Source organism: Gordionus sp. m RMFG-2023, chromosome 3, assembly GCF_954871325.1.
Source record: "Gordionus sp. m RMFG-2023 chromosome 3, tfGorSpeb1-WG-v2, whole genome shotgun sequence".
Lineage (NCBI taxonomy): Eukaryota > Metazoa > Nematomorpha > Gordioida > Chordodea > Parachordodidae > Gordionus > Gordionus sp. m RMFG-2023.
The window spans coordinates 21,134,178-21,206,266 of NC_088777.1; the positions used below are offsets into that span (position 1 = coordinate 21,134,178).

General features: G+C 26.8%; 2 protein-coding genes and 1 long non-coding RNA gene across 5 annotated transcripts; 2 read left to right on the forward strand and 1 right to left on the reverse strand.

Annotated features, from left to right (window-relative positions):
* The first annotated feature begins 15,513 nt into the window (after positions 1-15,513).
* LOC135925803 (histone-lysine N-methyltransferase NSD2-like) lies at positions 15,514-54,370 on the forward strand. Of its 3 annotated transcripts, XM_065461296.1 has the most exons (22): positions 15,514-15,619; positions 15,662-16,247; positions 18,588-19,781; positions 23,745-23,914; positions 27,524-27,702; positions 30,071-30,177; positions 30,449-30,577; positions 30,672-31,022; positions 31,543-31,743; positions 34,089-34,250; positions 35,637-35,805; positions 43,265-43,500; positions 47,097-47,212; positions 47,616-47,779; positions 48,062-48,215; positions 48,621-48,742; positions 50,132-50,268; positions 50,652-50,761; positions 50,905-51,076; positions 51,119-51,226; positions 51,355-51,631; positions 54,163-54,369. In XM_065461296.1, the coding sequence occupies exons 1-22, from the start codon at positions 15,617-15,619 to the stop codon at positions 54,209-54,211; spliced, it is 4,896 nt and encodes a 1,631-aa protein (XP_065317368.1). In that variant the 5' UTR covers positions 15,514-15,616; the 3' UTR covers positions 54,212-54,369. The 3 variants fall into 3 exon arrangements, with proteins under 3 accessions (XP_065317368.1, XP_065317367.1, XP_065317366.1); XM_065461295.1 differs by having other exon boundaries at positions 30,452-30,577; positions 50,905-51,226; positions 54,163-54,370; XM_065461294.1 differs by having other exon boundaries at positions 50,905-51,226.
* A 4,050-nt stretch (positions 54,371-58,420) lies between these two features.
* Positions 58,421-58,855, reverse strand: LOC135926801 (uncharacterized). Its single transcript, XM_065462732.1, has one exon. It carries the CDS (start codon positions 58,853-58,855, stop codon positions 58,421-58,423), a length of 435 nt encoding a protein of 144 aa, XP_065318804.1.
* Positions 58,856-70,702: 11,847 nt separating this feature from the next.
* On the forward strand, positions 70,703-71,167 carry LOC135925676 (uncharacterized). The gene is made up of 3 exons (XR_010571707.1): positions 70,703-70,774; positions 70,835-70,932; positions 71,043-71,167. It is a non-coding gene; the product is annotated as an uncharacterized LOC135925676 (long non-coding RNA).
* Positions 71,168-72,089: the final 922 nt, after the last annotated feature.

The window sequence follows — 72,089 nt, forward strand, 5'->3', positions numbered from 1 at the left end:
GAAATTAGCCTTAATTTAATTAAATGTTTATTAATCTAATAACAGCTTGTTAAGAAATAAATAATTTTACAAAAAGTATAGGGTAGGGTAATTAATGATGTATATCGTTAAACATTGTTGATATACTTAATTTTATTAATGCTCTTCTAATTCCCCTAGAATAGCCAATGACATTAATACTATAGACTGCCGATTAATGTATTTGAAGTGGCAAAAATTGAATTGAGTAGCGGCCATTTTGTGTTTGGATCTTTTATGAAAGAAACATATGATAATTTCATAAATTTCATTTTTATTTTTATTATATTTAAAATCTTATTTTTTTACGAGATGAATAAAAAACATTTTATAAACATTTACAGTTTATTACTTAATGAATATCTTTAATATTTTATTTAGACTAATCAATATAAAATAAAATCTGTATAGTAATAAGAATATAGTTTAAAATTTTGTCATTTTTAGAAAAGTAAGGATTTATTGTTTTCTTTAATACCTCATGAATATCTTTAAGATTTTTCAAATATATATCTTATCAAATTAGAATAAATATTTTTTATAAAAATTAATTTAAGATTATTCAATAACAAAAATCAAAGTGAGGAAAGATATATTATGATTTGAAATTTATTATAAAATTTAATATATTTTTTATATTTTAAGAAAATGAACATATATTGTAGTGCATATGGCTGCAACCAGAAATATTGTTCAGGAAGCAAAATTTCCTTTCATAAGTATGATATCTCAAATTAAATATTTAGAATTAAGTCTAAAGATGCAGCTTATATTAATAACCTATTTTTTCTTGTAAAAATTATTATGTCAGATTTGCTATGAAAATATTTAATATGTGATTTGGAATTTTAGAAATTACTCCAAAAACAAAATTGAATATATATGATTTTATTGATAAATATTTTGAATTATATAAAATAAAATTTCGATATAATTTCTTTTGTATTTATTTTTTTAGCAAATAAAAAGAGGTTATATTTTATAATTCATAAGACTTTTTATATTTAATTTTTGCTTTGCATTATGTTTTTCCTTAATAATTATAACTATCCATTTCTAAATATATTTATTTAAATTTAATTCACTAAAGTACAAAAATCAATAATGAATATGTATATTGTGAAAAATAAAATAATCTTATAAATTTTTACAATATTAAATACAAATAATATATATGTTATATTTATTTCTAATAAAATAAATGAATTATTATAACTAAAAGTATATGGTATAAAGTGTAATTTTTTCTTACAAATAATCACCATAATTTTTCCTGGACCTATTAATATTTAAGTTAAATAGCATATTTTTATAATACTTGATTTATGCCCTTGAAAAAGTACAGTTCTGTTAAATTTTTGCCTAAAATCTAATTTTAATTTTTGATTACATTAGGCAATAATCAAAACAATATAATCATAAATGCTCTAAAAATGTTTTTTATTCATATAGTAAAAAAATAAGATTATAAATATAATATATAATAAAAATAAACGTGAAATTTATGAAATCCCATATGTTTCTTACGTATTAGCTCCAAACACAAAATGGCTGCTACTCAATTCAATTTTTGTCACTTCAAATTTGATTTTAGCATTAAGATCGGCAATCTATAGTATTAATGTCATTGAGAATATTGTTGAGGAGAACCTAATAAAAAATTAAATAGAATAAATTCTTTTCTTGTGAATGTTATTTTTTATCTCTAAAACTTGTTAAAAGCTATAGATGGTAGCTTGTTGACATTAATAAGTCAAGAAATAGAAACAAGAATTTCAAATAGTTTTATACTCATTATACTCGCCTTAACTTTATCAATTTCAAACTATACTGAAGCTTCGTTAGCCAGCCTCTTTCCACAGCATAGTAAGGGGGGGGGGGATTTTGTGTATTTAGCTATCAGCATAGCCAGGAAGGAGAACAAAATAAAATCCTCTGTTTATAAATTTGCCTGACGTATATATCATCTTCATCTAATAAAAAAATTTATCCTACACCTTTCCCCCCACATCCTCTTCCGCAAAAATATATCACTATAAACAAGAATGAAAAATAACTAAAATTAATATATTTTTAAATAATGGCTTTAATTAAAATTTTAACAAAATAATTTATATATTTAAAATAAGTGAAAATCCAAAATTATATTTAAAAATATATAAATTATATAGTTAATGCCAACAATAAATATACCTACCTCCAAAAAAAATTATGGGGAACACCCCTACTTGTGCTTAACCTTATATAAAATCCTGGCTACGCATAAGTATATACTCTACTAGATTGGGTATTCATGCATTAAATGAATTTAAAAATCCATACATAGGAGTTCAGGTGTAGCTTTTGTGGGTTGCACGTCGATTAAATGGCATTGATATGAATTAATATAAAGACCATTAGTTGACGTGTAAAACACAAAATGACGTTACATCTGCCTCCGATGTATGTTTAATTAATAAATCGTTAATTTAGTAGCATATACATATCAATGGGTGGAACCTGGAATCAAAAATATAATGAATCCAAAACAAACGCGAATCAAGAACTGGTAAATAATAAATGGCCATGGATCACAAATCTGATGAATTATAGTTTTAAAAAGATAAAGCATAATATAGATTACAGCTAAGGAGGCAAAATAAAAAATATTAATATTATTTATCGCCAGGTATTGATATATTTTCGCTAACTAATTTTTTTAACAAAATATAAAAGGAAAAATATGGGAAATAAAAAATTATATATACTTTTTTAGTTACATTTTCTAAAATAATAAGTATGTCAAGAAAATATGCTTGTTTGCTCCGAGACCTATTTGACAAAGTTTATATAAGTTAGTTCCCGCACATTCCTTATATATAGTATTAAAATAATTATTTTATGTGCAAATAATATGGATACTAACGATATAGCGCGAGGTTCGAGTCAGTAAAAATATATTTTATTAACTAATTTCTTTTTCTTTTCAAAAGGTATATATACATTTTCTAAAATATAAATTAGAATATAAAACGAAATACAAAAAAGTAAAATAATATTAAAAAAGTAAGGTTACGCCGTTTATAAAATAAAATTAGATTATAACAAAAAATAAAATTTATATTGTAATTAGAATAATGCAACATTCACCCTCTTCTGATAATTTCATCGGAGAAGTCATAGAGAGTTTGTTGTCCAAGTGGTTTATTGTTTTGGTAATCAAGTTGTATCACAAATCATCATAACGTTGGCTTGTCCCAATCGTTGGTTTGATCAATTCGATTTTGCACGTTGGTTTGTTTAATCACAAGCTTGATATCCATATCGTAAATTATCTCCATTAATCATAGCTTGTTTGATAGTGCTCAATTGTTATTATCATTTTTTATAATTAATCCAGTCGAATATTGGAATTTGGAATAAATCGGAATATATAATTTGGAATAGTTGATCAAATCAAATGTATGAATAATATGCACGAATAAAATTTTGAATTTTGGAAGAATAAAATATGTAATAAGGTATGATAATTTATGGAATAAGGAATAAAATTTTAATCCAGAATAAGGAATGATAAATTATTATATTATTTTTTAGGTGTTAAGTTAATCATAGCGTTTTATACTTTTAGCGTTTTATGCGTTTTATATTTTTTGCGTTTTACATTCTTTTTTATTAGTAGAGTTTTAATATTTAATTAGTAGCGTTTTAATATTTAATTTATTTTTATTTATTTTCAATCTCCGAGGTTAAAATATGCAAATATTATGCACATTTCCCTCTCATAAAAAAAAATTTAAAATTTCACACAATATTTTTCTAAAATATTGATGTTTAATTTTTACATAACCTTTTGTCTTCAAAAGCTTTATTTCAAAAACATTTTTATCATATTAAGTATTACTAAATCAATCCCTTTTAATTCATATGTTTTAATTACATTTTAATAATCTTCTTGTTTAGGATTTTTAATGGTTTATTTTTAATTATATCTAAGAATTCATCTTTAGGTTTAGTTAATTTACAACAATTGGTCATCATTCAAGAAATCAAAAAAATATCAATATTTCATTATAATTTAAGTAAATAATTTTTTTAAAGGCTTTTTGTGTGGTCTATATCCATTATGATTTTACATTTTAGTATCAATATTTCACTAAGAAATTATAAATAATTTTTTAAAGGCTTTTTGTGTGTTCAAATATATCCATTATGATTTTACATTTTAGTGATTTTAAAAATATAACATGCCTTTATCCTGGCATAAAATTTTAATTTTTAATAACTTTTCTTCTTACGTGGATTAGAATAATAAATAATCATCATTGGTCTCACAAAATAAAATTCATAACCTATCGTTCAACTTCCATATCAGTTCTTCCTAGGTTGTCACATTAGGTTAGGTGCTGGTTATCATATTCCAGTCCAACATCCAGAGCCGGGACACCATGAAGAAAGAAGCTTTTTGCATGAAAGAACGTGCTAAGGTTTGATTCTTGGTCATCTCCATAGATTAGACATTGGTCATATCAATATATTAGGCAGTCACAATAAATAAGGTAATAATAGATAGTCATCTCCATAGGTTAAGCAGTCTCCATAGGTTAGATAGTCATCTCAGTAGATTAGGTAGTCACAATAGATAAGGTAGTCATAATAGGTAGTCATCTCCATAGGTTAAGCACAAGGTAGAGTCATAATAGGTAGTCATCTTTTTCTAGTCCACCACCCAGAGGGCACCATGAAAAGAATAAGGATGGTGACGATATTGCGCGAGTCAGTAAAAAATATATTTTATTAACTAATTTCTTTTTCTTTTCTAAAGGTATATATACATTTTCTAAAATATAAATTAGAATATAAAACGAAATACAAAAAAGTAAAATAATATTAAAAAAGTAAGGTTACGCCGTTTATAAAATAAAATTAGATTATAACAAAAAATAAAATTTATATTGTAATTAGAATAATGCAACATTATGCATGAAAGATAAGTGGAAAATAAAAAATATTTGAATGCATCAGCTAGGGTCGTGCCAAGTCTTTAGACGGCCAGAACTAAAAATATATTTGATAGCCTTTATTAATAAAACTAGTTTAAAAAATTAAATAAAAATTCGCAGAAAAAAATGAATATCCCTAAATAAAACAAATGGGGACACCAGACCTATTGCAATAGGATCTCTCTTCTGTTGAATAATTTTAAATAGTTTTACATATTAAATCTAATCTATCCCATTTACTACAACCTAACCAGCTTAGTTTAAATGTTCCTGGAGGATATGAGGCTGCATCCCACTCGACATGTCATCCTCCATAATACACATGATCAATTCATTCTCAAAATAGATCTACAAAATGCTTTGAATTCACTTAGAAGGGAACATTTTATACCTTCTTTCTGTGAAATATTCCCAGATTATTCAACATACATTGTAGCATGTTACAACCATTCCACTTTTTTAAAATTTAATGATTATAACTTTCTCTAAACAAGGCATCTAACAAGGAGGTCTTTTTGGTCCAGCATTATTCTGTCAGGGCAATCAATTAATCATAAAAGAAATCTCTTCAAATTGTGACCTAAATTAAATGTTTGGCACCTGGAATCATAAAAATTCCTACAATTATAAATCGCTTAGCCCATATAATAGAACTGTTACTAAACCCTAATTAGTGTGAATTTTATTCCCCCCTTGAGTCGGACTGTCCACCCAAAAATTTTATTGTAGTGGACAAAACTAGATTATCCCACTTAGGTTCCATTGGAAGAGAAAATGCTATATTTCATTTTAGAGTTGCCAAATTCAATAAAATAAAAAATATCTTAAAAAATTTACCTGTTCATCAGGCTTTTTATTTACCAAAAAATGTTCTATTCATTCCAAAGATTTTACATGCCTTTCATTCTTCAGCAATTTTTACGTCCCCTGAAATATTATTAGACCTTGAAGTTAATTTAAAAAATACACTCGAATCTTTTTTATATAATTCTCATCATTCTCCTGGATCTGCCCTTCTACCAAAGCTAGGTGGTATAGGTATCCAATCTCCCATATCCCTGAGCATTTCAGCCTTTTGCTAAATTCCGATACATACTTGGAGACTAGGATACTATCGACCCACATCATATGACAGTACTAGACCTCTGGAGCAAAAATGCCCCAAACCGTTCATATCCTATTTCCATAAGACAAAGAGACTGGAATTTACCATTGAAACAGCATCGCGTCGAATACTTACACTTAAAAGCTGTTTAAAGAAAATCTCCACCTCTCTTCCTCCATCTAAACTCAACCCCAAATATACATAATGACAAAAATACGTCTCTTTTGCCAGAATTCCAGTCCACCATGCCACTTTGGATATGAATAGTTAGAAACTATATCTAGTTCTAATCTAGGCTTGTTACTTACCAACGAAATACTCAGAATAGCCATAGGTCTTCGATTAGGCTGCAAAATCGTAACGCCTACGTCATGTGTCTTATTTGAAACTCACATCGATAGTCTTGGGTACCACCTCAAAAGGCACATTACCAAGGCATGTCATCAATTCATTCCACAATAGAACCTTGAAACCTCTATTTACTAAATCTTGAGGCTTAGATAATATTATTTTCGCTAAGATCCTAATTGGCCGTTTTTAAAAATTGACCTAAATCGCGTCGCTTAACAACACTGCTTAGAACGACCCTAACTGATGCATCCAAATATTTATTTATTTCCTGTTTTTATTACATGAGTATTAGCTATTATTTTCACACTATATATTTAAATTCAAGAAATATGTTGGAATCTGGTTTAATTATAATCCCTTTTTAATAAAATGTCCTAAATTTACATTATGTTTACTTTTATTTAATATCACAAGACAGTCAAATAATATAGGTATGTCTTAGATTTATATACAGTGTCATTTAACAATCAAATAATTTTATAGTTGAGTTATAAATGATATTATGGAACAATGAATGCATGTGTTGTTTTGTATTTTATTTATTTTAAAATAGAGAATATGATTAATTATATTTGTATTTAATTTTGAAAAAATAAAGTTGACCAGTTTGGAAATAAGAAAATGAACTATTATAAAAATGAGAAAATGGAATGTTACAAAATTGAAAAAATACATCTTTTAAAATGTATAAAATAAGAAATCAAAAAAAAACTTTTCAGCTAAAATTTGACATTTTTATTTGTTTAATAAAATTAAAGATGCCTTCAGAAGTTCAGATCCTATATTTATATTTTATCACATTTTTAATTGCATTTCCTATTCTCTTTAAAAATTAATTTTTTTATATATTTGTATGAGTTTTTTAAAAATCTTCAATGCACAGTTATAAAATAAAAAATAACAATGATGAAAAAAATAATATGTAAAAGATTATTAAAATTATAATAAACGTACTATATCTATAATCTATATAAAAATATATAATGAAGGGAAATTAAAAAAAAAAAATTTTTTTTTAATATAATTAGGTAAGGTCGGCAGTGCTTAATGACCCATGTAAGTATATGCAGTTGGATCAACAGATTTTGATTGATATTCTTTGTCGAAGGTAAAGGCCTTCTGGATCACCTGTGATTAAACGTAACCTCTGCCCTATTGTTTTGAATAATTTTAGGGCTTGGGGTCCAAATGATCCACAGGTGTATGAGACTACCGGAACAAACAAAACATTATTAGGGTGGCTATATTTGTTTGTTTTTGTGTTTTCCTCTTGTGATGGAGTTGGCAGAAAAAGATCTAGCAAACGATCTACACGTATAGTGAGAGGTAAACCTTGGTTTCTAGTGACTGGCTATCCGGTCTGGTTTGATTGTCAGGTCTGAGGCCAAAGTGTTTAAGCAGGAAGGAATATTTGTAACTTTCTGTTAAGCTATAATTGGCCCTTTTAAAAAATCGACCCAAATGCAATTTAACAACACCAGTTCCAAGACATTTTTTAATATATTTGAGCTAACTATTTTAATAATTCGCAACAAAGATGTGAAATCAAAGTTAATTTATATTAAAGGAAATCAAAATAAATAAAAAGGGCAATTAAAATTTATGTAATGTAAATATTTGTCAATAAAATAAATTGAAATTTAGAAAAAATTTAACAATTAGGTGCAAACATATCGAAAAAAAAATAAACAATAAGGTAAAAATAAATATGAGTTATATCGGTTTGTTGTATTTCGGTAGCTCCACTGATTATGGCCCATTCAACTATACTTGCATAACAATGGTTTACACATTGAGCTGTTCGTTTATTTTGAATTCTATGTAAAAAGTAAGTTGCCACTATCACACAAAAAATTGTGTGATTTTTAGACCAAGGCACTTAAGTTATAATACAGGCTACTCGCATATTTTTTCCAAGCATGGGGATTTATCGTTATTACGAAAAAATTCTACCCATTTCTCCTCTGCTTTTAGACCATCTAACTTTAAGTATTTTGGCGAATCATAAAAAATAAAATCTCCTCAAACAAGGCATCAATGTCTTTCGGTATTTTTAATATATTTATTAAATTATAAAAACCATCAATTGATGGTTTCTGTTCCAAGGTCATAATATTTATACATTTGTAATTAGAGTTATTGAAATCAAATTTTGATTGTAAATATTCTAAAATTGTCTTAATAAAAATATCTGCTTCATTTAAAAATGTATTAATTAGAGTATTATTTGAACATTTTAATATAATATTTTTAGCAATAGTGCCATAAAATTTATTATCAATTTTTAACTGTAGAGATGAACAGAACTGTAGCATGATTTGTGAATCTTTTTTAATAAAGAATATTCTGATTGCACTGATTATTAACTGCATGAAGTAGATTTCCTACATGTGAAACGAATCCCAAATATGCTTCTGCCATTTCATACTCGAAAAAATTTTTCAAAATTTTAGGACAGCTTTTAAAATCTTTATTTAAAAAGTATTTTTTTAAGGGTTTGTAAAATTTTAAAATTCTATCGATGGCAGGTATTAATTACAACCACCTGATAGGTATATATCGCAACAACTCACACCATTCCTAGTCAGACCACTTCACGAACTCTTTTAATTCATTAACTCTTTTAGTTGATTAACTAAATTCGTTAAAACATTTCATCACATTTCGACATCCACAGATAGTACATTCATTGCCTTCTTTCAAGTAGTATATGGCATATACAACCAATTGGTATTAATTCATTCTGTGCTGTCTCAATTCAGTATCTTTGGTTTTAGCCAAAATTTACAGAGGCACTATCAGCGCAAAAATCTTACATGCAAATCATTGATAACCCTGAATCAGCTATATTTACCATTATGTGGCTAGCTATATCGTTGGATTTTTCACTATCCAAGGAAGAAATTTTAACAGTTTTATTGAAATGTTCTTATTCTTGTTGAAATAGCGAAGGATCGAGGGAAATGTTTTAATATTTCCCTTATTAGATGCATTAGTTAGAATTGCATATGGATGCCTATCTTTCAAATCATCTAGAATTGACCTCTAGGATTCAGGTACTAAAACACTTGTGATAACCTTTCTCATTTTTGTTCTGCCACAAGTAAGGTTTGCACTTATATTGGAGTCGTTAAATATAATGAGAAGATTCGACCCACATTGTGATGATATAGCTCTGTGAATGTTGAACTACATAATAGATGTATACGATTTCCGCAAATGTAGTTGCATCTGTATTATTATTTTTTTGAGAATATTTTTGTATTGCAATCGATGTTGATATACTCCCCTGTACTGACTTATATGAATGAAATGATGTTGATTTATTATTGGATAAAAACAGGATAGAAAGAAATTTACAAATTAAACATGTTTTTCAAATAAATATTTAAAATTTAATTAAAAATATAAAAATAATCAATTAATGTCTCTCAAAATTATTATTTATACATATTAAAAACGTTAAAATACTTTTAAAAAAAATTGCGGGAGAAATTAAAAAATTGCGGTAATTTTGCGGGAGAAAGATGTCTTCGTGTAAACTAAAAAATTTCGGGAGTCTCCCGCTGATGGGGGGAGACATGAAAACACTTATCTAATCCCCAACACCGAATAAATTATTAAAAAGTGCAATCGCTAAGAAGATTAAATTTTCATTTATGGATGATATTTTGATTAACTCTTTATATCATAATAAAATGTTGAATTTATATTTTATTGTGATTTACATACCGGTTTATATAGCTATAATATTTTTTTCGTATTATATTCGCTCTTAATATTTTGAATTTAATATTTTATTACTTGTTTTCGAAATTATCATAATGTCAAATATTATTGTTCTAATAAATTTCTGTTACATTATAGGAATTAATAAATTAAAATATTGGTTATTGAATAGTAATATATTTTAATTTATATAGCATACATTCATTATATTTTTATTTTATTAGGAATTCAAATTCAACTTGTATTACTTTTTATGAATTCAAATTTATCTTTTCAATTCAACTTTTTATTTTTGTAATTCAACTTATATTACTTATTATGTTTTTATATATATTCTAATTTATATTTATAGAAAATATATATATACCTTAAGAAAAGAGAATGAAGTTAGTTAATAAAATATATTTTTACTGATTCGCACCTCGCGCCATATCGTTAGTGTCCTTATTCTTTTCATGGTGCCCTGGCTCTGGGTGGTGGACTAGAAAAAATGACTACCTAATCTGCTGAGATGACTATCTAACCTATGGAGACTGCTTAACCTATGAGGATGACTACCTATTATGACTACCTTATCTATTGTGACTGCCTAATCTATTGATATGACCAATGCCTAATCTACTGAGATGACTATCTAATCTATGGAGATGACCAAGAATCAAACCTTAGCACGTTCTTTCATGCAAAAAGCTTCTTTCTTCATGGTGTCCTGGCTCTGGATGTTGGACTGGAATATGATAACCAGCACCTAACCTAATGTGACAACCTAGAAAGAACTGATATGGAAGTTGAACAGGTTATGAATTCTATTTTGTGAGACCAATGATGATTACTTATTATTCTAATCCACGTAAGAAGAAAAGTTATCATAAATTAAGATTTTATGTCAGGATAAAGGCATGTTATAAATTTTTTAAATCATAATGGATATATTTGAACACACAAAAAGCCTTTAAAAAATGATTTACAATTTCTTAGTGAAATATTGATACTAAAATGTAAAATCATAATGGATATAGACCACACAAAAAGCCTTTAAAAAATTATTTACTTAAATTCTTATTGATATTTTTTGATTTCTTGAACGATGACCAATTGTTGTAAATTAACAACTAAACCTAAAGATGAATTCTTAGATATAATTAAATATAAACCAATAAAAATCGTAAACAAGAAGATAAAACTTTAATTCTAAATATATTAAAATGTAATTAAAACATATGAATTAAAAGGGATTGATTTAAATAACCCTAATATGATAAAATTGTTTTTGAAATAAAGCTTTTGAATATGTTACATCTTCATTTTAGATAAATATTTAAATGATGTGATGAGATGATTTTCTAAAAATTATCTTATGAAGAATTTTTATTAAAAATAACACTTTTTGAATTAAAACTAGGGTGTGAAATTTAAATTTTTTTTTTAAAGAGGGAAATGTGAATAATATTTTATTTGCATATTTTAACCTCGGAGATTGAAAATAAATAAAAATAAATTAAATACTAAAACGCAAAAATTAATTAAACACTAAAACGCGAAAAAATAAAAGACATTAAAACGCGAAAAATTAAAACGCTAAAAATATAACAATTTTATTGATTTATCATTCTTCACTTATTTTTATATTTTGATGAACTATTATTTCTTATTATTCGCAACTTATTGATGATAATAACAATTTTGAAAAATAATAATAACAACAACTGAGTACTACCAAATAAGCTATGATTAACGGAATACTACCAAGCAAGCTATGATTAATGGAGACAACTTACGATAAGGATATCAAGCTTGCGATTGGAACAAACCAACGTACAAAATCGATTTAAACAAACCAACGATTAATGACTTATGCAACATTGACAACCAAAACGATAAACCACTTGAACAACAAACTCTCTATGACTTCTTAGATGAAACTATGGGAAGGCTTGTAGAAGAGGGAGAATGTTACATTGTAGGAATTAATAAATTAAAATATTGGTTATTGAATAGTAATATATTTTAATTTATATAGCATACATTCATTATATTTTTATTTTGTTAGGAATTCAAATTCAACTTGTATTACTTTTTATGAATTCAACTTTATCTTTTCAATTCAACTTTTTATTTTTGTAATTCAACTTATATTACTTATTATTTTTCGTAACCTTACTTTTTGTTTTTATATATATTCTAATTTATATTTATAAAAATATATATATACCTTAAGAAAAGAGAATGAAGTTAGTTAATAAAATATATTTTTACTGACTCCGCGCCATATCGTTAAGATTCTTATTCTTTTCAATTTCATATGATGATTAGTTCTAATAAATTGTATATGATGATTAATTATAATAAATTTTATATGATGATTAGTCCTAATAAATTTTATATGATTATTAGGTCTAATAAATTTAATGCTCTAAAAAATATCATTTCAATATTTGAAAAGTTATCCAGCCCCCCCTAGAAAATTCCTAGCTATGCTTGTTAAATACCATTACCGTGGGGTGTTAATAAATTTGCAGGCTCACGTTTTGTATTAAGACCCTCATAAGACTACGACTAATTATTGATTCAATAGCTGCTGGCTGGAATATTTTTCTTGACTATATACAATCAAGACCACATCTCCCTTTATAATTAACCAAATTTTTATATTTATTAATATATGTGGTAGCAGTGGTGTCACAGGGGAGAGACGTGCTCGAGTCCCTTGAAAAATCTTGAAAGTTTGTATTTTCATTTTAAAAAAGTCATTTAGAAAATAATTTTTTTAAAAAAATTTTAAGTAATTTTGAGCCCCCTGATATTATAAAGGCTAGTCAAGCATCTGTGTGGTCGCACAATGTCAGATTAATTTTGAATCATATGCCCACCCTTAATTACTTATTAGATGAGAGGTTGACTAAGTTATTATTTTAGAATTTTTCCATTCATGACTACTAGTATAATAAATATTTGTAAAGGTTGAATATGTTCCAAAAAAGTATTGAATGTAAGTATTTAAAAAACTTTATAATTCCAAGTTAAATTGTTTGATTTATAAAGATTGTCGTCAAAATAGCCTTGACAATGCCAAAAATTTTTGAGTAGTTAGCGCCGAATTTAAAAGAGTAATTTTGAGAGTAATAAAGGAAAATATCATAGCGATTGTCAAAAATAATTTATAAGGTTCAATAAAAAATGAGCACATATCCTACCTCAAACCTGTAGATTATATAGCAAGACTAGACATATCCAATGCCTTTAATTCTATTAAAGGAATAAAATGATCGATACTTTCTTTTAAACATTCTCTGGCTCCACAATTACATCCATCTTAGCTATGGCATTCTTTCCTTACTCAAATTTAATGATTATATTATCAATTCTGCAGAAGGCCTCCAACAGGGTGACCCATTAGGACCACTACTTTCTATAACCTTAAACACCCAATAAGCGATATTGCTCTCTCATGCAAACTCTACACGTTTGGTACCTTGACGATTGTATTATATCGGGGACCATTTCTTCAATTCAGAATTGTCTAGATATAATCATCAAACACTTTGATGAATTTAATTTATCCTTAAAATATAAATAAATGCGAAATTTATTTAGCCATATTAGGTAACTTTAGACGGACACCCTTACAAGATTTTTGTATATTAGGAGCCCCATTGGGAGGTGCAGAGGGAGTTTTTAATTTTTTAAATAATCACCTTCAATCGCTATTCCCCAAACTTTCGATCTTAAAAAAATTACTCATCCATCAAACATATTACATTCTCAAAAAGGCCCTCTTAATACCACAAATCCAGTATTGTTTAAAAACTTCTAGTGCCTTCTCTTTTGAAATTCTTTTAAAAGAATACTAACAAAAGATACTACAAATGATGACAGAGTTATCAAACTCGATTTAACTCATGGCTTCAAGAAACTCTCTCTTGTAAATCCAGAGGACTAGGCCTAAGATCGGCATTAATTATAGCCCTTGTTTCCTTCATCTCATCAACCTTATCAGTAAAAAATAATACCTCGCAAATTATTACCATCGATAAAGATAATTTATTAGATGAAGCCTTACGTTGTTGGAATATTAATGTCTTACCAAACACTACCCCACCAGATTCAATGAAACAAAAAGATTGGGATCAAGGATTGGTATCTCGTTCTTTAGCTTACCTCGACTGGAGCTTTGATCACCACCCCTAAGATCACTTAATTCCAACAACTCTGGCATGAATGGTTAGATTCATATCCCAGCATTTTAAATAACCAGCTAATAGAACGACGCTTTTCGTTATGCAATCAATTTAAGCTTGGGCGTACCTTTCCTAAACCATTATAATTGCATTAAATGCAATCAATTGGCAGACACGTATGGGAAAAACGCTCTCCACTGTAAATTGCCGACATGATAAAATAAATACAATAATAGCTTCTTTTTTAAATAAAGCATCCCTGTATTTTAGAACCGACATCTTTTTTAAATAAAAAACGTCCTGACGGCAAATCAATCGTACCTTTTTTTTCAATGGAAAGCCTTTAATGTGGGATTTTACCTGCATTGATCCCATAGCCATATCTAATAATCTGCATGATCCCCTTAATAGAGCTGAATCTCTATAAATAAAAAATACTCGCACCTAATAGGTTACAACCACTTTGTTCCCATAGCAGCTATATCAACCTGCTCTTTGGACAAGCGGCATTAGATCTCTTCAAAATAATATCCAAATCAATCAAAAAATCATACTTTTCTCCATTTTATAAACTCAAGCAAAAAATAGCCATCTCCTTAACCAAATCTAACTGTCAAATATTCAAAACATCTTGGCCCGACCTCGCCACCTGATTTTTATTTTTATTTTTATATTTTACCATATACTTTATATTATACCATCCATGCTAATTTTTAAATAATAATATTTTATCATATATGTATATGAATTTTGATAAAAATATAGAATTTTTTTTATACAAATTCTTTTTTTCTAAAAAATTTTTAATTATCATTGTTATTTAAAAAATTATTAACTTTCACTTGTTTTCTTTCATATTCTTCTTTATAGTAATTTTTATACATTATTGGGAAAGGGGAGAGTGGAGTGGTTTAGGAAAAAAATTGTTGTTTGCTTAGAATAATATTTAAGTGAACAAACAAATTTGAGATAGAACCACTCCTCCTTCTCCGACTACGCGTCTAATATGATAACAATATTAAAATTTATGATTTGAAATTTGTGGAAAATTAATAATATTCTATGGTCAGAGAAAACTATTAACTTATATAGATATATGTTTATTGTATAAATAAATATATAATCAATAAGCCTTGGTGAAACAATAATTTTTTTGTAAATATTTTTTTAACATTTAAGTCATATATCCATTTGTTGTAAGTACTGGTGGTTGCTGAAATTTTCGGAATAGCGCATACAATAACATTATAAACATGGTAATTAATTGTATAGCACATTATAATATATTTTTTTATTAGCCCCAAAAATTGTTTGGAGGATACCTCTCATCCAATAGACACACAAATAATTTATTTTCTAACAGTAATAAGCCTGATGATAATATAAATCCTAATCTAAACATTATAAAATCTTTCAATTGTCCAGACGATAAAGGAGATAATAAAATAGATAGATCTTTATCAAATAAAAATAAATTTATAGAAAACAATAACTTAGATTTTAATGGTTATGGTAATTATAACTCTGATTGCAAATCAAATGAACATTTTCAAAATTCAATTGATACTGATTATCTTGCTCATGATATAAAACCTAGACTTAAAGGACGTCCTAAATCTAATAAAAAAATATCTGATAACCCAAAAAATCTACCAAAAGTTGTATTATACAATGTTTTTAATGATAGATCATTATTAAAAAAAGTTTCAGTTAATTTTGATAATGAAATAACAGATGACATAAATGAAGCCACTAATCAAAACAATGATATACCTTGCAATTGGTTAGTGGGTGATTTAATATGGGCTAAACTCTCTACATATCCTTGGTGGCCAAGCATGATAATATATGATCCAAGTTTAGGAATATTTACTAGGACTAAAAGTTAAATATTAATGAATTTAATAAATTAATACTTATATCGCAAGTTTATATGAATATTTTATATTGAAATATTAGAAATTTAAATATATTCCAATTACTTTAAGAATGAAAATATTTATTTAAAAGATATCTATAGAAAGCATATATAGTTATCAGAGACCTAAAGGCCCATACCTAAACTTTGCCTAGGCCAATTTTTATAAAATAAATTTAAATTATAGCAATTTAGAGCCAATGCCCCCCCCCCCCTCTCATAGCAAGCATTTTTGAAAAAACATAGTTACATTCATTGTGAATTGGATAATATTCTATTTCAAATTGTATATATTCTATTCTAAATATTACCAATAAGTTAAAATTGAAATATTTATTTCTTGTGTATTAATATTATATCTGACAAATTTAAATTTTCTTACATTTTTTTAAACCTTAAGCACTGATGGATATAAGAAAATTTTATCAACCAAAAAAAATCTATTTAATTTATCTTTACTAATAACTTTGATTAGAAAATTTAGAGTGTATGAAATGTTCAGATATCCATATAGACAGAATTTGCTTGATATAATTATTTCTGAGACTTTTTATTATAGGAAAAAAGAAACTACAAAAAGCTTGCCAACAAGATGTAGCCTTATATCAAGCTCAGAATTTTTTGGATCTAGAAGAGCCTATTTTGTATGCACTTGGATAAATATCAAAATCACCTGACAAAATATTTCACCTGAAGCTGATACATTATTAGATTTAATATTACTGCCAATAGGTTTCATGAAATGTATTAATAAATTGTTTATTACATAACAATTTTATTTTATGTAATATTTTTCAAAAAAATGAATTTAGCTGAAGTTATGAAAATCCTGAATATTATTATATTACAACTTAAATAACCAAGTAATAATATAAACCAAGAGATATATGTATTTAAATGTTGAGGTGAAAACGAAATTATATTTTGAAATTCACAAACCTTGACTTTCACCAACAAAGAAATCATTCTAATATTAACATGGACTCAAATGAGGATTACAATAAAATAAGCATTTTAATTCCATTTTTGGATTTAATTTTAACTCAATCAAATGCACAATTTGTGATTCATCAAATTGCTCTATCCAATTTACAAATACTATATCTTATATCTCCCTCTGATCTGAGGATATATCAAATCTTGATATTGGAAAATTAAATATGTAGCTAAATTTTATTCACAGGATATAAATATATCTGAAGGCCAATTAATTTCAGGATATAAATGGTATAAAAGATTCATTTTTATAGTAATCCTCAAAGAAACAGTGGAAGCTTTGCATATTTTAAAATATATTTTATAAGCTTTCCAAATATATTAAAATTACTGTATATTTTGGCAATGATACCAAATAGTAAGCATAATTGAGAGGACTTTTTCTTCATTACAGACAATAGTCTATATCAAAATTATGACATCTTGAAATTGATCAAATAGACTAGCTTTACTTTTCAAGATATTCCAAATACAGAATAAATAGTAATCATCAAGAAGATTAAATTTCATTTATAAATGATATTTTGATTAACTTTTTAAATAATTATAAAATGTTTAATTTTATACTATTGTGATTTATATATTAGTTTATATAGCTATAATATTTTTTAACCATATTATATTTTCTTTTAATATTTTATATTTTCCTATATGTTATTATTTGTGTTTGAAATTATCATATTTTAAATATGATTTGTTCTAATAAATTTTATATGATGATTAGTTCTAATATATTTTATATGATGATTTGTTTTTGAATAAATTTTATATGATGATTAGTTCTAATAAAGTTAATATGATGATTAGTTATAATAAATTTAATGCTCAAAAAATATTATTTTAATATAAAAAATTATCCCTGTAGAAAATTCCTGGCTACATACCTGCATATAATGGAGTATTTGATATTATTTCTCAAAATTACAATTTTATTTTGAAAAATTTGGAAAATAAAATTAATGATTCAAAATGATGAAATTTTAAAAATTTGGGGCCAAGCCATAAAATAATAAAAAATCTAAGCATGGATAAAAAATTTAAAAAAAAATCTGGGTCAGAATTGGGACTAAAATGTTGTTCTCTACATGTCTAATAATTATATTAAATTATATATATAATAATCATATTTGTCCTATATCTTTCTTTTAATTTTATTTTAACCTTGTTTCTAAAAAATATTTGTTCTTGAGTAATTATAAAATCTAATATCTTGCATTACATTTTTTGCTAAAATTTTGAATGTAAATTAAAAGTTATATACAATAAGGATTTTGTTTAACTTTCTAATTTTTTATATAATATATTTTTAGAAAAGAACAGGGAATATCATGTTCAATTTTTTGGTGAAAATGCCAGAGCTTGGGTTTATGACAAAAATATTTTGGCTTTTGATAAACCATTATCTTATCAAGATATTTTGACTGTTGTTGATAAAAGTAATCCTAAAGCCTTGCAAAAATCTACAAAATCATTTAATAATACCCACAAAAGGGTAAAGACAAAGCAATTTCAGTTAGAAAATTTAGATGATTTTGATAATAAAGGCCCACATTTTAACAAAGGAGGAGATGAAGGTTTGATCAAACAAGATAATAAAAAGGGTAAGGATGATGATACTACTACTAATGACATTAAAAATGAAGTGCTTAATCAACCCATGGAAATTGACTTAAATAAACCTCTCTTTGACAAATCCTCATCAGAAATAATATCAAAAGCATCTTCTGATGATTTATTTGTAAGTCAAGAAAACAATCATAAAAATATTACCCCAAATGAAAATAATACAGAATTTAAAAATAATGGTAAAGCTGATTTAGATAATGAAATCAAAGATGACATGCCATCTACATCTAGCCAATATCACCTCAATGGTCTACTCTCTGGCGACAATAAATTAACCACAATTTCCACCCTGAATGATGATTATGAATTATCCACATTATTAAGCGAAGGAGTTCCTACCAAATTTAGAAGTTTATGGAGCCTGGGACTAGAGATTGCTGAAAGAGCCCTACCCCTCAACAGAATGGAAAGAAGACAAACACTGACTATCGATTTTCCTTCCCCCAATCGTTACAAAAAACATGAAGGCATATCTTCTCAAATCGATTTCTACCACGATTCTTCTTACTGTGACACCAAAGCACCACTTTTTAATGATTCTCAGAATAGTATTAGTTACAAAGGTACAACACTCTATAATAAGAGTGACATAAATGGCGGTAAAAAGGTCAGGAAATACCGAAAACCAAATTCGAAAAAATCAGGTGATATTGATTATAATGGATTCGATGCCATGCCTCCCTTATTGATCAATTCCAATAATATAACCATTAGGAAAAATATTGAAAACCATCATTTTGACATCGGGGAAAAGTTGATTTCAGGAAATTCTGAAAACTGTTCAACTGAAATGAGCAAATCGTTAAATTCTCGCGAATCCCGTTTACAGAATAGCAACTTCGCCGATTATTCCTATAACTCTAATATCAACGATTCGAGTAATAACTTGTTGTATATCACAGAAACTCCACATATGACCAACTCGTTATTCATTCTATCAATAATATATGGTTGTGCCTATATTAAATACCGGATCGGGGGGTCGATATTTAGAATCCATATTTTCATCCTTTTTGGTCATCTTGTAATTTTATATACAATTATATAATATTTTTTATTTTATACATAATTTTATAATAATTTAATAAAAGAAATCTAGATTTGATTTATTTATAATATTTAAATGAATTATTTTAAAAACAAGAAAAGTGGCTAACTTAAGATTTAGCACAATTTAAATTACCCAAACATGGTGATTTTGACCACAAAAAGTTTAGACTTCTATTGGCGAAATTTCGAGGCTTAGGTAATTTTTAGCTAAATCTTGATTTAACCGTTTTTAAAGATTGGTTAAATGGAGCTATTTAACAGCACTACATACAGCCATAAACATTACTTATTTTCAATGAGATTATTAACTTTTGAAATATAAATATACAAAATACTCCTAAGAGACAAGCAATTTTTGGCAATTATATTTTCAAGAAGCTCACAAGTTATAAAAGAGCTTAATTTCTTCTTCTGATTGCATAATCTGATCATTTATGAAGTATTTATTTTGATTTGCTTTTAGGAAATTTTAAACACATAATCACGATCTCAAAAAATTAATTTACTAAACAGCGTTTTACTTGTTTCTTTCCACTTCATCTTCGTTGCCACCTTCGTCAATTATTTTAATAACTTTTAAGGTTATTCTGTAACTAGTTTTGTTAGCAAAGCTCTCCCCTCATTTCTATCTCTTGATAATTTTGTGAGTTAAGTTCTCTAGCTATCTTCAAAATTGTCAATCCATAAATTTTCCCCATCGCATCCTATATTTTTCGAATATTAATACAAAACATCGATCTGATATTTAGTTAGATTTTTATATGCCACCTATCTTTTTGAACCAATGCAATATGATAAAAAAAATCAGTATTTTTTTATTCAAATAAGAACTAATTTTACCGATGATTAAATGTATTTTCTTTTTTTATTCGAAAAAGTTAATCATTTTATTTAAAATATGGGCAATGTTTATACCTGAATGTGACTTGTTAAATATTTTTAAATTCCTTTTTTTATTGCAGATAATATAAAAGAAATAATATCATAATAGCTACTCTATCTTTTTAAAATAATTCGATTTTTTTGAAATATTATAAAGAAATTGAATTTTGATTCCTTTATTTTATTATTATAATGAAATTATATATAAAATAAAAAATATTATATAATTATATATTACAATCATAAAATAACCAAAGATAATAAAAATATGGCATCAGTTCTTGGATCATTTTACATCAAATCGATTACGATTTGGCATACCACTTTTGATTTTTACGAAATTTTAATGCAAACTAAAGTTTGTGTAGCCTATTTAGACACTATTCAGCCTCCTACTTGTACTTTTGGATATATCAGTGGTAGAAGCATGAGAAATGATTTTTTATGAGTATCGGATTTCATTTAATCAATGTTTAATTAAAAATATGCTTAAAACTGATTGAAAATAAAGTACATTTTTCATTTTTAGAAAATAATTAAAAAAAAATATTTTAAAATTGTTTGGAGATCTTTCGCCAAGGACAATATTTAAAATCTTATTTAGAAAATTGGGTCACTCTGATTTTATTAAAAATTTATACAAACAATACTATTACCAATATGAATATAATTTTTTTATTAAAAATACTCAAAATATTTTGTATGAGTTGCCCGGTATTAAATTTTTTTAGTCCAACCCAGCTTGCGGATTGAACTGAGCGTCTCCAATACTTAAAAGGCAGCATAAATATTTTTATTGAGTGATAATATAACGAAATTAATCAATAAAGATACCATGTATTTTTTGTGTTAGAGATGTGCGCAACCGATCAAAACTTATCCCAAAGCCTCGTTTACTGGCCCGTCATTGAAAATAATGTGATAAAAATCTTATAGATAATTATTATTTTTAAATACAAAGAAACATAATTAATTTTAGAGGAAAAATAAAATACGCTATCCATAATATAAAAAGATTGCTTATTTTACAAGTTTTTATATTTCACTTTGGATTTTGTAAACATTTATAATTTTTTCCTGTATTTATATGAATGGCAATAGATTTGTTTAAAATTTTATTAATCCTTTAATACTCTGTTGGGATCTATAGGACTCCAGGCATTTTAGAATTTATATTTCATAAAATCGGTTAATTATTATGATCTGGAATCTTCATTAGTTTCATTAAATATAGCATGGAATATATATTCTAAATTTCATTTATTTTGGTTGAGTACTTTTTAAGTTTAAGAATTTCTTTACTGATGGGGTCTGTGAAACCCAATAGAGTAAATTCGTAAGTTTTTTAAAATCTTAGATATGATAGAAATTTTTTTTAAAATTTCCATTTTATTTAGACGAATAAATAATAGTTTTATGAAATTTATTGGTTTTAATATCCAATAATTTTTATAAGCTCTTAAATTTTGGCATAAGTTATAATTATCTTCAACATTTTTTTAATATAAGCATAGTAAATTAAAATAAATATAAAACAAAATAATGAATATAAATGAAGATATATTTTATAGAAAATGGGATCTATTAGAACCACTAGTGTAATTATGTCATTTTTCACAATATTGAACGGTTAAAATCAGTTCTTTTCATTCTGGGCAAAAGATGTCGAAAAAATTATAAAATATTTTGTAAATTTAAAAAATATTGAGTATGCCCTTCATGATTTACAAACGTGTAGTTTTTAATTAATCACTAATTAAATGAAAACTTACATTTATCAAAAACAATCATTTTTATGCTTCTATTCCTGATCAGGGACCCGAACCGTTATTTATAACGGTTCAGTTTGTACGGTTCAGTATGTAAAAAGTTATAATGGTTACGGTTCTATTTTTTTTTATTGAAACAACACCATCGTCTAATTTATTTTTATTATAAGCATCTATGAATTATATATTACAAAAATATATATGATTCAAAATAACTCATTTTTAAATATATTATTTGAACGTATAAGTAATATATTTTCTAATATAAATGGATTCCTCTTTGCTCGCTGTGACGATAACACAAATTTTACCCCAAAAGGCCCTTTCTACAGAAACTTGTGTTGCGGGAACCGCCATTACTATAAGAGCAAGTTTATATAATTCAGGATATTCAAATTATTTCCATTTCTAAATATAAAAACTGAACCGGTTTAATATTTTTTTATAAAGGTTCTTTTTACCCCTTCAAAAAATAATTATATCGGTTCGGTACGGTTATGGTTCAGATATTTATAACGGTTTAAAATGGTTTAACGGTTCGTTACGGTTCACTCCGGGTCCCTGCTCCTGATACTTCCGAAAGTATAAAGAATGCTGAAATTTTGCCCAAATATAGGTTACCCGAATAGATTATAATCTAAATTTAGTAAAAAATCTAAAGGGACCAGAAACCATGTTTTTTGATCCATAATGACCCTTTTTAAAAAATGTATGCTCGATCCGATATTTTTTTAACCTTAAATGTCGGGCCTGAGCAAATATTTAATATCGGCACAGCTTTAAAAATCATATGACCAAAATTGGCCCATTAAAATTTTTTAACTGGTTTTTTTTGGCCTGTTAATTATTTTATTTAACCCGTTATATATGAGTTACCGAGCCTGGTTTTAAAGATAAGTTATTATGTAAATTTTTGCCAGTCCAGAAATAAGATAAAGTTACTTTTATTTATTAATATACATTTTTTTATCGAATTCTTTTTATGAAATTACTGGATTCGTTTGGCCCGTTAGAATATTAGCAGGAGTCACCTAAATATGATATCACTAGGTCTCCTAACCTCGCTCACACTTAATGTTTTATACCTTATCATTTGATATTTATTTTTTTCGTTATTATTTTTTTTTATAATTTAAAAAGTATCATCCTTCAACGAAAACAGCGCCTCATCTAAAAAGAGAGCCAGAAAATTATCTTCTAAATTAGTGGAATACAACTTGTTGCCCCTCCCTAAAAAGCTCAGTTTTAATTCGCCCAAAAAAGCCGAACAAGGAATTACGGACCCTTTTAAAACTCGATCAACCGTTCAAGTTTTTTTTTCATTCAAACAAATACATATCCCTAATTTATCATCACTTTACCAATTGATCTGAAATTCCATATTTTGAAATATTTGAGATAATTAGAAATCAAAGAAAGAAAGGAAGAAATAAATAAAAAGAAAGGAAGAAATAAATAAAAAGAAAGGAAGAAATAAATAAAAAGAAAGGAAGAAAGAAAAAAAAAGAAAGAATTCTTAATAAACTACCAAACCAAATTACCAACTATTATGTCAAAATTTATAATTATATTTATAATTGGCTCGGCTCATTACTATGTTATCTTTATGCATTTACGGTATAATTTCTAATGTTACCATTTTATAACTTTCCATCACTTTTTGCATAATTTTTGGTCCTTTGGGAAACGCTCCGGGTTACTACATATGGAAAATAAAAATTTAAGATCGATTCCCCCCCCCCCCCTCCATAAATTATGTACCAACACTAGGTGAAACTGTTAAGCATACATTTTGGGTTTAAGAAAAATTATACTGGAACTCTACTATACTATACCTGAACTCTTTATGATCTGATCTTAGTAGATTTTCGTAACTTCTTTTTTGATTTAAAAACATTTAAACTAGTTTTGTTAAAAGTTAATTTTAAAAAGTAACTCGTTACCCTTACAAGATGTATACTTAAATTGGTAACTATACATTTTTAAAAAGTAACCAGTTATAATTGCAAGTTGCACTATAAATTATATATAATTCATCACAGTGTAATATTTATTTGCGCAAGTTATTTTCCTAAAAAATTTAACTTTATTAATTTTTATTTGACTTTACAATAAACTATTTTCAAAATTGACATCTAAAAGGCTTGCTAATTTTTCAAAATATAAGCTCCCCTAGACTAATCAAGTGATTCATTTTATTTTATAAACAGTATTTAAATTTTGGAAATCATAATGTAAAGATAATGAATGATATATATTATTATTAAAGTATCAAGTTTTTTCATCGTTACTTTTTGAAAGTAACTAATTGGAGTTATTTCCTTGCAAAAATGTAACAAGTTACTTTATCAATAATAATGGGCCTATATATAAATTAGAGATGAGATTTACCAGATCTATATTCCTCGCTTTTACCTCAATGAATTAAATAATTTTTCATTACCGTTAAAAATCAAATTTAATGTCTGCTTTTGTGTCTACACTACAGCAAGGGACAAATTTTTTCGACCCAACCTGAACATAAATTTAATTTCACATTCACGATCCAAAAAACAGAATATAAAAAAAATTTACCCTCATTTTTTTTAGTATGTCATAACTTATAACTATAAGAAATAATTTATAAATCAACAAAATTGTAAAATAATACACAATCACCATTCATGACTTATTGATATCACCGATTAAATTTATTATTACAAAAATATTTCCCAACCCGATTCAAATGAAAAAAAATTACTGACTCGACCTAACCCGAAATAAAAATCAATCACAACCATTAGACTGTGGCTTCGAGTTGGGTCGAGTTTTGCAGACCTCTAACACAAACCTTGCCTAAAATATTTTGATTTTTTTGCAATTGATCGGGAGTATTTCTTTGTGTGATATACCAAAATCACGTATCTAATAATAGAAAGCGTTTTTTTAAATATTTATTATTAGGATGTAATATTGTATTAAAATAAATAGCAAATTTATTATTTATAAAAATTTTACATATTTATATATATCAATTTGATTTGCAATAAAAATAGTAAATGTTCGAAAAGATAAATATATATCATAAGATTAATAAAAATCATCATATTAATGAAATTGAAAAATTAATATTTAAACCTAAAATCAACAGTTAAACATTTTAAATATCTTTGATAGTGAAATTCTTACTTCGATGCTGCCACCTATAACCCAATTCTGAGAATACAGAATGCATATTAGTATAGTAGTATAGAAAGGAAATTCTGTCTATGATATATAATGTAAATATTATTTTTCGTTTATCTTTTTGATCATTACGATTAGAGTCCAGCATGGCTATCTTGTAAGCCCAACTCGCAAACTGGTATAACTTTAAAAAAATTAGGCCCATGATCCGTAAAATAATGTCATATTTGAGCCATATTATTCCTTCTTACCCTGATTGAATCTCACTATCAATATATGAATTTAATAAATAATAAATTTAAAAATTCAGTGGGTGGCAAATATTTACTATTCATTTTCTTATCATATTTTTCTAATAAATAAAATAAAATAGATGAAAATTGTTAAATTATCAAAGTTATTGTTGATTATTTAGTTAATTATTTAAATTTAATTCATAACATTTAAAAATAAAAAATATATTTTGTGAGTTGTCCCCTGAATCTTTTTTAAAATTCCCGGACCTAGATCTAACAAAATTTGTCACTGGGTCACGGGCGAGCTCAGCCTAAAAAATTGATTGTGCAGGTTTCTAGGTACGATTGTTTAAATCACGATAGTATGATGAATGAGAATGTTATAGTTATTTCTTCATTCTAATAAAAAAAATCGGAGACGGAGATTATATTTTATTAAATTACTACATAAATTTTTGTAGATTACTTTTTTAATTATTAAATGTTCCTATATCCACTCAAATCAATATTACAATTTTTTTTTAAAATCAATTTTATAGAATTTTATTATATACTATAAATTTTTTGAAAAATACAAAAAAAAAGAATTTTTATAAAAATGGAGATAGAACCCTATACTTATACAATGCCAACAAGAGTGTGGAAATGTTTAAAGTTCTATCTCCATGTTTTAAACTGTAAATAGCTAAAAATATATTAAACCTTCAGTTTTAACAAATGTTGATTGTAGATGAATGTTGAAGCATCCTATATAAATAAAGTGTTAAGCCCTGAAAAAATATAATAATATATTTGGTATTATAGTTCTAAAACTCCCCGTTTAGTCAAAAATATATGTTTTTTTGCCATCTTTTAAGTTTGACATATTTTGGATTAATTCATCATTAGTCATAATAAAGGGATGTATTTTTAGGTTAAATCTAATTCAGTATAAATTATAATGAAAATGGATATTATAGTTTTAGGCTTCAAGTTATTGATAAGGAGATAATTTTAGAGAATGTAGGAGACAAAACAAAATTTTGTTTTTTTATTTTATCAGCCCTATGTCTGAACATTTACTAAATTTGATTTATAAAAAAATTTATACAAATAATTGATAATGGTCATTTTTTAATAATAATTTTCTTTATTTGTCAATAATTAAGTTTTCTTTATCTTAGGTACTGACAAAACTCACTAGCGATCTTTTCTTCATTATTATAGCTTGAATATAATAAATAAGCAGCAAAACATTTTATGTAAATAGTTTGAGTTTTAGAGAAATATATATAAGATTCGAATCGGTAAGAGACATACATTTTCAGAGAATCGGCTTGACCTCAATGTGTCGGTTTTTATTAGGAATACAAACCCTCCCATTATATTTTTTTTACCCCACTCGAATGATTTTTATAAAAAAAATTACCCGCCCTCTTTGGTCCTTCTGTGCTCAAATTAAACAGGCTTGTAAATACTTATAATTTTATTTTTAATTATTAACATATTGTAAATTGTGCATATAAAAACATTGAAAAGGAGGAACATATTAACATAAAAATTGATAATGCGTCATTAACCAATAAACCAATCGAAAATAAAGCTGGCATAATCGACCCTAAATTAAATTCTGACTTAAATATAACTACTGAAGACACCAAGGAATCTATGGACATTAAAGCAAAATCTTTGGCCGAGACGTCCATATCCCAAATAAAGTGATTTAAAATAAAATCATAATATATATAGGCATTACTTTCTTCGATTACCTCACAGAACTAAATATAAATATACGTTTCTAATTTAGCTATTATGTCTAATTTTAATGTTGAATTTAGGGTAAGAATTAGTTAGCAGGAGATTAGGGTTTATGGTACACAGGGGCAAATGTCTATTATGTTCTTTGACCTTGAACTGCTAATTTTAAATGATATTAAAAGATCGTATGGATCACGATATCCTTTAAGTTAGGGTAAGGAAACCCTCTAAAATCACATTTTAATTATTTATAAATTTAATATGCCTGTGCAGTTAGTGACATTAGAATATATATGCCTCATTTTTAACAATCTGAGATGTGAATTATTAATGAGATTATTTGAAGAATAATTTATTGGATTTAACTCACGAAGAATCCCTAAGTTTTGATATAATTATAAATTTTTATTCTCAATTCATCATTTCTTGCTATGTTTGGAAATATGTTAAGTATTTTATAAGTGTCATCCATTTCTATCCATAGATTATTAGAAGATGAGTTAATGATCAAGCAAAGGAGGACCACTACATTTTTCCAAAAATACCTGGAGTACCATTATATTTTATTAGGGAGCGGTAGATAGCTCCTTTTTGGAATGGAATAGAAGAGTTCCACTTATCCACTCCTTTAATTTTATCCATAAATTCTTTAAAAAATAATCTTGATATTAAATGCATTTGTTTAGGGCTGTGTCGATATTAAATTTCGGATCGGCACCGATATTTAACGTTATGAATATATCGAATCGGGCCAATATTTTATTAAAAACCCGATCCGATATGATATTTTTTTAAAATTGTTTTTGTTTATTTTATGATCGTATATATAATCATATATTTTTTTATTTTATAAATAATTTCATAATAATAAATTAATGAAAGAAGCTAAAACACAATTTATTTATTGTTTAGAAATATAGTTTAAAATTTTACACTATTTTTTGTTTTATTATCTGTAACAAGAAAAAGATTTTAAAATGTCTAACGAATCACATTCAGCTAGTGTTTCTAAACGGCTCGATTTAGTCAATTTTAAAAACTAAGATTTTGGCCAAAAATAAATTACTCATGCCTAGTGATTTTATCCACAGATGGCAGTAAGGTTTAGATTTCTATTGGCGAAATTTCGAAGCTTAGGTAATATTTTGGCGAAATGGAGCTGTTTAATAACATTACATTCACCCATGAACATTAACTTTCGGAGAGTAAAAAATATAATACATTTAATTATTTGTTAAAGTTAATTGGTTTTAAAAAAAATAGATATTGATATATTTATGACATTGATACAAAAATAAACGGTAAATAAAAATCAATTGTAAAATATCGGATTGGATCGGTGAAAAATAGATCGGCCCAATTTAAAATATTTGCAATGTTGATGGGTGTGAACAGCTTCATTTAGTCGATTTTTAAAAAGTTTAAATCAAAACTTTAGCCAAAATATTATTACCTAAGCCTCGAAATTTCGTCAATAGAAGTCCAAACCTTTACCAACTGTGGGCAAAATCGATAAAATTGAGTAATTTACTTTTGGCCAAAATCTTGGATTAAATTATTTTAAAAAATTGGCCTAATCGAGCCACTTAACAACACCAGCTGAATGTGACTAGTTAGATATTTCTTGTTGCAAATTATATAACAAAAAATAAAATTTTTAGACATTTGAACAAATTTATTTTATTTTATTTCTTCATTTTATATCAAATTATTTATTGAATAAAAAAAAATAACAGATTATATATGCAGTCATAAAATCAATAACAACAAAAAATATCTGTTCGATTTTTCAAAAAATATCTACCCGATCTAATATTTAAGACACATCCCTAATTTTAAATGAGATTATTAACTTTTGGAGAATAAAAAAAATAAAATACACTTAATGATTTATAAAAGTTAGTTGTTTTTTTAAAATAGAGAATATTGATATTTTTTGATATTGATACAAAGATAGACGATAAATAAAAATCAGTATAAATATTGGAATCGGATTAGTTTTTTAGTAATATCGGATTGGATCAGTGAAAAATTTGTGGATCGGCACAGTCCTAGTTTTAGCCTAATCTGATCGTGATATATAAAAGGATAAACATTTTTAAAAAAACTTTCGTATATTTTAGTCCACGTTAAAGCCTATTACTAATCCTAGAAAATCGTAATACAAGAATGAGACAAATATAGCCTGGGTTAAGAACATAAAAGAAAATAATTGAGAAATTACGTAGTATTAAAAAAATCCTCATAAAAATATATTATTAACATTTAATATTATTTAGGGATCACAATTCTTCCTAATTTTATTACATATATATATTTTTTTATAAGCCTTAATATAAAAAAGGAAGATTTAATGGAGGTAATAAACAACGAGATAGTGGAAATAAAAAAGATGGAAGCCGATCTATTCCAACAACCATTCGCTTCTCTTACAAGTTTATATTACAATTAATAGAAAAATTCTTATATTAAAATTCATCTCACACTTTTTATTTTATATATAGTTAATAAGTTACAACTATGACTTAATAAGCTGGTATCAATTCTCAAATTATTAATACCAAATTCATTGTCAAAATTTTTAAAATATTTATTGAAATTTATTATATAAAGTATATAATGAGTCTAAGTTATCATAATATGCCTAATCTAAATTTAGAAATAAAAAATATCAAATTCGCTTATTTAACATATTACATATTGAAGAAGGAAACGATCATAAATCTGAAAAAAATCATGAAAAACACCTCAAATTGTCATCGAACGTTAGCTATAAAAAGAATTCCCATAATTCTTCGCATCGAACCCCTAATAAAAGTGCAGAACTTAAAAAAGGTTTCTTAGTAATATTTTTTTAAAAATTTTAAGGTTCTTATTTCAAAACCACACAAACACTTTAAAAAATTGATATCTATTTATATACCAAAAGCCTACCTTTCCAATACTGGAGACGCCCCTTTAATTATTCGAGCAGGACCTTTAAATCCTATCTCATTATCGCCATCATCTACCGTCAAAGAACCGGTCTCCTCGACTACTAACACAAATAACCAGAAGGAAAATCAATCGAAAGCTATACCCTTTAACAATGATAAATATTACATATGCCTGCTATGTAAAATGATTGAACCGGCATTTAATAGTTGCTCCAATTACGATAACGAGGATTCTATGGTCAAATGCGTTTCTAAGAATTGTTCAAATACTTATCATAGGAAATGCTTAGGGTTTTGTTCAACAACCCCATCTGATACCTATCTGTGTGATGAATGTACATCTGGTAAGGCATTAAAAAAAATCTATTATACTCTTTAAAATGTATTAGATAACTTGTTGGATTTAGCTTTTCATATTCTAATTACCTAGACAAATTCAAATTTATTTAACATTTTTTGGTCAAAACGATTTCATTATCTATTTTCCTTAACATTCTCATAAAATTAATTTAAGAATTGTGAATCCCTTTTTAATCAACTTTTTATTTTAATACTACTTATCCCAATGTCTTAATCAATTAGCAAATCATAAAGTTATTTGTGATGTGATTATAACTAATTTTCATAATTATTACAGGCCAAAAAATCTTATCTTGTATTTTATTATGATAAGATAAATCTCATTTTTTTATAAAACTCTTTATCTAATAAATTTATTTAACCTTAATGCCCTACAAACATTGTTTTTGCAAATGATTTTTTACCTGATGCATTTATAATTTGAATATATGATATACTATTTATGGTATAGAAATGATCTTTTTTGCTTTTTTAAATAATCCCTATATATGTACAAAAAAACAGGAAAACACCCGTGTTTCGTTTGCAAAAATTATGATACTGAGGCTCAGCCATGTATGTTAGCCTCTTGCGGCAAATATTATCATAAACAATGTATATCTCGCTACCCCCTTACTGTTGTTGATACTAACGGGCTAGTTTGTCCCAGGCATCAATGTGCTACTTGTATCTCGGAAAATTCAAAAAATCCCAGAGCAACTAAAGGTATTTTTTTACAAAAATTGAGGAAGCCAAAATTATGGTTTAAAGGATGACAGGAAGCTAAATTATCCATTTTAAAAGCTTTTTGATGAAAATATTATAATGCGCGATTGTAGAAATAAAAAATGGGATACGAAAATATGCTACCTTGTAATAACGCTCACTTTTTAATTAAATAGTAATCTTTTTCAAAGTTATTTTTTTCTAAAAGAGATTGATTAAATATTGACTTAGATTGGAAGGTACTATGTCACTAAAATAAGCTATATATTCAGCCATAGACCATTTTTTATTTGTATGCATTTTAAAATATATGATATATGAAATTATTAATATTTTAGTGCTGTTGAAAGCCAGAGTTACCTAATATTTACATTATTGTTTAATAACGGAATCACTGATACAAGTGGCCAATACTCAGAAATGATAATTAACCTTTATAAATTAAAAAAAATTTCAGTCATAATTTTGCTAAAATATATAAAAATCATATAAATATCGAAACCAATAAAAGGGAAAAATGCCGTTAATTTCTTAAAATTTTTAAATGAATTTCATAAATAAAAATATGATTATATTTATGAATTATTTATGTTTTTTTTAATAATATACTACATTATTATTTTGATATCGGTGGTATCGGCCAAATCCGTGTTCATATCGGCATTGTAAAAGGTGAATTTAGCGCACCTCGATGTGCCGATTAACCAGCTAAATTGAAGTTTTTTAATAACACTAATTAGTATATAAAATATGCTATATATTTTCAAATTTATAAATAATTGTTCATAATTATTGTCCAATATTCATAATTTACGTCTATCCTTATTTATTACTGTATATATAAAGCGAATTATTAGATATTCGATTCGTATTTTAATCAATAAAGAAAATTTATTATGTGTCGAATAATTTTTATCTATATTCGATATAATTATTTGAAAAATTATTCATGATATATGAAATTATTCTTAAGTATTTAACATATTCTTATGTAATATTTTTTTAAGCTTTATTTCCACATCTATAAATCATTTTTTTTATATTTTACTAAACCATTTTTTCATTTTTGAAAATATTTTAATCAAATAGAAAGAAATAGTAAATTTTAGACATGGAATGTATGAGATTTCTGCATAATCTCTGATGAATAGAATTCAGGGACCCTGAATTAGAAGTCACTGTAACCCATGGGTTTTATATAAGATATTTTTGGCCTAGCCTAGAATATTTTTTGATCGGACCATAAAAATTTTGTAAGTCCGGCGCTGCCCATATTAATTTTTTTAGAAGGAAAAAGTCATAAATTTGGTGAACTTTATAACAATTTGAAATTCTGGCTCCTAGCCAGTAAAAATTAGTGAAGTTGTTTGCCTCGACCTAAACATCTCGTTGAAAAGCCTTTGCATGGCACGGCCTGTCTTTTGGCAGGGCACGCTGGCCTCTATCTTGAATAAAGATATTTTTGCGTTCCGTTCTGGCAATAAATACACAGAACTTTCGAAACGCCACCCCGAAAAAAATATATAATTTAATTATTAATATTTTATTCATTAGTCTTTATCATAAATCTGTATTAAGAGGTCGATGTTAATATAAATTTGGGTACCGAGAAACACTTAAAACAGATTTATTCATTGAATTATACTTATATAATATTTATTTTATAACAAAATAGTTAAAATGTTTTTATTTTTAAATAGCAAATAATGGGTATAATTGTATTATATAAAAATAACAAAGTGGCAATATGTACTTAAAGAAAAATTAATTTTTTAAATCAAATCATTACATATTATTTATCTTTTGTTATGATAATGAAACTATGAATTCCCGTCCATTTTATTTAAAAGATAGTATTTTTTGTTTCAATTATATTATCTTTTTAATAATATAGATTTTTTTCCACATTTTATTTTTAATTTTTTTTCCTTAAGATTTTTTCCCCTAATACTCTTTTTTTTGTCGAGCTGGGATTCATTTTAAATTCATTAATAAACTTTTTATACCATCTTGTAGTTAATTCTTTAGATTTTAAGAAATAAAAATACTTCTTTTAAATCAAGTAGTTATTCTTATTCGAGTTTTAAAATGAATACAAATAAAAATTGTCAATGGCTAAATATATATGATAGGATGTGTTTATGTAATAATAATATTCTTAGTAAAATCTTAATCAAATTAATTAAATATGGATTTGAATGTTTCCTGCACTAAATAATAAACACATTGTAGTTATCTCTTGATTAAATTTTAATTGTATATTTCCATAATGAAGTAAATATTTATTTAACTATTTAAAAGAGAAAAAAATTAATATTTTTCTCAAAATTATATTTGCTACTTAGGGAGATTCTACAATTGCATTCTTTGCCCTTGTACTTACCATTCCACTAAAGAATGCTTAGCTGCCGGAAGTTTCATACTTTCGGATAATTCTATCATCTGCAGTGATCACAATCAACCAGAAAATCACTTGAACGTCGGATGGTGCTTCATATGTTCTAAAGGTTAGTTACAATAAGAGGTCCTCATTACACCATATAATTATAATTGTAATTTATACACAGTGTTGGACAGTAACCCCAATATTTGTATTTAAAATACATTTGTTCAAAACGTATTTGTATTTATATTTAATTACTATTTTTTGAAGTATATTTATATTTATATTCGGATACTCATTTTTGAAAATTTGCCCAAATCTGTTTACACACTGACAATCAGCATTTAACCCTTTTAAAATATGTATTATTCTGATTGATTCCTATGTCATATTTTAAATTCTTATTATGGATTGTGAATTTGCATTTAATGTATCCAAATTAGAGATCTGCATAGCCATTTATTTTATTGGGGTGGGTTGGGGAAAAAAATTAACAATTTAGGAAGGTCAAAAATTTTTTTTGTATATATATTTAATCAATTCTGATATTTAACAGAAGAGATAATCCATAAAGTATAATGTTTTTAAATTAACCACGCCCCAATAAGAAATATGTAAAAAATATTGGCGTCTTGTTTTTTGCAAGAATTTTAAAATATAATAATTTATTTTACAAAATTGAATGATAAAATATTTTAATTTTTAAAAAAATATCAGGCTCAAATCGAAATTATTTTTAATAAATAGGGACAGGCTGATAAACACTAGCCTCTACTAGGATGTGCAAGATTACCAATATTTTCAAGGCTTTCAATACTACAATCTAATATGAAATCAGATATTGTTTTGGTTTTTAAATACTAATAGCTAATAAATAAACAAATTTAATGATATATTGGTTTAAAAGCAACAACATTATTCAAAAATTAATGAATATAGATATCTTATATTTTTAAATTTGCTTACTGAATTTTTTGCTTTATTTCTTGGTTAACGCTAAAAATATGTCTTTATGTATCTAATTTACCAAGCGGATTTTTCTTTTGAATTTATTACAAAATATATTGGTGAAATTATTATTATTTTAGAGACTAGATGATATATCGATCTCTTATCCACATTCGATTTAGAATCGGTGATAGCAATATTTTTGTATCTATGGAAATACATATCAATTATTTATTTAGGATAAAGGAAATCACCCAGCTTACACCCTTTTTGAAAATGATGTTTATTTTTAATACAATCGAGTTCTAATAATAATAAAAAAATATTTATTTTAATTCTTCTGTAAATTATATGGAATAATTAAAACCATAAGCAATACAATATAGAGAAAAGATTGTATAAACCAATACTATAGTTTGAAATCAATACAAATTGGAAGCCAGCCTAGATATATTTTTAAATGGCTTTATTTATTATTCCATAAAGCGGGAATATATTTATATTAATCAACACTTATTTAAAACAAAATATATTTACAACTATATTACCCGTGCAAAAAAAGGTGAAGGAAATGATTTGTTTTGCTGTGATTCCTGTCCTGCAGCATTCCATAAGTCCTGCTTGCCCGGTGTACAAATCCCATCAGAAGGCCTTTGGTGGTGTCCGGACTGTGAAAGTGGCAAAAGACCAGTAGTTGGCGATGTTCTTTGGGTCAAGCTTTCCAGCTATCGGTAATAAATATTTATAATAATCATATTTAATTTGTGTTTTTTATATGGTAGCTTAAAAAAAATAAGTTATGTTAATTATCGATTTGCTCTCTGGTATTAAGCAAGAATCTAAGTTGGTTTCAAACAAAATCCACTGGTATTCTTACAATAAATTATATTTTGATAATTTAAAATTTTTGAAATAAATATTAGTATTAAAGTGTCCTTTTCACTTTGATTTTACTAAAATATTAGTAAATCTTATATATCTATTATTGGCAATATGCATCACTTATTGCCTGATTACATACATTGCCGGTTTATATACTCTTAACTTTTTTTAGACGATTGGGAGCATGTATTTTTTTTAACCTTGGTTCTAAATCTAATAATATGAATTCATATATTTTTCCGTTTTAATATTTATATTCTTCAGAATTTCTTTTCTTATTTACGAATATTCTCCATACATAACACGAGAATTCCGAATTTATGATATTTTGACCCTGTTAAACCCCCCTTCCTTTTCGATTCATATTAAAAATACTATAAATTGTTGTAATTTAAAATTAACACTTCTTTTTAAACATCTAGAGAATATTGAATATTATTAAAATAGTGGAATTAAAATGTAAATACATTGGTTTATATTATCTGTATATAATGTATCTAAAGGAATTGATGAGACCTTAAAATAAATTTAAATCACATAATTAATATTTTCTCGTTTTCATTTTAACTAAAATGTAAAATTTTAAATAACATAACATGTTCATCTAGATGATTTGGAATTGAAATTCATGCACACGCTATCGGCACTAAAAAAAATGCTTTATTTTTTAAACTTTGAAGTTAAAGCCTTGTAAGGTTGGGCAGGTGAGAAAATATGTTTTTATATTCTTCCATATTTTAAGAATTAATAAGAAAAATTAAAAAAAAATCAGAATATGGGTAATTCCATACCAAATCGATAATTTTTCGGCCCGACTTTTTTAATTTCGATAAAATTTTGTATACTGAGAGAATATTTTCGAAAGCATCGAATCCAAAATTTTAGCTTCCTAGTACTCATAGTTCCAGAGATATCAATGGTCAAAAGTGCCAAAAATGACTTTTTTTCTAAAAATACGATTTTTTGAAATTGAGATAAGTTAAAAAATAATGATTTTAAAAATATAAGTTATTTGTCATTTTGTAACTCTATTAAAGGCCTTTTATTAAATATATTAAGGATTTTTTTGAAATAATATTGTTGCGGTTTTTATTTACGTTATAAATTTTAAACATAAAAATTACAGGTGCTTCGCTTTCCAAATTTTTTTGAATTTATTATTTTCCTATTCTCTAACCTTATATCTATTCATAAAAAAAATTTAAACTTGGGACAGCCATGGGTTATTTAGTTATTACAATTCAAAAAATCAAAAAAAATAAATTTTTTTTCAAAAATAGATGGCGCTCCTTTATAAAATAACGTGTTTTATTATAATAATAATTTTTTTAAACCTTTTTTCATTAAACATAAATAATAAGATTTAATATAAGATAATTTAGCTGCGGTTATAATCATTTATAAAAAATTTTAATTTTCGAAAAATTATTTTATAAATTTTGAAGATATAATGGATAAATTAAAATTCATGAAATATATTACCTATTTTCGGTTTTTCATTAAATTTAGTTTTTTTGACACCATGATAATTTCGTTTTGCGATAAATAATATGCACGCCCAGTAGCCGTTGATGGGCTAACTATTGTTAAAATATTATTTTTTGGTATGAAAAGGATATCTTGTGCAGCTGGATAAACAAAAGAATTTGCTGGTCCTTTAGGGTGAAGAAAATTAATTTTTACTTTATCTCTAATTACATTCACCTCTTGTACAAATCCTAACCACGAATTGCTTTCATACGCACATGTTACATGTCCTCTAATCTCATCGATTAACAGATTCTCAATCAAAGGATCCTCACGTGGATATACTAAATTCTCCACAATAAATGTCTGCGAATTAGAATATAGTTTAGTGTTGAGTTTAGTTTAGTTAAACCAATCGGAAACACTGCATGAATTTTTTGTGTCCCGGGTATTGAGAAAGATTTCCTAAATCTCTCACTTAGCCTTATTTCTTTTTCCTCATACTCTGGTATAGTGGCATAAGAAAAATTTATACCTTTTATATGCTCTTCCGCATATTTATAAAATTATAAAGGTGTAATTATTTGATCAGTATAAGGTCTTTGTAAGCTTGCCTCTAACCGTTTTACTGTGCCGCCTATGCCGTCGCAGGCACTTTTATCATGTGCCGTAGGAAATGCCATTCTGCTTGAACACCAAAATCGATTTCATGGTAGAAAACATTGATGATTTTCCTATTTTTATATTGTGCTCCTGAACCATCAGAAAGTAGTGAATTTTTTCTGGTGGAGTGTCGAATGTTTTTTTTTAAAATGAATCAAATGCGATTGGATAAATGGAATGAAACAGTATTATGAATTAAGGATTCCGATATTACCACAAAACTTAGATTGTTTATTTGATCTCCTATTTTATAATAAATTGAGAATGGATGCAACGTAACTTGCGAAGTTGTCCAATGATAACCCTGAATTTCTTCTTGGACAATAAAGAAATAATTTTTTGAAAAGTCACAAATAATTATATAGTGATTATTTTCTAAACTATTCTTAAGGTTATTGTGAAATGAACTTTGTTGTCCACAAATAAATGAATGGCGTATGAGAATATTCATTTTATCGAAAAAATAATTAATAAATTGGTCTGAAGATTGAGAAATAGTCTCCAGTTGTTCTATCTACCGAAACCCAATGTTTAAACGTAATAAGAGCAATATCATTTTTTATAATATTTCGATGCGTCCTTTTAAGAGTGCCGAGCCAGGACATTCGTTGCAGTCACCAAAATAACAGATGGGTAACGGTGGATTGCAAATCATTCTGCCTACCATTTTTAGTCAATGTTGCTAATTCACAGCCTAAAATCATAAGTTTAATATTCTGGTGTATGCTAAAAACGCATATACTATGTGTTCCGCTAGCCCCTGCTAATATACAATTTTTTGGTCTTAAGCTAGCAAATTTCGAAAATCCAATTGTTAAGTTTAAATTACTCGCCTTAAAATGATTATATAATTCTTTCAAATTATTAAGAAAAGAACTAACCTTTTTTGAGCGTTCACTCGTTCCCCCTTTTCAATCATAGATATGCAATCTTTTTTTCCTAGTAATACTCTACTAACTTCATCACTGCAAAATTTCTTTTAAACAATATCAACTGTTTTTTGATTGATATATTTTGCAGGCTTTCGATTTGGAGTGAAAGAATCCCCCTTTCTTCTGATTTTGTAATTATATGCCATATATATAGCGTTGAATGTCGTTTTTATTTTATTTGCGCTCCAATTAGGAGGCAGAATGGTCGGCAATTGAAATTTTTTATTTTTAAATAAATTAGGATATTGTAATTTCATGTTATTGAGTATATCATTATTATTTTTTGTATCCGATTCTGGATCGGCTACTGGGCGTACATATAATTTATCGCAAAACGAAATTATCATGGTGTCAAAAAAACTAAATTTAATGAAAAACCGAAAATAGGTAATATATTTCATGAATTTTAATTTATCCATTATATCTTCAAAATTTATAAAATAATTTTTCGAAAATTAAAATTTTTTAAAAACGATTATAACCGCAGCTAAATAATCTCATTTCATGGTGTTAATGCTGGTAAATCTTATTATTTATGTTTAATGAAAAAAGGTTTAAAAAAATAATAATTATAACAAAACATGTTATTTTATAAAGGAGCGCCATCTATTTTTGAAACAAATTTTTATTTTTTGATTTTTTGAATCCTAATAACTAAATAACCGATGGCTGTCCCAAATTTAAATTTTTTTTATGAATAGATATAAGGTTAGAGAATAAGAAAATATTAAATTCAAAAAAATTTGGAAAGCGAAGCACCTGGAATTTTTATGTTTAAAATTTATAACGTAAATAAAAATAGCAACAATATTATTTCAAAAAAATCCTTAATATATTTAATAAAAGGCCTTTAATAGAGTTACAACATGACATATAACTTATATTTTTAAAACCAATATTTTTTAACTTATCTCAATTTCAAAAAATTGGCACTTTTGACCATTGATATCTCTGGAACTCTGAGTACTAGGAAGCTAAAATTTTGGATTCGATGCTTTCAAATGAAATTCTCTCAGTATACAAAATTTTATCGAAATTAAAAAGGTCGGGCCAAAAAGTTATCGATTTGGTATAAAATTACCCAGATGGGAAATTTTCATATCATATTTTGTAACAAATAGATAAATATCACAAAATTATCAAATTTATTGCTTGAACATTTAAATTTAATGCAAATATTAAAATAGATAAAAATAAATATCTTGATTTTAAGATTTTTCCCTTATACACCTTTTTAAAAATTCGGGCCACGGGCTGGGCTTAAATCTTAAAAATATTTGCCAATGGGGCTCACGAATGTGGTTTGCGTATCTTTATCTGAGGTTCCTTATTTATATTTCAAAATAAGATGAATGAAATATCACAACAAAAATTCTTATACAATAAATAGATCATCTTGAGGCAAGTTCAAAGTAAAAATGAATAAACAAGAACTACTAATCAATAGACCTGAAAGAATCATACAAATAAATAATATTAATATACAAAATGAATTTCCTCAATTATTTACTAAAGAAGTGGGCTGTTTGAAAGATTTTAAGGCACAAATATATATGAAAAACGAGAAACCAATTTTCTGTAAATCACTTCCCATACCATTCACATAAAAAAGAAAAAGTTGAAGAAGATATAGACAGATTGCTAAAAATAGGAGTAATAGAAAAAATTATTCATTCACTTTATGCATCACCCATAGTAATTGTTCAAAAGCAAGATAAAACATTATGAATTTGCGGGGATTTTAAAAGAATCAAAATATTAATATATACCCAATACCAAGAATCCAAGATTTATTAGCCAGTTTGGGAAAAGGAGAAGAATTTTCAATATTGGATCTTTCAAATGCTAGTTTCCAAATTCAAGTGGGGGAAGAGTCTCAAAAATATCTTGTAATCAATTCACATATAGGATTATTTAAATATATTAGACTACCTTTTGGTATATCATCTTCTCCAGCAATATTTCAACGATCCATCTAGAATTTATTAAAAGGTTTTTAAGGAGTAACTTGTTATTTAGATGATATAGAAATAACTTAAAATAGAGAGAAACACTAAAAAAAAGGTACTAAAATGTCTAGACAAAAATTGAACCAAGCTAAAGATATAAAAATGTAAATTTTTCAAACAAAATGTCGAGTACTTTGGATATAATATTTCAAAAAACGGGATTACAACTACCGAAAAAAATACTGAGACAGTAAGAAAAGCACAGAACCAACAAACTCGAAACAATTACAGTCAAGGGTTAGCAACATACTATTCAAAATTTATTTCAAATTTTGCAGACAAAGCCAAACCATTATACAAATTATTAGAAAAGCAGTAGTTTGGAGATGGACAAATGAATGCAAAGACGCGTATAAAAAAAATAAAGCAAGAAATAAGTAGTACTTACAACATTTTATTTAGGAATTTCAGACCAATTGCATTCGCCTCAAGAACACTAAATGCAGCCAACAAAAATTATAGCGAAATAGAAAGAGAAGCTCTATATCAAAGAATTTATTTATGGAAAAATGTTCACATTACAAACAGACAATAAAGCATTAATGTGTTTATTTCACCCAAGAAAAGATATACCAACAACATCTACTGCCAGAATACAAAGATGGGTTTTATTACTAGCAGGTTACCAATATGAAATAAAAATCAAAAGCAGTCGACAACTACCCAATGCTGACACGCTATCTCGATTACCTATACAGGGAACCACGATATCAAAATAAGAAACACTAGATCAAATTCAGGTGGAGAAAAAAACCCTTAAAATGCTTGCGAAACAATGCAAGATGATGTATTCTCTAAAGTATACAAATATACAATAGACGTGTGGCCAATAAAATGATACATGTTTAAAGGAGTATATCCAAAGGAGAGAGGAAATCATAACAAAGAGAGAGGTTGTTTACTGTGGAGAAATGATAATACCACAACAATACCGAAAAAACGTTTTAGATATGATACATCAAGGACATATTGGAATGGTAAAAACGAAGATGAGAGCAAGACAATACGCGTGGTGGCCTAATATTAACAAAGATATGGAAACATGGGTCGAAAAATGTAGAGAATGACAGGAACAACACGATATGCAGACATCAATTCAAAATTGATCAAAACTACCAAAAGCATGGCACCGAGTACATATTGATTATGCTGCACCATTTCAAAACCATTATTGGTTGATAATGATAGATGCTAGCAATCGCTGGCCAGAAATAGTTCCCATGATTAGTACTAACCGAAAGCACGATAAAAATATTAAGAAATATCTTTGCCAGATTCGGATTTCCTAAGATAATCGTTTCTGATAACGGACCACAATTCAGCAGTAAAGAATTCATTGATTTTTGCGAAAAAAATGGAATACAATTAGTGCACGGAAGTCTATACCATCTTCAGACTAATGGCATGGCCTTTAGTTCGAACCTTTAAATAGAGTTGGAATAAAAACGAGGGGATTTAGAAACCAGTTTGATTATTTTTCTCCACAATTTCCGAAATACACCAGGGCCACAAAATGAACAAAGTCCCGAAATACTACTAAAAATTAAACCTAGAGGATTGTTAGACCAAATATTTAAACGGGGGAACAAAAGGAGAAGTTAGAATATTTGACTCAAAAATTCGAGATAAATGAAAAAGTGTAGTCGCGCATTTACAATAATAAAGAAAAAAAATGGAAAAAGCCATTATTAAAAGCATACTTCAGATCGCTACTATATGAAGTAAGTATAGAGGGTAAAACGATTTGATCAATAAGGAAAAGAAGCGAAAATATATTAACTGAAGAGATAAACAAAGAGAACGTATAAACAATAAATGAACCTAAAGGAGAGGGAGGAAAATGATACAAGTCAAAAAGCTGAAGGAAGTATTACACAAAAGTTAGAAACTATAAGCCAAGATCGATATTCGAAAAGAATACGAACGAAACCAATTAGATTGAGGATAAATGTTATATATTGAATTGTTTATTTTGTATTTTTTGAAAAATTTATATTTTCATTAATATATGAATTTGAATAGAAAAAGAAAATGAATGCATTGATAAGGAATTAAATAAAAATATATATTTCAAGAATTACTTCCTCCACAAACTTTGATTCAATTTATTCTCTTATAATATTTTTATTTTTTCAAAAAAAAAATGATTAAAATTACTGCCATCTTTTGTTAAAAATAAATAAAAATTATGGTTAATAAAATATTTGTTATATTTTATTATCCCCATGGATGGCAAGTTGGTGGCCTGGCCGAGTTTGTAACCCTCAAGCCGTTCCTTACAAAGTGCGTATCAAAGCGGGTGGCGATTCACTTTCAGACCTACCGGGCCAATTCCCTGTTTATTTTTTTGGTTCTGGTGATTACTATTGGATTAATAGGACGCGCGTTTTTCTATTCGCTGATGGAGATACCTCGGCTACCAAAGAGTCTTCTTCGAGTCAAGGGAAGAGTTTGAATAAGACCTTCGCCAAAGGTATATCAAATTCAAATGTTCATTTAAAGTTAATCATTGTTAGATGTGGTTGTCCAAAATAACCAGAGTTTAAGATGCACATTAAAATTTGTTTGCTATTTTTTGAAATGTTAAATAAAATGTTAAACATAAATGGAATAGTTAATTATGCAATAAAAAAATTATTTTTCCTGCCTTTCAAAAGATTTAATTATTATAGATAAATCTTTTTAAAATCTCAAAATCGCAATTACTATAAATAACTTTTAAAAAGAGCAACCAAGAAAAATATGTTTGTGGAATATAAATTATTCTAATTAATAATAATAAAATATACATAAATAATAATTTACTAATTCTTTTATATTACATTTTCATACCACATGCTCCCATATACAATTTACAATAACATAATCAAAATTTTAAAATAATAAGTAAAAATTAAAATAATAATTGTATAAAAAATGTACAAGGAAAAAAAATTAATGATTAACATTTTTTCCAAAACAAAATAACTTTCTTTTAAAATTAACCTCTTCTATCTTTTATATGAATTATCTCAATAAACTCTTATCAAATAAATTCTTCATGTAAATTTACGAAAAATTAAATTTACATATACAATAATCACAACACCCTATCACTTAAATTAGACCTAGCATTTTGCAAACCGCCTAAAAATTCTTCCTCAGATTTCATGATCCTGTTTCTCCTAGTGTTGTTAAACGGCTCGTTTTGAGCCGATTTTTAAAAACGGATAACTCAATATTTAACTCAGAAAAATATTACGCAAGCCTGAAGATTTTGCTCATAGAAGGAACAACGGTCTAGGCATATATTCTCGAAATATCGAAGCTTAGGGCAATATTTTTCTGTCTAAAATATTGATTTAGCCGTTTTAAAAAATCGGTTCAAAATGAGCCGTTTAACAACACTAGTTTCTCCATCCACGATTCGTAAATCCTAACAAGCTTGTTACCGATCAACTTTTTCTTTTAAAAGATAATCGATTAATTTTAATTTGTTGTTCCATTACAATCTTTCCTATAATTTGCTTTTGCCTGGATATCGATTCGATTGTTTTTTTTTATCCTTACTTGATCTTGTTTTAAGGTCAAAGGTTATCGCATTTAATTCTGCCTAAAATAATCTATTAAATTGCCTGAATTTTTTCAATTCCTAAAATATTTAAACACTTTTTTTCTCTTAATTTACGTCCTAAATTTATAATACATAAATTATATCAAATAAATTATATATTTATGTAAAATTCTGCCACCCCTTTACCCTGAATGCTGCCCGTCTCCATATATTCATTGAACCATTTGCATATAATCGTCCTTTAGCTATCGATCATCATTTTCTTGTCAACCATGTCTAATGCTAAATTTATATTAAATTCTTTAATTAATCTTTACCTAAAAAAATCTAAATATATACCAAAACATCTTCTTTTTTTTTCATTGTGCATTTATTTCCTAATACTTTATAAAATTTTGGAAGCTCAAGTTTTTAAAGAATAATATCTATTTATTTTATTCTACGCGGCTCACACCCGTTGTTAAAGAAAACTACTGTATATATTTCGCACACACCTTGTTTAAAAACCAATGAAATCCAATCATAATTTTCGCACACATGTCGTTGACATATATTTCTAACGCATTTTTTTTCTTCTGCTTTTCTTAGAATAATGTTGCATAATTGATCTTAAATCTTATTAAAGATCCAAAATAAAATTCCGATCTCTAATTGAGCTCGATTGCGTGAGTTTTCAAATTATGAAAGTCATTTCTCTTTCTGAAGAGTTTGATTAATACAAACTAATATTTTATTAAATATTATCAAATTAAAAAAGCTAAACCTAAATCTTTAATAAAAATTTAATTCTAACATGAACTTATCTTCGAACTATATTTGTCTTTGTCGCTAATCTTATTCTCTGAATATTTTAAATTATAGGATCTTCTTTTAACCAAATTATTTGCATATCCGTTTACCTCCTTACCGAATATTTTCAATTATAATCTTTTTCCCAATCATAAAATTTAATTGCACTGTATCAGCATTATACCAAAATTATCTTCTTTTTTCTTTTGATCTGTCACAGTTGTCTAGAAAATCTGAAACATCTAATAGTTTCAGTATGATTCAGTTGGTTTCTAAGTTTACCAGTATCTTCTCTGATATCTAAAAATTTCAATAATTATCACCTTTTAACAACTGACACAATCTTTATTATCCGCTATAAATGTTGTCGTTATAAATCTTTGTTTTTCATTTAGATAATCTTTAATATTGCTACACAATTTTGTATCTTAATCTTATCAATATTTACAAAATTAGTCTGAGATCTAAATGAGCTTGATTATTTCTTAATTTTCTGTGACGGAAAACCAATCATCTGGGCCTAACATAAAATAAACGCAAATATTTTTGATTAAGCTTGCTAAAAAATTCATTTATTATCAATCATTATTTTAACTTTTTCTCAATAGCTATTAATTTCTTTATATTTTCATCATGTTTCAATATTTAGTTTTCTCTTTAACGTTAATCCTTATTTCTTTTAAAACCTTAATATTTTTCTTATATAAATTTCCTAACAATTGAGTCTCAAAAATTTCTTAATATTTTATATTTCTCGTATCATTTATCTAATCATAAAATTTCTTTTTTCAACATATGTCTTAAGATTTTAATTTATATTCCTCTAAATATTTTTCCTATTTAAAGTAAAATATTTTAACTGATTCACAATATTTCTTTAACATTTTAATTTAAATTGCTCATTTTCTTATATTTTTTAGAATATCCTATTTGGAGTTAATTAAACTGAAGTTATAGGTCATTAGTACTTCCATAATTCGGCACCAACTGTAAAATGAGATTTTTTATATCCATTGTAAAAAGTAAAATGAGATTTTTTATATCCATTGTAAAAAGAAAAATGTATAAATAATTATTTACTAATCCTTTATGCTCCCATACACATTTACAATAACATAATCAAAATTATAAAATAATAAAAAAAATTAAAATAGAAAATTATAAACTATGTAAATGATAAAAAAAGATCGAAGAGGTTAATTTTAGAAGAAAGTTATTTTGTTTTGAAAATGATGTTTATCATTATTTTTTTTTACACAATTATTATTTAGTGGGATAATATAAATTATCTCAAAAAAATTTAACCCAATAAATTTTTGATGTAAATATACGAAAAATTAAATTTACATATACATTATCACATAATAACTTATATATATCTATGATTATTTCCAGGAAATAACTACTATGAATATTTTAATGAATCAAAAATTTCATTAAACTGTAAAATATGCCATGTGTTTAAAGTAAAATAGAATAGAACCGAAATGGGTAAGAAGGAAAAAATAAGTTTAATGAGATGGCACAACTCACTATATTTTGATTTACTCATTATTTTATCAACAGAATTATTTAATTTTTATTTATTTAGATTATGATTCAGAAATTTTATGTGAATACCACATTTAATTTAATTACACGATCATAATAGCAAGATTATTATTTAATAAATTAAATATCGACTTATTTACATTAATTTTGATCCTCTTAATAACATGATTCAAAAGCTCTACAAGAAGCTGCCGAAGAATTTGAAATCCGCAAAACACGGAAATTGGAAAAGCTCAAATTGGAACAAAACAAAATGGCCTCCAAAAAATTTAGACCATTTAAAATGATCAAAGTATAATGATTAATAATGCAGTTATTTTTACACAGTAATCATTTTATTTTAGAACTAAACATTATTTTCATGTTATTTCTATTAGAAATGTCTGGGTTTAGAATTAATTTTTGTCCATTAAGTGATGGATGAAACGAGATATAATTTAAATGTACTTTTTTCAAACATAAAACTAAAATCCTACTTTAAATAAATGTTACAATATCTCTGTGCCGAAATTAAATTTAGAAACTCAAAAAGTTTTTATATATATTATTTCAAAGTTATAAATCTTCCTCAATCTCCATACAAAATTATTAGTAATCAGTAATCTAATTCTAATATAATACAATTCTTACATATTAACATTTTTATACCTACAAAAAGAAGAAACAAATCAAAAAAAAATTAAATTTTATTATAGTGTAATAAACCAATTCCTTCTTCCACGTCTTCCACTTCAATATCGAATTCGAAAGATTCATATTTAAATTTAGAACCACACATATTACTTCGTGATCTACATGCCTGCAATTGTGACCCAAACCAGCCACAACCTTGTTCTGAAGATAACCTCTGTCTTAATAGGTAAAATATAAATGTGATGAAAGAAATATAATATATTTAAAAATAAGGTAAAGTTCTAAATTTTGTATGACCTATAAAGGGGTTTTAAATATTATATAAAATATGGCTACCATATACCCTCTTCTTATTAAAATAGCTTACAAACTAAATAAGTTTGTTGAATAACAATTATAGTCAGGCTATAATGAAATAAGCCAGGTGTGGATCACCATTTTTTTTAGGGAAAAGTATCCAATATTAATGTGATCTAATCTACCATATAACTTTTTTTGTAATTTATAGAATTAGCTTGATCGAATGCCATCCTAAAGTTTGCAAAGCTGGCGACAGATGCCATAATCAAAGATTCGTTAAAAGGGAATACCCCTCAGCAAAACCATATTTGACAAAGGATAACAGAGGCTGGGGCCTTATGACTTTAGTTGATATTAAAAAAGTAATGAATGTCAACAAACTTATAGTGTTTATTAATGGCATATATAAAAATGAATGCAAAGATATTAAAGATCCAAAATTTTTTATAGTTATTTGGAAGCGATTTACAGAGGGTTATGGTATGGTTAATAACTTTATCATAGAACCTTGTTCTTAGTCTATAGTTTAATGATATATGGATCCAACGCCACTTTTGGTCGAAATTATTATCATTAGGGGTCACCTAATTATAGTCCTTTTATTTTAAACTTTATAACATTATTTTTTTATCTCCTGTAAAATTAAGTGGAATCAGTACCATGTAATAATCAAGCCACGGATACTTATTTTTTCAAATAAGAAGTCAATATAAATTAATATGACCTTTATTATTATTTGCTTAATTTTTTTTAATATATAAAACAAGGGCGATTTCGTGAACGAATACGTTGGGGAACTTATTGATGAAACAGAATGTAGAAGGCGTATAGAGATAGCTTACAAGAATAATCTCGATGATTTTTATTTTTTAACCTTGGATAAAGACCGGTTTAGATTATTAGATATTAAGTGTTATTTTTGTTTGATCCATAGACATACACACACTTTATATAACAGAAACCGAGGTACTATTTCCACGGTCTAGCTCGGATTTTTTTAAAAAATTTTCAAGTCCGGCCCTGATATTTTTGAAATATATTTTATTTATTTTTAATTTTTATAGCTAATACTGACGATTTAAAATATAAGGCCCGGGCTGGGTAAAAATCCCTGTCCAGGTATATTTAAAAAAATTAAAATACGGTGTATATATATTTTTTACTAATTATTTTAAGTTAGAGTATTAAGTTTTGGCATATAGAGAGGGTCAGTTAGACCTACCCGAAGCAGGCGTTTCTACACCCCTAAGCTGACTGCATTTAAAAGAATGGAAATTCAACATTCATTCATTCTTCTATTTTATTGACAATGTCTCCTCCTTCAATTTCAATGTTGATCTTGCCACCCCTTCCAATGGCAGAAATTTCCATTCCTCATCCAAATTCTGCAGCCTACCGCATTTTTAACTTTATGCTGAAAAAAATTGTCTGTCATTATGATTTATTAGAAGCCGGATTTATGATCTCGTCTGAGCTCTCGACCCATAAAAAAGCGGGAATTCTAGGCTCGGTAATTGACAACCAAATCCGGGTTCGGTTCATGTTCAGATAATTTTTTTAAAAACGTGCAAGTATAACATGACATTCTTTTTCTTCGTTTGGTGATCTCTTAAAATATAATTGATAGGAAAAAATGTATCGTATTTTAATTCCTAATTATGGGTTTAATCAATATTATTTACATAAAACTAAGAAAATATAAAAATATAATCTTGTATTTTTATTCCGATAATTTGGTAATCATAAACAATGATTTATTAAATAATAATTTGATAATTCATCTTCAAGCATTATTTAAAAGAATTATATTTACATACGCACCTTTTCTTTTATTATATTTTCAAATAAAATTAAAAAACTAAACTTAAGAATTTTGTATTTCTTAATTATCAGCTTTCAATATCTTATATAAAACTGAAAATTAAAATGGTAAAAAATTTGCTAAGTATTGTTACTGAATCGTCCCAAAGGTCTGGTCAACAGATTAATTGTCTAGAGGCAAAGTTATTTTTTATTGATTAACAATGCTGAAAAACTTGCATTACTTTTTAATATTGCAGGTTTAGGCCTATATTATATGTACAACTTGATATTAATTTTAACAAGATTTTTTGCAGGGGAGGAACCGAATAAAGGGATCAAAGATATAAAAGGGATACAGATGAAGACTTTATATACAGATTTTGAAAAAGAGATAATAATTATTTTTATAAAACACTTTATTGAGATTAATATATAAAATTATTATAATTTTATTACCACTAACGAATTATAATAGGATAATAGACGCTGGACCTAAAGGCAATTTATCCAGATTTATGAATCACAATTGTGAACCTAACCTTGAAACGCAAAAATGGACGGTTAATGGTGATATAAGAGTTGGACTCTTTGCTATTAAAGATATACCGGAAGGTTTAGTTAAATAATTTGAATATGAGATCTAGCAAATGTTTTACTTAATAAAAGTATATTAATTTTTTAAACAGCTTGATTTATTATCAGAATTTTTATTCGGTGAGATTTTCAGTTGATTATACTTCATAATGAGTAAGTATAGTTCTACTTCTATCTCCTAAATTAATATGAATACGAACGGTTTAAATTAAAATTGAAGATCAGTTGGATAAATTTCATATTCATATTAAAAATATAATAAATGTTAGTTAAACAGTTTGTCAAACCCTGGTTTCAATTGTTGTAATTTCTTATAATAATAATTTCTAAATGATAATTATATTTATATTTTTTGAAATTATAAATATTATATACACAAAATGAACAATAAACTATTAAAGGATCTGAGTTGACATTTAATTACAACCTGGATTGTTTGGGCAATGAAAAAAAGAAGTGTAAATGTGGTGCAACTAATTGCAGTCGATTTATGGGCGTGAGACCTCCTAAGGTTTTAGCTTATGTTTGATTTTACATGATCTTAAGTTTTTTAATTAATTTTATGTAACATCGTACCTTTTATATTTATGCATTAAATGTTATATTGCCATTTATCTAATGCATAATTTATTTGTACAATATATTATTAATTAGAAAGTTCCGGAGAAAGTATCATTAGTTTCAACTATAACTAACTCTAATTCTACCTCAAAAATATCTTCTTCCCAAGTGGGTCGAAAGATATCTTCCCGTAATTCAACTGCTAGTTCTAAAAAAATTAAACCAAAATCCCTCGATGATCCCCAAAATATTATGGAGAAGTTAGGTATAAATAATTCAAAAGTGGTTCCTAAAGTTTTAGATGAAGAATGTTTTGTATGTGGTGATGTAGGAGAGCTTATTTCTTGTGATCGCGCAACATGTACAAAGGTTTATCACGTCACCTGCGTTCAATTGTCTAGTGTGCCTGCCCAAGGTATTAGCCTTTTAATACATTTTTTATTCTTGCACTTATTATATATCGATTATCAAATAGTAATTCTTATAAAGAAAAAGTTCTATTTCATGGCAATTTTGTTTAACTAAATTTTTTAACTTCCCAAGGCAAATGGACATGCCCAAGACACTTTTGCAGCATTGAAAATTGTACAACATCCGATCAAATTACCTCTTGCCATGAATGTACGATTTCTTTCTGCCCAGAACATTTGGCATCTGGAAAAAATATGATTATAGCTACAGATATACCAAATAATGAAGAGAATAGAAACGGAGATTTGATACCCATTGAACATTCATCAACTTCGACTAATATTATTTTATGCTCTACTGCGGAGGATAGGCATAATGTTTACATACAAGGGCTGCTCGATTTTAGGAAGTTTGTAATTTTTTTAAAAATTTAATTAGTCTATTTAAAGAATTAAATTTAGAACAGATTTTGCCTTTTCGCCCCCATAAATCGTTAATCCTTAAGTCAATCACTTACCAAAAATTCCAAAATGGGTTTGGCCATTTTGTTATTTTTATATTTTCATACATCATCTGAAAATTGTATTTTCCCCTATTGTTTATTTTCAGGGATGGGCAGAATTACTCAAAAATTGTAATTAATTCCTATTTACAATTACATGCAATTTTCGTAATTAATTATAATTAATACTTTGCTTAAGACTAATTAACTAATTACATCTTGATTTCATAAGAAATTATAATTACAATTCATTTTATAATAAAATTAAAGTAGGATTTGAAAAAATCATAAAAAATAACTAGAAACTTTAATAAATAGCATATAATCATATTATAATATTTATTCTTTGTTACAATTTTTTATGCCTGAAAAATATAAAGGTTTTATTCGTTCAATATAACAATGTCATAAGACATTTGCTTATAAATTATATAAACATTATATTTATAAATTTTATGTTAAGAAATGCAATCAAATTCTGTTATCATGTGTAAATATAAATATATAATATGGGCATTAACATTTGAAGCTCTTTTTCTACTAGGGCTTTGCTGATCCACATATTTTTCACCGATTCGATATTTTTCGATATTGATTCAATACAGATCCGATATTTATTTTGATTTTTCAACACCCCCCTTTGAACCAAATGCAATTAAGAAATGAATGTTTTTTATGCAAAAAATCGAATTATGCATATAATTTAATTATTTTATTTCTACAATGATTAAAAAAATTTACGGATATTGGTAGTATAATTTTTCATTATTCCTCCCCGTTAAATAATTCCGCAGATAACGCATTTTGCAAAATTATCTGTAAATATTTCCATAATTCAAGATACCATATTTAAAAAAATTCTTTTATTTAAAGTATAAATAATAAAATTGGTTTATTATTTAAAATAAATAAAACTTTGGGTGTTCCTTTCTATTTTTATAAAAAACTTTTAAAATACTATAAATCTATTTAAATAAATAAATAAAATTTAAGTGTTGTGCATTTGCATTGTTTAAAAAAAATTATTAGAAAATATTATTAATGTAAAATAAATATACAAAATATCAAAAAAGAGAAAAGTAAAAAGATCGGAGGTTTTCCTATTTGGAAAACGCTAAATATCGATGCCGATCCGATATTTAATATCGGCACAGCCCTATTTTCTACCCTAATCAATATTATATATATTTTTGAAAAACGTATTACCTTTTTTTTAAAAAGTTTCCATAAAACTTATTTAGCAAAGTTGAAAAGCTAAAAAAAATTTTCTACACAACAACAATTCTTTCGACTTTTTATAATAAAATTTACAATTAAATCATTAGCTTCTTGATGACATATTTTGGATGACTTTGAAAGAAATCTGGTAGTTTGCTGAATATTTGCTTTTGATGATTCAGTAAAAAAAATTTAAAAGATTGAATTATGTTAATATTGAAGGAAGTTCTTTCTAAAGGAACAAGATTAAACAAAAAGTTAATATTTGAATATACTTTCATATTTTTTAGGAAATTTTTACTGGTGGCTTGATTGGGGTTTTATGATTTGATTGCTGTTATTAAAAAAATGGAATTGAATATAGATAATTTAAATTTATCTTTTACTGAATCTAAGATTGTATTTGAAGAGCAACTATTGGAGTTATCGTTAGAATCCAAGATAAAAGTTAAAGATTCAGGATCACTCATTATGTTTCTGCCAGAAATATGAATGAATGATTGCAATTATTAAGCATTTTTTATAAAAATTAATTAAATTAAAAAATAAATTATAAATGTAATTATGAACTATAACTGCTGATTACATGTCTGCAAAATGTAATTAATTATAAATACTCATTTCTTTTTTAAATAGAATTATTAGTTACTAATCACAAAAAAGGAATTGTAATTATTACATATGTAATTAATTACTCTCCAACCTTATTTATTTTAATTTGAAGTTATTAAGACAAGACATTCTTAAAAATTACGAAAGTATGTGACTAATGTACGTTTTTAGGAAATATGTAAAATTTATAAAAGATTTTCAAAACGAAGATAATTATAGGCCATGAAAAATTTCTCAGAAAACTATATATAAAGTAAAAGAGCATGTCCTGAGGATTTGATTATTACTCGTAAAATATTCCCCACTGAGGTGTATGATGATGCCAATGTCATCTACAAAAAGGTAATGTGTTATATCATCGGCATTACGTGTGATTTTTAATAATTTTTATTTATATATTCTATTTTTTTAGCCGTTATATTATTTCCATCAAAACATATTTTTCTAAATTCGTATATTTAATATAGTATATGACTTAAGGATTAATTTGCGATATTTTAATTTAATCTTGCTTAAATAAAGTTTTAAATGACTTGACCACTTATGAAATGCTATAAACTAGACTATATTCTAAAAATTTTTAAAATATATTTATCGAACATATTTAGAATGGAAATAAAAAAATTGACCAAACCATTGGATCCACCCACCTCATAACTAATACATAAATGTAAAAATGTAACATCTTTATTTCACAGTAATTATTTTAACCACATTTTATAAGCTATTTTTATACACCTACCTAATTATAAAATAATCTCTTTTATACATAGTTCTATTTTTTTAACAATAATTTATTATTAAAAATCATATAATAAATCATCATTAATTTTTTTTTGAATTGAATTGATCATAATTTGATATTATAGCATTATTTATCGTATTAACGACGAAATATTAATTGTATTTACGATAGATATTTGATTCATATTATTAGATTATGTTTTGAATAATTATATTGCATATAAATAAAATCAGTAAAATCCAATTATTGTGTTTATTATAAATTTATATACTTGAACGTTTTAATAGTTTAGGAATAAAGGCATGTAAAAGTAAAAATTGATTACGAGTATTGGCAAGAATGGAAATATAAAATGGGTGCTAATTTTAAAAAATGTTAGCTAATTTTTAGGGGATTTTGCAGAACCCAAAACAGCTTGCGAACGAGTATATATATATCAGAGAACTTTAGAGGTACTGCAGCCCTACCCAGATTTGAAAAAATAAAATTATTCAACGCCGTATTTTTTTCCCAAAGTTCTACTCGGATTTTTTTTAAAAAAAAATCGGTTAAGGTGTTAAAGATTTTTTATGGTTTAAAAAAAACTTAAAATATACCTAATCAGCATTTTATTGATCGTTTTTCAGCTAATATGAAATCCATGTATAATAACTTTTCAAATTACCATATAACCACATGTCATAAACTAGTAAGTTTGAATCACCTCACCTTCCGATATGATATTTGTATTTTCATGCCTCTTGTAATTTAATGTAGTCTTATATAAATATCGGTCATTTTCCAATCCCTCTCTGACAATATACGTGGTTACCTAAATTTGGGGCAGAGTAAAGGAGAGATTAAATGATACTATTCTATAAATTTTTCCTTTAAAAGGTGTACAAAAAGGATTTTCGAAACCATTGGAAAAATAAATATAACCTATTTTAAATTATTATGAAAAGTAATTAACTTAAATCATATCATAATTTATTGTTAAATATTTAACGTTTATAAAGAATTAAATTAATAACCGCACATTATGTTTTATTCCATTAAAATTAAAAAAAATTAAGCAAAAAAGTATAAAATAAAAGTTAAAAAGTGAAAGTACAAAATCTACCCCCCCCCCTTCCTTAAAAATTCCAAATACATAACGTAGAATTTCTTCCACGAGATCTTTTACAAATCGAAGAGTGGTGGGGAATTATTAGGGATGCTTTATCATAATATATGGGTGCTGGGTAGTGTTGTTAATTGCGACTAAAACGACTAATATAGTCGACTAAGTTGATATATTTAGTCAGCATAGTCGACCCATTAATTCTACATGCTTAATCGATTAATTTAGTCGACTAAATCAATTATTTTAGCCTAACCGAACCTGACCACTGTATAGTCGGGGTTAGTTTAGTTCTTCCGACTACTTGATATATCAGAGAAGATAAACCATAGAAAAGTCAAAAATCTTATATTCGCTAATTTTACTAATTTTTTGTTTTTCTTAATTTTTTTGGATCAAATGGCAAAAATATACATGTTAAATTAAAATTTAAATTAGGATGTATCATAGAAAAGTGACAATTGTCATAATCGTTATTTTAGAGTTATATTAAAGTAAATAGGTAAAAATATTTATTTGTAAAGATGTTAAATTAAAATTTCAGTGAAGATGTACCATAGAAAAGTTATAATTGTCATAATCGTTATTTGTGAACTTTTTTGAGTTTTTTTAAAGTAAATAGGTAAAAATATGTTTTGTAAACATGTTAAATTAATATTTCAGTCAAAGTGTACTATAGAAAAGTGACAATTGTCATACTCGTTATTTTTGAACTTTTAAGTTTTTTTTAAGTAAATAGGTAAAAATATGTTTGGTAAACATGTTAAATTAATATTTCAGTGTAAGTGAACTATAGAAAAGTGACAATTGTCATAATCGATATTTATAATCTTGAATTTTTTTTAAAAAAATAAGTAAAAATATATATTTGTAGAGATGATAAATTAAAATTTCAGTGAAGTTATACCATAGAAAAGTGATAATTGTCATAATCGTTGTTTTTGAACTTTTTTTAAAACTAATAGCTAAAAATATTTTTTGTAACCATATTAAATTAAAATTTCAGTGAAGATGTACCATAAAAAGTGACAATTGTCATAATCGTTATTTGTGAACTTTTGTGAATTTTTTAAAAGTAAATAGATAAAATATATATCGTAAGCATGTTAAGTTACAGTGATGATACCATAGATAAGTGACAATTGTCATAAGCGTTATTTGTGAACCTTTTTGAATTTTTTCAAAGAAAATAGGTAAAAATATATATAGTAAACAAATTTTTTTAAAGTATATAGGTAAAAATATATATTGTAAAGATGTTAAAATAAAATTTCAGTGAAAATGTACTATCATAGAAAAATATCAATTGTCATAATCGTTATTTTTGAACTTTTTCAAAGCAAATGGGTAAACATATTTAGTGTAAACATGTTAAGTTAAAATTTCAGTGAGGATGTACCATAGAAAAGTGAAAATTGTCATAATCGTTACTTGTGAACTTTTTTGAAATTTTTCAAAGCAAATAGGTAAAAATATTTATTGTAAACATGTTAAGTTTAAATTTCAGTGAAGATGTACTATAGAAAAGTGACAATTGTCATAATATTTATCTTTCAACCTTTTTGAATTTTTTTAAAGCAAACTGATATATAAATTGTAAACATGTTATATTAAAATTTCAGTGAAGATACCACAGAAAAGTGACAATTGTATTTTTAAACTTTTTTGAATTTTTTCAAAGCAAATAGGTAAAAATATATATTGTAAACATGTTAAGTTAAATTTTCAGTGAAGATATACCATAGAAAAGTTACAATTGTCATAATCGTTATTTTTAAATTTTTTGCTGAAACGAGCTGACTTTTAGCCTACGCCCCTTTATCTTATTGGGCGAGCTAGCTTAATAATATTAAAAATTTTTTACTTTTATTTGTTGTTTAAAATTTATTAGGTAAACATTAAAAAATATATGCTTCATAAAATTTTTACATTTTTAATACCAAAGTACAGATAACTGTTGTGGATGTTATATTTGGGAGAAGCTAATGAAATTAAAAAACTTCTTAGATTTGATTTGCATGGAAGAATATAACATCGACGTGAATAAAAATATGATTTCACCCGTTTTCCCAAAAGCAAAGAAAGTTCACTTATTAAATTTTAAATGCAATGTTTGAAATAGGTAGCATCCCCGTCAAGATCAAATCATAACAGAAGAGTAGATGAGGTTAATAGAGGAGAGCACACTTTTTAATCATATAACAAAATATTTAAATTTAGTAAGGAGATTGATTTGTAAATCTACAATTATACCAGTGTTGTTAAAAGTCTCGTTTTGAGCCGATTTTTAAAAACGACTAACTCAATATCTTAACTAGAAAAATATAGACTAAACCTCAAAATTTCACTAATATATGCCTAGACTTTTGTGCCTTCTACGAACAAAATCTTCAGACTTGCATAATATTTTTCCGGATAATAATTGAGTTATAGTGCGCACAAATTGAGCGTTTGCGTTTTGCCGTTTAATAAAAAAAACGTGACGGAAAAGATGTTAGCATTATATTTATTGACAAAACATAAAAGAAGGAGGAAAAACATCTCAAATATGACAATTATTCTCTAAGTTTATTACACTTAATTATCCTATATTTCATAAAAGATATTTAATAGCTGGTATGTTCTTTTTACAATTATGTTGCATACATAGTTAAATCAGTATGCAGGGCAATTTGGAATGCTGCCAAAGATATTTACATGCTAAAGTCTTCAAGAAAGGATTGGAGAAGAGTACGTTAAATTTATATATTCTAATAATTTAATATATAATTACTTAGATTTCCCAAGAGTTCCTGATCTATTCAGGGTTCCTCAATTGTATTGTTGCCTTGGATGGGAAATATATTTATATAAAATATCCTCCCAATAGTAGATTGAAGTGTTTTATTAAATAAGTAAAATAGGTAAAGTAAGTAAAAGTATATTTAATATAAAATATCACGTATATATATATAATGAATTCAATCCTTCAGGTTATGTAATTTATAAACGAAAAGTTAATATTATATTCAATTTAAATTCAATTTACAATTACATTTATATTACAGTTCTCCCCACTATAAATTGAATTCATCGTGATAACGTAGTGGGGGTTTCGAAACTCTTTTTCAAGAGTTGTATTCTCATGTTCTGCCTTTTCCACTTCTTCGGTCAACGTAACGGGTATTTCCTTCTCTTGTGTATGTGCATCCCTCAATTGATCTGCATGCTTGTTTTTAACGATCCCCTCTGATTCCACATCGTACAATATTGCTCTTTTTCGTTGTAACACTTTTCCTTCATGCCACCCTGCTGTCCTTTCGTTTGCTATCCAAACTTTTTGCTGCTCTTCAAACTCCCTAGGTTCAACACTTCTATCTTTGTAGTACTTTTGTTTCCATAGAGCGTTTTCCGTCCTTTCTCTCGTTGATAATTTCCACTGATCTAATGTCGTCCTAAGCGACCTTCCAAACATCATCTCGGCAGGGGATTTACCAGTAGTTGCATTGGGAGTATTACGGTGCTAAATTTAACTGGTCCGGAGTCCCACATCTCCTTCCAGCATAGAAACGCGTCTTTATCGTCCGTATATATCGTTCAGCCAAACCATTCGATTTGGGGCTATAAGGGGCCGATCTAAAATGTTTTATATTGTTTATCCAGTAAACTGAGTACCGTTATCTGAGACAATGTAGCGAGGTAACCCAAATCTAGCGAAATAATTATGCAGATTATTTATTACACTCGCCGAATTAATATGTGTTAAAATTGCAACTTCAACCCATTTGGTAAAAGCGTCTACGCAAATTAACCAATACTTTCCAGATATGGGGCCTGTCAAATCAATGTGTAATCGTTCCCAAGGTCGGGTAGGAATGTTCCAATTGTATAATGGCACTTCTTTAGCTCCCGGCCTTCCTTCTTGACAACTCTTACAACATTTAACAAAGTCTTCAACATCAGTATCGAGATTTGTCCAAAAAACGTAATATCTACACAATGATTTCATCCCTACTATCCCAGGATGTCCTCGATGAATCACATATAAAACCTCCTTTTTTAAAATATCTGGGATAATAATTCTATCATTATAAAATAATAATCCTTCTTCGAACGAACTATTATCTTTAATCTTGGTTTTTGCTTTCTCTACCCCCAAACGGGACAGAGCATCGGCACATTTGTTATGATTACCTGGTCTATATATTATCTCATAATCATAATTTAATAGTTTCGTCGCCCACCGTATTAAACGGTTATTTGTTATTTTGTTAAGATCTCTTTTATCACCTAAAATATATTGTAATGGTTTATGATCAGTAAGATAAAATGTCTTCCAAAAATATATTGATGAAACTTCTCGATAGCGAACATGATCGCCGAAGCCTCCCGATCAATTGTGGCATAATTCTTTTCAGCCGCCGAAAGTGTCCTCGATGCGTAAGCAATCGGTTTCTCCTGGCCAGTAAGAAATCGATGTGCAATAACAGCTCCTAGACCATCTTCGGAAGCGTCACAAGAAATCACGACAGGGATATCGGCTGAATAAGGAATTATTGTATCTTCTTTTGACAATATATTTTTAACTTTAGTAAATATTTCATTTTCTTTAGCTGACCAAAATAAACCAACATTTTTACTCGTTAGTCGGTGTAAAGGCGCACAAATAGAATGCAAATTTTTAATAAATGCCTCATGATAATTCACTATTCCAAGAAATGAACGTAGTTCTTTAACATTGGAAGGTGTTTTAAAATTTTTTATATCGCTAATCTTATCTTCTTTAGGGTGAATTCCGAAACTGTCAATAACATGACCTAAATAAGTGACTGACTTTTCTCCGATTTTAATTTTATCGGTCGTCGTGGTCAGTCCAGCCTTCTCAAATCTTCTTAATACTTCTTCCAAATTAACTATGTGATCGGAATTATTCTCACCTGCAATAATTATGTCGTCTAAAAATACACTAACCATAGGAATTCCCTTTAATAGGTTTTTCATAAAGCGTTGGAATATTATCGGAGCGCTAGTCAAACCAAATGGAATTCTTTGGTATCGGTAATAACCGACATGTGTCGAAATTACTAAAAGGTCCCTACATTCTGGACTAACTCCGAATTGTAAAAATGCATCTCTTAAATCTATTGTTGAAAATATTTTACCACCCGCGATTCTTATTTGTTAGGTCGACGAAAGTTGGTAGTAAATCGTTATCGATCGCTAGATATTTGTTGATTGTTAAACGAAAAATCTCCGCATATCCGTACGGCACTGGATTTCTTTAAGATATTAACCGTTGGCGTAGCCCAAGTGATTGGAGTTATTGTTGGATCCACCTTCTCAATAACGCCTTCGTCTAAAAGTCTGTCCAACTCAGCTTCAATGGTTCGACGCAACGGAAAAGGAACTCTTCTTGCTGGTAATGCAATCGGTAACGTGTTCGGTTCTATTCGGATGACTGCCTTTTGCAGTTTGATTTCACCTAATTTTTTTTTAAAAAACTTGAGGGAATCTTGAAGCAATCGTATTTAAAGAGGGAACATTCATATTTATTTTATTAATACGAACTTCTTCCGGTAGTTTTATATCAAATTCTCTAATGAAAGGCATCCCAAAAATAAGGGAATTCTCCCCTTTAACTACCCAAATAAGTATAAATTTCGAAATATTTTTTACTTTGACTTCTACGGTACATTTACCTAGTACTTCGATTTGGATATGATTATATCCCACTAATTTATAAGCCGGTGATAGTTGTGGTCTGCCAATACGATTCCAGGTGACCTCATCAATCACACTACACGCGGCGCCGGCATCAAACTCCATAGCTAGCTGCAACCCATTTATCTTGGCATCGATGGTTGCTTTATTTGAAAATGACAGGCGAGGTGTCCGTGGCAGAATCATTTGTATGGCATAGCTTCTACAATCTTTCGCTATGTGGTTTGCCTTACCGCAACGAAAGCATATCACTTACTTTTGAATAGAGTTAGGTTTGATACTAGGTCTATAATTATTATTAGGAATATAATTGTTACTAAAGTGTTTATTATTATTGAATCTATTGACGTTTGTATAATTATTATTTCTAAAATAATTATTTTTCGAACCCTGTGTTGGCTTATTTTTAATTATTTTATTAACTTCAGTCTGGGTTTCATTTTCCAACGAAGACAGCGCGATCGCTAAACGCACGGTCTCTTCAAAAGTAATATTGCCTTCGATATACTTTGACCGAAGTTCTTTGTCCAACTCAGGTAAGCCTACTCCTAGGATAAATATATCTCTTAAAAGTTCATCAAAAGGCGGTTTAAAATTACAAAGAGAACAGACAGTTTTAACCCTAATTGAAAAGTCAATAATCGTCTCACTGCATCTTTTTAACGTAAAAATTTTTTTCCTATTTACGAAAATGCTCGAACTATCCTTGAACACCAAATTTTTTTTATTAAAGTAACATAATTTATCATCTCTAAATTTATTGGAAAGTGAAAGTTCTTAATTTTGATAAGATTTTCTGTTCCGATATAGGCTAAAAGCAGGTCTTTTTTTGTATTTAAATCTATAATATTTCTTACTTTATAAATTAACTCCAAGTTAAATAAGTAGTCCTGAATATTTACTTTTTCTTTGACGAATTCTGGAATATGGAATTTAATAGGAACTACTTCCATTGAGTCTTTAACTTTAATAGGAACTACTTCCATTGAATCTTCAACTTTAATAGGAGCTACTTCCATTGAGTCTTTTACTTTAAATTTAATAAATCAAATAAATCTTCTCTAAAAATATCGTCGCCAATGAAGTGTTTTATTAAATAAGTAAAATAGGTAAAGTAAGTAAAAGTATATTTAATACAAAATACGTATATATATATAATGAATTCAATTCTTCAGGTTATGTAATTTACAAACGAAAAGTTAATATTATATTCAATTAAAATTCAATTTACAATTACATTTATATTACATAGATCTTAATTTTTTTGTTACAAACATAGATTCACAATAGTTTTGTTGGCCTTAACAGACATAAATAGATAATTTGCTACATAATATAATAATAAGCAATGAAGGAATAGGTGCACAAAAATTTTGGTACCTTATGTTGTGTGTGTTAGAATTAATTTGCATAAAGATTTCTTTTGGATTTTGTTGTACTTTATATGTAATTTGCATAAAGAATTTTTGTGGATTTATTGTTATAACGCGTGATAAAAAGATTATATTTGAATAGTTATGATTATAAGAAGATTGAAAAGAGTATAAAAAGGCAAATTGTTACGATACAAATAATCTTTGTTTTTTTTTAATTATTAATTTTTTTAATTATATTTTATTTTATTTTATTTTTTTATGATTTTTACTATTATAATTTTGAATAAAGAATTAAAGTTGATTTTATGATTTCGTGATTCCTAATTATTATTAATTTCCTTTTTATATATATATTTGTTTTCTATTTTTATATTTAGGTTTTGATGCACAATGACAAACTTGTCGTTGTGAGTCGGAGGAGACCGGCCCTTTACAACCTTCAGTCTGTGACCGGTGGGACAACAAGGAGATGTGTCAAACTGTATTCTAATAAATAAAAAAAAATTCCAGAAGAACGTAAGAAAAATATGTAAATAAAGATGAAAAGGAAAAATTATGTTGTTAAGATTATGTTTATGCAAATTGTTATAAATCCGAACTTACCTCAGGGTGTTTAATCAGTAGTGGGAGAGCAATTAAGAATCCAAAGTTTGTTAAATCTTTTCTTTATTAACTCTTTCCTTTTTTATTAATTTTATTTTCAAAATATCATCCGATTAATAATGTGTAAAAAACAATTGCTATTTATATAGTAAAATTATAATCTTTGGAAGAAAAAATACATAAAATAAAATCCATCATTTAAATTAATCTTGTTACATAAACTATAAAAAAAATGAAAAATTTGTTTTGCATAAAATAAAATCCATCATTTAAATTAATCTTGTTACATAAACTATAAAAACAAAGTAAAATTTGTTTTGCATAACATAAAATCCATCATTTAAATTATCTTTGTTCCATAAATATACTTTGCATAATCCAACATCTCCCCCCTTTAAACTTCCCTTAACTCCATCGTGTTTGCCGATGCTACCATGTTCCTCCCTGGTTCATTCGAATTACTATTCGTTGTCAACTCTATACTTGGGCAAAACCTAAGTTTGTGTTCACCCCCGCACGCCCAGCATTCCACTCTCCTTCTTGTGCTATACGGCGCTATTCTGCGACCCCCTCTCGTTGGCGTTTCTTGTAGCCAATCTCCGTATCTTTGTTTCGCTTCGTTCCTAGCGGCTTCTACCCATTTGTTGGATTCTTCTGAACCGTCAACCTCTCTTATCTCTATCTTCATTACCTGGTTACCCACTCTAACATAGGAGGCCATCTAAATAAAATACTTTATACACATATATATATATATTCTTCGACTCTTATTTCTCTATACTAGGTTAGAATTTCTTCTCTAACTCTTTATAAAATATAACTCTCCTAATTAAGTCTAACATCCCTTTTATTTCCTACAACGTATGATTCTCCTACTATGTCTATCATCAATTTATTCCTTTCTAATTCTTCGTATATTTCTCATTTCTCTCTAAGGCCTTAAGCTTCTACACCTTACTTGCTTCAGGTGCCTTGTAAAGGTTCCTTCTTGTCCTTCAATCTTTACTTCTACTTTTTTCTTTCCTATATTTTTGCTTATTACACCCTTCCCCCATTTAATAGGCCCATCAAATAACAATACCCACACCAAACTTCCTACTGGAAATTTTTTACTATCTGCTTGTTCTCTCCTTATCACTTTTTCCTTTAAAAAATCTAATTCTGATCTCGTCTTTCTTCCTAAAAATATTTCAGCTGGTGACTTTCCTTTTGCTGTTTCCGTACTGTTGTATGCTAACAATGATAACCACCATTGACCTTCTCCATATTTTGCCTTTTTCAACCAACTCTTTACTAAAGCTACCATTCGTTCAGCTTGTCCATTGCTTCTTGGGTAATAAGGTGGTGATAATAAATGTCTAATATTCCACCTATCACAAAATTTATCAAATGCTCTACCTTTAAACGCTGGACCTCCATCTGATACTATCGTCTTCATCAAACCATATTTGCCTACAAAATCCCTTATCTTGTCTAAAGCTACTCTTGTTGATAAACCTGAAACTTGCTGACAATCTATCCATTTTGAACCTGCATCTACCATGATAAAAAATCTTTTCTTCTCATATTCTAAAAAATCTACATGTATTCTTTCGCATGGAATGTCTGTCTTTGGCCATTTATCTTCCTTATTCTTTGCTGGAACATTAGCCCACATGTTACAGGTTTCACAGCTCCTTGCTAACTCTTCTATTTCCTTATTCATCTTAGGCCACCACATATATTCTCTTGCTTTATTTTTCTTTCTTTCTATGCCTTGATGACCTGAATGTATTACATTTAAGGTTTCCTTTCTTAATTTATTCGGTATCACTAATCTATATCCTCTCAATAAACAATTGTCTTCTATATTTAATTCACTCTTAACTTTTTTAAACGCTTTATCTTCATTTTTCCATTCTATATCTCCTTTTAAACAAGCTTTAATTCTTATTAATTCTTCATCTTTTTGGGATATCTTATCTACTATATCAAATGTTATAGGTTTTTCTCTTGTATCTATTCTCACCGCTCTTATAATATTACCATTTACATTTTCTTCTTCTTCTATATATTCTAAACTATTGATTACTGGTTCTTTGTCTTCAATGTCTTTATTAAACAATCTTGATAAAATGTCCGGTAAGCAATTTTGTTTACCTTCTCTGAATTTTATTTCAAAATCGAAATTACCAACTAAAATTATCCATTTTTGCAACCTCGGTGAAATCATAAGTTCCTTATTCTCTTTTTTAAATAAATCTACCAACGGCTTATGGTCCGTATACAATAAAAACCTTTTTCCTATCAGATATTCCTTACATTTCGTAAGCCCGAATTTCACTGCTAGAGCCTCTCTTTCTATCGTTGAGTAATTTTTCTCAGTGCTATTAAATCGTCTCGATAAAAATAAAACAGGTTTCTCCACATTATCTATCATCTGCAACAAAACTCCTCCTATACCTTCATTAGAAGCATCTACTGCTAAAATAATATTTAATTTCTCATTAAAACAACTTAAAATAGGCTTCTCTACCATCTTTATTTTCAACTTTTCAAAACTTTTCTCCTGTGCTTCTCCCCATTCAAACTTTTTATTTTTCTTTAATAAATCATACAACGGTGTAGCAATTTCTGCAAAATTTTGAACAAACCGATGATAATAATTTGTTGCTCCTAAAAACGCTTGTACCTCCGCTTTATTATTCGGGGCTCTCATATTCATGATCTTATCTATATTCTTTACAATTGGCGTAATCTCATTTCCCTTTATAACATGTCCTAAATACTTTATTTCTTTTACTCCAAATACGCTCTTCTTCAAATTAGCTTTTAAACCATTTTCTAATATAATATCTAACACTTTAACTAATCTCGAATTGTGTTCTTCTTCTGTTCTACCAGATATCAAAACATCATCTAAATAATACATTTTTATTCCTTGAAATAACGCCGTCATCGTTCTTTGAAATATTGGCGCTGATATTTTCAAACCAAAAGGTAATCGGCAGAATGCAAACAAACCTCTATGAGTTGTAATCGTTAGTATCTTACTTGTCTTTTCACTCACCTTAATTTGCAAATAAGCATTCGAAAAATCAATCTTTGAAAACAGGGTGTCTCCTCTTAAATTCGCTAGCAATTGTTCTATTCTAGGTAGTGGATACTTTTCATTTATTACGCACTTATTAACTGTTACTCTATAGTCTATACACAATCTTAAACTGTTATCTGGTTTTCTTATGGGCACTAAAGGTGTTGCCCATTCACTATGCACTATTGGTTTTATTATTCCGTCTTTTAACCATTTATCTAATTCTTTATCTATCTCTTCTATCCAGGAAAACGGTAATCTTCTTATGCCGCAAAACTTAGGCCTATAATTTTCTTCTAATCGTATATCTACTTCAAAATTTTTCAGAGTACCTAATTCTTCTTTAAAGACTTCATTATACCTATTCAAAATAATCTTTATTTCTTTGTCAACAATATCTTCAACAACATTCTGGTCTACCATATTATTAATTTCTTGTTTAATTTCGACTGAATTTACCTCTATTGTCTTTGTATCTCTTGTTTTCTTATTTTCTTCTAAGTTGCTTCTATATTTAATCAAAAATTCTGGTGTTCGATTTCTAAGTTTATCGAGAACTAATTCTTGTTTATCCTCTATAATAGGTAACTTAAATCTATCGAAATCTATCATTTCACTATTTTCATCATTACTTACAGGGATAGTATCGAAAAATTTCCACCAATTATAAACTGGACCTAACGTTCTTATATCATACCATCCTAAAATCGGTTCAATCTTCAACGTCGTTATCCACAAATTTATACTTTTATTAACTCTTGGTAACCTTACCCTATAATACCCTAAAATTTTCACCATGCTACCATCCAATTGTTTGGCTCTTATCTTTTTAGTAACAAACTCTTTCTCTGGCCAAAATCTCATAAAATCCTTTATACTTATTAAACTAATTTCTGCTCCTGTATCTAATAAAAAACAAATTTCTGCTTCCTCCATGTTTATCTTTACTTTAGGGCATCTATTTTTCATTAAAAAATTCTCTAATTCCATTTTTAGTACGTCTACCCTAGTTGCCTTTTTAATTCTATATATTTCAAAATCTCTACTTTTTATCTTTATATCACTTCTATTAATATCGCTTGAATTATAATTATCAACGTTAAAGCACTTTTTATCATTGCAAAATTTCTCGTTCTTATTACCATAATTATTCTTACTTGCACTAGCATTATCAACATTATCCAAATTATCATTATTAAAATTAAAATCTTTATTCTTATTTTCTACTAAATTATCAACGTTAAAAAAATTATTATCATTACCAAATCTATCATTATAATTAAAATATTTATTCTTAACTGAATTAAAATTATCAACCTTAGAAAAATTATTATCATTACAAAATTTATCATTAAAATTAAAATATTTATTCTTAACTGAATTAAAATTATCAACCTTAGAAAAATTATTATCATTACAAAATTTATCATTAAAATTAAAATATTTATTCTTAACTGAATTAAAATTATCAACCTAAATTATTATCATTACAAAATTTATCATTAAAATTAAAATATTTCTCTCTTAGTCATTTATTGCAATTTTCTTGTGTGTGTCCTTCTTGGGCACAATTATTGCACCTTACAATTGAATTGTTTACTCTGCAACTTATAGCCACATGGCCATTCTTGCCACACCTCGCGCATCTTAGATTCTTCGTTATCTCACACTGGCGCGACATGTGGCCCGGCTGACCACAACTATAGCAAATTATCTGTCTGTAATTATCCGTTCGTATGAAGTTGTTTATATTTCTTTTCTTATCTTCCTCTCTTAATATATTCTTAATATTTTCTAACTCTTTAATCTCTATCTTAACGTAAGTCGTATTTCTTCCTATAATTAAACCTAACGTGAAACTTAAAATTAGCACCAAAAATATAATTATACTTATATTTTCAAGTATTAAACTTAATAAATTTATTTGCGTAATATACATTAAAGTGTACTCAATAACCACTTGATTAAAATAATTTTAAATAATTTAAAAAAATTGTATAAATATAAAATTACTACTATAATAAATAAAAGTAATAATAATTTACATAACATAAAATAGATTTGTTTTTACCTTTGAATTCCTACGTGAATATCTAACAGGCCCTGATTTACTTCGGTCCAAATTGTTATAAATCCGAACTTACCTCAGGGTGTTTAATCAGTATTGGGAGAGCAATTAAGAATCCAAGGTTTGTTAAATCCTTGAGTACCTTTTCTTTATTAACTCTTTCCTTTTTTATTAATTTTATTTTCAAAATATCATCCGATTAATATTGTGTAAAAAACAATTGCTATTTATATAGTAAAATTATAATTTTTGGAAGAAAAAATACATAAAATAAAATCCATCATTTAAATTATCTTTGTTCCATAAATATACTTTGCATAATCCAACAAATAACAGCCTTTGTTCTACAAAAAGTGAAAATGAATACTTGTTTATCATTTTGGAATTTTGTAAGGCTAGTTAATTTTGAAAAAAAGGAAGGGGAAAAATTAAAATTGCTTAATTAATTTCGATAACAAAAAAAAGGATGCTAATTAAAATTACTTAAATAAGCTGTAAACATAAGAATTTCAAATGCAATTTTTTTAAAATCTAACACCAAGTTTTATGAATTAAATAAGTATTTTACTCAAAAAGTAAAATTGAATTCTGCTCATTTTAAAACTTAATATTTTATATAGTTTTTAAAATTAAAAAAAAATTTGCTTCCCTAGAAGTAAACTTAACGTTTAGTCATTGATTCTATCATAAGACAATCCATGATGTTATAAAATAACTAGTAAAAATAATTCATTAAATAATCAAGTAAAATTCTTCGAGTAATTAAATCGCGTAGATCCTCGAATAATATTAAAAACCACAAATAATAAAAAAAATTCAAAATAGTATAAAAAAATTCGAATAAATATAAAAAGATCAAAGTGATTTTTATTGTTTGTTTCCAGTTTCCACTTCATATTGTAAAATATTAAAAATAATAACTCGTTTCGGCATATGCCAATGACAACGAATTAAAAAACAAGAGTATTATATATCTTTCTTGCAAACATAAAATAAAAATGATATATTTATAAAAATTCAACAAATGATAAATATATACAATTTAAAATTAATTTAAAATTACCTTATTAAATTTTTCCATGGTTAAGCGATGTGATAATAGCATAGATGTATTATTTATCATTATTTGTTGATATTTAAGCTTAATCGGATGTCGTTATTTTCGAAGTTACTAAAAATTATAATTCTCAACTCAAGGAATATATAAAAGAAAATTTTTTAATTAGTTGAAATATATTTAAAATTAAACAAATATTTGAAGTAAAGAGTAGGATTAAAGTTAGATAGATATGGATTAGGGTTAATTAAAGGCTTGAAGAAAAATTAACATTTTTATTAAAAGCATATCAAATTTAACGGCATGTGATTATAAATAGACCAATTGAAATTTAAATAAATCAACTGCTCTAACGGCCATTTCCTTAAGTTGAATAATTATTATAAATGAGGTTAAACTCTAATATTAGAGAAAAATCCCAAAATATTTAACAATTTAAAAATAGAATATTTTAAATTTTGAGGAAAAATAAAATGGTTTTCCTAATAATTAAATATAATTTATATTCATTAAAAATAAAACAGAATGTGAAAAAATTTAAACATTCTTTATTATTAAATTCGAATTTTATTATATAACTTTTATGTGACTGCCAGAGAGACATCCCTATCCCACCCCATCTTACTTCCTACCCTCACCTAGCCCCTTATCAGATTAGAATTATCAAAAAAAAGGAAATCCAAATCATTACCCTTCTCCTAGTCTTCACCCCCTAACATTCTCCAATTCCAATGTTCGTCATACCCCACCCCTCCTGCGACAAAATTCCCTGGGCTTTAAGGAAACTGAAGTCAAAACTAATTAGCAATAAAAAAGGATATAAAATAAGATACGATTAATTTGGAGTTAATGCTAATGTATAATTCGAAAATTTGAAATAATTGTATATAAATAAATTTAAACATCTTTTAAAAATCAGTGCCAGTTCTTATATAAACTTTTTTATTATTAATTTTAAATGTGAAACAAAGTCTCCTATCACGGAAAGACGGGTAAGGCGAAGTTAACGCCCCCGGAATCTTAGGAGTGCATTTTAATTTACTGTGAATTATTTAATAATCTTAAGATGAGGGGTGGGGCAGGGGCAAATATTTAAATAAAAAAAACACATAGATAATATTTTATTTTATTCAAAATTCCTAGGGAAAAAATATTATACACTACTTTATATTTCGCAATATCTACTATGCATTCCCATAACATCTGTCGCCTTATATTCCATATTCTTACTTATCTAATACACAGATTTATATAAAACCTCCTGGTTTCACGGTCATTTGATATGTACTCTTACCTTGGCGAGGCACTCCGTTAATCAACAAATTTCCCTTGTCTCCTTCTATTTAACCCATCAAGCATTCATTCTCTTTCGAGCTCATATATATCCTTGCATAGCTTTATAACTTTGTCTCTCTAAAGGTCTACACGAACAGGGGGGTAGGAGAAATATCATCTATTCCATATATTTCCAAAAGCAAAGAGAATCCAATTAAAAGGTATTAATAAATTATAAATTCGTTTAGCTACTTATTAAATGTAATATTTGAAATAAATAGCATCTACATCAAAATTAAACTCCAACAGATGGGAGGATGAGGTTGTTACTGAGGATAGTACCGTACATAATGACATAACAAAATATTTAAATCTTAAAGTAACCATTTTTGATAAGTATAATTTAGCATAATTTTAAGATGCATATATTACAATTAATATAAATTTAAATTACTAAATTTATTATTATTGGTTCACTTTTATTTAAAGATTTCAATTAAAGAAGAGGATATACTTCAAAAGGATGTCCTACTTTGGTGGAAACGACAAGAAAAAGATTTGCAAAAGCTATCAAGATTAGCAAGAAAAATATTAGGAATTCCTGCAACTAGTGCTACTTCTGAAAGAGGATTTAGCATTGCCGGAAGGTTTTGAAGAACGTGTTTGAATCCCGAAAATGTGGATTTATTATTATTTTTGCATTATAATTACTTATAATATTTATTTATATTTTATAAATATTTTATTTGATAAAATAAATTATCCATAATTTAAATTGAATATTTTTTAAGCTTAATATAGTAATTTCCTAAATTATAAAACTTATAGAGACGTAATGTTGAAACTATTTTCATTAGATGATTAAAATAGCGGGCTTGGGTAAAAAATTTTTTATAAATAATGGGCGGGCGGGTAAAAAATTTCTGACTAATGTGCGGGCGGGCAAGAAATTTTAGACTAATGGGCGGTCGGGCGGGTAAAATTTTTTAGATTAATGGGCGGGCGGGTATATTTTTTTGAAAACTATGGGCGAGCTGGGCGGGTGGGTTAAAAAATTTTTTAAACATTGAGTGGGCGGGCATATTATCCAAAAAACCCGCCCAATGCAGACCTCTAGATGGAAGTTAACTTTAGGGGGGGGGGGGTCAATTATACAAATGAAAAGCAGTTTTATTTCATTAAATCAAAATGTAGTATTAAATAACGCAATTTCATTCATTTAATCGAAATTATATTAATAAATTTCCTAAACTCTTTTTGTTTTTTCCATATCGCCAGTGGCCCCTACACTTTTTGAGCGAATGAAGCAGAATACCCCCATGAAAAGTATCCCCCCCCCCTCATAGAAATGATAATTATTACACCCATAAATTTCAAAAATAATTTTTATTGCATCAATTTTTAATATATAATATAAATAAAATGCAAAAAATATATACTTTATAAATATTATTTTTAAATTAATAATTTAGGTAAATTAGGGGAAGAGAAAGCGAAAGAATTTATAATTTCATCAGTATTTAATTATTTAAATAA

Excerpts from the sequence above, each read along its gene's own strand:
- LOC135925803 (XM_065461294.1), top strand. Across the intron at positions 23,915-27,523 it reads AAACTCGATCAACCGTTCAA|GAGGAACATATTAACATAAA; the intron begins GTTTTTTTTTCA and ends AACATTGAAAAG. Across the intron at positions 51,632-54,162 it reads GGGCTGCTCGATTTTAGGAA|AATGGAAATAAAAAAATTGA; the intron begins GTTTGTAATTTT and ends GAACATATTTAG.
- LOC135926801 (XM_065462732.1), bottom strand. The coding sequence starts at position 58,855 with ATGTTTGGAAGGTCGCTTAGGACGACATTAGATCAGTGGAAATTATCA.